At 42.2% G+C, this 72,089-nt stretch overlaps 1 protein-coding gene across 1 annotated transcript; it reads left to right on the top strand.

The window, feature by feature from the left end:
• Window positions 1-13,539: 13,539 nt before the first annotated feature.
• Window positions 13,540-32,716, top strand: LOC132223504 (nuclear RNA export factor 2-like). Its single transcript, XM_059678656.1, has 21 exons — window positions 13,540-13,545; window positions 14,364-14,488; window positions 22,946-23,096; window positions 23,419-23,502; window positions 23,606-23,710; window positions 23,825-23,905; window positions 24,023-24,092; window positions 24,239-24,327; window positions 24,443-24,550; window positions 24,724-24,833; window positions 26,659-26,695; window positions 27,176-27,267; window positions 27,335-27,376; window positions 27,516-27,623; window positions 27,742-27,800; window positions 27,905-28,020; window positions 28,115-28,157; window positions 28,729-28,801; window positions 29,346-29,528; window positions 32,354-32,414; window positions 32,549-32,716. Exons 1-21 carry the CDS (start codon window positions 13,540-13,542, stop codon window positions 32,591-32,593), a joined length of 1,788 nt encoding a protein of 595 aa, XP_059534639.1. The 3' UTR covers window positions 32,594-32,716.
• The last annotated feature ends 39,373 nt before the right edge of the window (window positions 32,717-72,089 follow it).

Below are 72,089 nucleotides of genomic sequence, written 5' to 3' on the forward strand. Positions count from 1 at the left end.
ACCAGCTGAGCAATTTCGCCAATTCGGTGTGAGTGTTACTAGCTTCAGCTGCTCGCTCCATTTGCTCCGGGACACGACCTGGGACGCGTCTGCCTATATCGCCGCCATCTTGGTTCCTCCCTGTATATTATTCTTTATTTCAGTCAGCGTATGCTTAATTTCTGACTGGTCCTTTTCCATTTTTTTTTTAAATTTTTTGGCATTCTCACTAAGATCCTTGAAGGTCTCACTAAATTCCTCAGAGGTTTCTAGAAGATTGTTGAGTAACCTTAAAACGGTGATTTTGAACTCTATGTTCAGTAGTTTGCTTTCTTACATTTCTTTCATTTGTGACATGTTTCTTTGTCTCTGCATTTTGGCTGCGTCCCTGTGTTTGTTTCTATGTATTGGGTAGCTGCTAAGTCTCCTTGAGTTGGTGATGATAGCCATTCTGGCAGGTGTGAAATTGTACCTCATTGTGGTTTTTATTTGCATCTCTTGAGTGATTAGTGACTTTGAGCATGTTTTCATATATCTCTTGGCTTTCTTTATGTCCTCTTTCGGAAAGTGTCTATTTAGGTCCTTTCCCATTTTTTGGATTGTTTATCTTTCTTTTGTTAAATAGTATGAGTTCCCTGTTAATTTTGGAGGTTAAAACCTTATCAGAGATAACATTGGCAAATATGTTCTCCCATGCAGTGGGCTTTCTTGATGTTTTGTTGATAGTTTCTTTTGCTTTGCATAAGCTTCTTATTTTGATGTAGTCCCATTTGTTTATTTTCTCTTTAGTTTCTATTGCCCTAGGAGCTGTATTGGTAAAGATATTGCTAAGACATATGTCTGCTAGTTTGCTGCCTATGAATTCCTCTAAGATTTTTATGATTTACCATCTTATGTTTCAGTCTTTTATCCATTTTGACTTTACTTTTATGTATGATATAAGTCGGTGATCTAGTTTCATTTTTTTGCATGTATCTGTCTAATTTTGCCAACACCATTTATTTTAAAGACAATCTTGACTCCATTGTATGCTTTTGCCGACCTTTGTCAAATATTAATTGAGCATAATGGCTTGGGTTGATTTCTGGGTTGTCTGTTTGATCCCATTGGTTTATATGTCTGTTTTTGTGACAATACCAGGCAGTTTTGAGAACAGTGGCTTTGTAATATATCTTGATATCTGGTATTGTGATCCTCCAACTTTATTCTTTCTCAGGATTGCTGTAGAAATTCAGGGTCTTTTTTTATTCCAGATGAATTTTTGGAGAGTTTGTTTGTGGTCTTTGAAATATTCTGTTGGTATATTAATGGGGATTGCATTGAATCTATAGATTGATTTGGGTAGTATGGACATTTTAATGATGTTGATTTTACCAATCCATGAACATGGTATATTCTTCCATTTGTTTATGTCTTCCTGTATCTCATTTTTCAGTGTCCTGTAGTTTTCCGAGTATAGGTCATTTATCTCCTTAGTTACGTTTATTCTTAGGTATCTTAACTTTTTCAGTGCAATGGTAAATGTTATTGTTTTTTTTAATTTCTCTTTCTGTGAGTTCATTATTGGTGTATAAAAAAGCTGTAGATTTCTGGGTGTTAATTTTATATCCTGCTACATTGCCTAATTAATTTATTAAATCCAGTAGTTTTTTGATGGAGTCTTTGGAGTTTTCTATGTACAATATCATGTCACTTGAGAATAATGACAATTTTACTTCTTCTTTTCCAATTTGGATGCCTTTTATTTCTTCTTCTTTTCTGATCACTATGGCTAGCACTTCCCGTGCTATGTTGAACAGTAGTGGTGAAAGTGGTCATCCCTGTCTTGTCTCTGTTCTTAGGGGAAATAGATTTAGTTTTTGCCCATTGAGTATGATGTTGTCTGTAGGGTTGTTATATATGGCCTTTGTCATGTTGAGATATGCTCCTTCTATTCCAAATTTGCTGAGAGTTTTTATCAAAAATGGATGTTGGATTTTGTTGAATGCTTTTTCTGTGTCTATTGAAATGATCATATGATTTTTGTCTTTCAATTTGTTTACGTGATGTATCACTTTTATTGATTTACAAATATTGTACCAGGCTTCCATCCCTGGAATAAATCCCACTTGATCATGGTGTATGATCTTTTTAATATATTGCTGGATGCAATTTGCTAATATTTTGCTGAAGATTTTAGCATCTATGTTCATCAGGGATATTGGCCTGTAATTCTCTTTCTTTGTAATGGTTTTATATAGTTTTGGAATTAGTATAATGCTGGCCTCATAAAAAGAGTTTGGAAGTGTTCCTTCCTCTTGAATTTTCTGAAATAGTTTGAGAAGTATAGGGTGATAGTTCTTTGAATGTTTGAAAAAACTCCCCTTGAAGCCATTTGGACCTGGGCTTTTGTTAGGTGAGAGGTTTTTAATTACTGTTTCTATTTCGTTATTGGCCTATTCAGGTTTTTTTTACTATTCCTGATTTAGTTTTGGGATATTGTATTTTTCCAGGAATTTTTCAATTTATCCACAGGGTCCAGCTTGTTGGCATATTATTTTCATAGTATTGTTCATAGTATTTTCTTACAATCCCTTTTATTTCTGTGGTGTCAATGGTTACTTCTCCACTTCCGTTTCTCATTTTATTTATTTGGGTCCTCTCTCTTTGTTTCTTGATGAGTCTGGCTAATGGTTATCAATTTTGTTTATCATTTCAAAGAACCAGTTCTTGGTTTCATTGATTTTTGTATTGTTTTTTCATCTTCATGTTATTTATTTCTCCTCTAATCTTTATTATTTCCTTCCTTCTACTCACTTTGGGCTTTTCTTGTTCTCTTTCTAGTTCTTATACTTGTAGGGTTGAATAGTTTATTTCTGATTTTTCTTGTTTTTTGAGGTATGCCTGTAGCGCTATGAAATTCCCTCTCAGGACTGCTTTTGCTGTGTCCCAGAGATTCGGGGTTGTTATGTGTTCATTTTCATTTGTTTCCAGGAAGTTTTTGCTTTCTTTCTTGATCTCATTGGTAACACATTCATTATTTAATAGCATGCTATTTAGCCTCCATGTACTTGAATGTTTTTGGGTGTTTTTACTGTAGTTGATTACTAATTTCATTCCACTGTGATCTGAGAAGATGCTTGATATGATTTCAATCTTCTTGAACTTGTAGAGACTTGTTTTGTGTTCTAACATGTGGTCTATCTTTGTGAATGATCCATGTGCACTTGAGAAGAATGTATATCCTGCTGCTTTGGGGTAAACTGTTCTATAAATGTTTATTAAATCCTTCTGATACAGTGTGTCCTTTAGAGTCTTGATGTCCTTGTTAAGTTTTTGTCTGCGGGGGTATTAAAGTCCCCTACTATGACTGTATCATTGTCAATCTCTCCATTAAAGTCCTCTTGAAGTTTTTTATTATTATTTAGGTGCACCTATATTGGATGCATAAATGTTTACCAGCGATATATCTTCTTGTTGGATCAATCCCTTTCGTAGTATGTAGTGACCTTTGTTGTCTCTTGTGGCCTTTATTTTAAAGTCTATTTTGTCGGATATGAGTATTGCTACTCCAGCTTTTTTTCTTTCCCATTTGCATGGAAAATTTTTTTCTATCCCTTCACTTTCATCCTGTATGTGTCTTTTGTTTTGAGGTGGGTCTCTTGTGGACAGCATATAGTTGGGTCATGTTTTGTATCTATTCAGCTACCCTACACCTTTTGATTGGAACATTCAATCCATTTACATTTAGGGTTATTATTGAGAGGTACTTATTTATAGCCATTTTAATTCTGTATGGCTAGATTTCTCTCTGTTTCTTCTTCTCAGCAATCCCTTTAGCATTTCTTGTAATGCTGGCTTGGTGGTGATGAATTTCTTTAGCCTTTTTTGTTTGTTTGTTTTTTGTCTGGGAAGCTCATTATTTGACCATCTATTTTGAATGATAGCCTTGCTGGATATAGTAATCTTGGTCTCAGATCCTTGCTTTCCATTACCTTGAGTACTTCATGCCATTCCCTTATGGCCTGTAGAGCTTCTGATGAGAAATCGGGTGTCAGCCTTATGGGAACTCCTTTATAGGTAACAGTTTTCTTTTCTTTTGCTGCCCTTAAGATTCTCTCTTGGTCTTTAATTTTTAGCATTTTATTTATGATGTGTCTGGGGTGGGTCTGTTTGGGTTCTTTTTGTCTGGTGTTCTCTGTGTCTCCTGAACTTGTGTGACTTTTTCCTTTACCAGGTTAGGGAAGTTTTCTACCATTACTTCTTCAAACACCTTCTTTATTCCTTCCTCTCTTTCTGCCTCTTTTGGCATACCTGCTATTCTAATATTGTTATGTTTCACATTGTCCCACAGCTCCCATAAGCTGTCCTCCTGTTTTTTAATTGTTTTTTTTTTCTTTTTGGTTCTCTAATTGAGTGATATTTTCAACTCTGTCTTGTAACACAGCTTCCCCTAATCTGCTCTGTGTTCCTTTCAATGTGTTCTTTTTAAAAAAATATATTTTATTGATTTTTTACAGAGAGGAAGGGAGAGGGATAGAGAGCTAGAAACATCGATGAGAGAGAAACATCGATCAGCTGCCTCCTGCACACTCCACACTGGGTATGTGCCCGCAACCAAGGTACATGCCCTTAATCGGAATCGAACCTGGGACCCTTCAGTCCGCAGGCCTATGCTCTATCCATTGAGCTAAACCGGTTAGGGCTTTCAATGTGTTCTTTATTTTGTTATGTCATTCCTTATCTCAGACTTTTTTCATAGTTACTAAAACCTTTTTTATACTGTTGAACATTTTTACCATCGTTACTCTGAACTCTGTTTCAGATAAATTGCTTTTTAAAAATATATTTTTATTGATTTCAGAGAGGAAGGGAGAGGGAGCGAGAGATAGAAACATCAATGATGAAAGAGAATCATTGTTCGGCTGCCTCTTGCACACCCCCTACTGGGGATCGAGCCCACAACCTGGCATGTGCTCTTGACTGGAATCGAACCTGGGACACCCCATAACAAAGAAACAGAATTTCCGGAGGATGAGACCCAGAAATCAGGATTTTAAAAAGATTCCCAGGTGATTCTAATGTGCAGCCAAGGTTGAGAACCACTGGTCTACAGACTAATAGGATTCTGAATTGAATTGCCCGCAGGCAATTGTCCTCAGGTTCAGTGAGAGTTTTTTGAACAGGGTGGGGCAGTTTCTTCTGCCTGGAGGCTAATTGTTACTTTTAATCTCTTAAGTGGCCTCAGGGCAAGGTGTTTTCCAATAGGGTGTGTTGACTGTCTCCCCCCGAGGCAAGACAAATGTCTATGTGAGAAAGATGTCCTCTGCTGTGTGAGGGAATGACTCAGCCCCAGAAACTTGGGGTGCCCGCCTTCTGAGCTCTACCTCTCAGTCCCAAGTCCTGGGTTCTGCTCTCACAGCTCCAGTCCATTTCACCCACCCTCTGTCAGAGCAAAAGGTGGGTGGCTCCACAGGGAATTTTTGTGTGTTGGCCCTTCAAGAGGGTTCCAAACTTTCAGCTGCCACTCCCTGGACATACCTCACTGCTTTTCACAGCTAGATTTTATGTGGGTACCCTCCTCAGTTTGGTGCTTTCTGTTGGGGAGCCCAGCTTGGGGATTAGATCCCAGAGTTCTCAGTGGCACCCCCCCCCCCCCGCAACTTAGATATCTCTCCTGGACTTCAGTTGCCATCTGTGGGCACCCCGCCAGCCCTTTTATGCCTCCGCCCCTCCTACCAGTCTCTATGTGGTCTCCTCCTTTGGTCCTTGGGTATCAGGGTTCTCTCCTGTGAGTTTTCTGTTGATTATTCAGGAAGCCTTTCCATATTTCAGTTGTAATTCCAGCTTGTGCCTGGGAGCATGTCCTTGCAGCATCCACCTACTCTGCCACCATTTTTAATCTCTCCTATCTGTTGTTTTTGTTTGGTGGTATTCTATACATCTTTCCTCTGTTTCCTCTCTTTTTTTAAAGCTATATTTAAAGCTATAAGTCTTGTTTGGGGAATTTCTGGGTGTGGTTGTCATTAGTTTTATAAAAAGTGAAGTTGCATATATACCATTAGTGGCCTGGTGCACGAAATTCATGCATGGGGGAGGGGGTGTTCCTCAGCTCAGCTTGCACCCTCTCCAACCTGGGACCCCTTGAAAGATGTCCTACTGCCAGTTTACAGGGATCGGGCCTAAACCGGCAGTCGGACATCGCTCTCGCAATCCAGGACTGCTGGCTCCTAACCGCTCACCTGCCTGCTTGTCTGCCTGATTGCCCCTAACCACTCTGCCTGCCAGCCTGCTTGCCCCCAAATGCCCCCCTGCCAGCCTGATCACCCCCAACTGCCCACCTGCTGGACTGCTCACCCCCACCTCCCCTCCCCACTGGCCTGCTCACCCCCAACTGCCCCCTGCTGGCCTGATCACCTCCAACTGACCCCCACTGAAGGCCTGCTTGCCTCCAACTGGCCCCCCTGCTGGTCTGCTTACCCCCAATGGCTCCGCCCCCTACCAGCCTGATCACCCACACCTGCCCTCCCCTCTTGGCCTCTAACCACCTCTACCTCGGCCCTGCCACAGTGGCTTTGTCCAGAAGAACGTCCAGAAGGTCTCCCAGTCTAATTAGCATATTACCCTTTTATTAGTATAGAAGATAGAGGCTTGGTGCATGGGTGGGGGCCAGCTGGTTTGCCCTGAAGGGTGTCCCAGATCAGGGTGGGGGTTCCCGTGGGGCATGGGGTGGCCTGGGCAAGGGGTCTGTGATGGTTTGCAGGCTGGTCATGCCCCCATGGGGTGAGGGTCCCTGCTGGGGAGGCGTGGCCAGTCTGGCTGAGGGGCTGAGGGCTGTTTTCAAGCTGTCCACACCCCCTTCAGGGCGGGGGTCCCCGCTGGGTTGCCTGGCCCACCTGGGTGAGGGGCGGATGGCTGTTTGCAGGCTGGCCACAGCCCCTTCAGGGTGCATGTTCCCTCTGGGGTGCCTGGCTAGCCTGGGTGAAGGGCTGATAGCTGTTTGCAGGCTGGCCACAGGCCCTTCAGGGTGGGGTCCCCACTGAGGTGCCTGGCCAGCCTGAGTGAGGGACTGATGGCTGTTTGCAGGCTGGCCATGGCCCCCAGCGACCCAAGCTCCCAGCCCCTCCTTTTTTTCTGTTTTTTTTTTCCAGCGCCTCCTTGAGTGGAGGGAAGCAGGTATCTGGGATTTATTTATCTTCTATAATTGAAACTTTGTAGCCTTGAGCGGAGGCCAGGGCGGGCAGGAAGCTTGGCTTCCTCCATCGCTAAGGGCAACCCAAGCCTCCTGCTCACTCCAGTTCTGTGGCCGCCGCCATCTTAGTTGGGTTAATTTGCATACTTGTTCCTGATTGGCTGGTGGGTGTGGCTTGTGGGCATAGCAGAGTGATGGTTAATTTGTATGTTTCTCTTTTATTAGATAAGATAGTTTTTTTCCCTTTTCAGTACATCTAATCTTCATCTTCCTTTGCATGTTCATACCTGTCCCTCTCCCCCTTGTATGTTTTTATTGTCATAAATTATCCCTGTTTATGCTGTGAGTTTTTGGCATTCCTACTGGTAATGTTATGACCTTATGTTCTTTGTTTCAGGTAGAATAACTCCCTTGAGTATTTCCTGGAATGGAGGTTTTCTAGTGATAAAATCCCTCAGTTTCTGTATGTCTGGAAATGCTCTTATTTCTTCTTTGTATTTAAAGGATAATTTTGCTGTATATAATATGTGTGGCTGGTAGTTTCTCTCTTCCAGACTTTTGAATATTTGGTTCTACTCTCTTCTGGCTGGTAGAGTTTCTGCTGAGAAGTCAGGTGAAATTCTGATGGGTTTTCCTTGATAGGTCACTTCCTTCTTTTCCCTGGATGCTTTGAGAATTTTTTCTTTGTCACTCTTTGACAGCTTCATTACCAAAGGCCTTGCAGAGGGCCTCTTTGGATTGAGGTAACTAGGTGTTCTGTTTGCTTCCTAGATTCGAGGATCTAGTTCTTTCCATAGATTTGGGAGGTTCTCATCCATTATTTGTTTTAATAGACTCTCCATTCCATTCTCTCTCTCTTTCTTCTCCGCTATGCCTATGATTCTGATGTTATTTTTTTTTTATGGAACCAGAGAGGTCTCATATGGCTATTTAATATTTCTTTAATGTCAGGTCTTTCTCGTCTTCCTTATGCATCATTTCTTGATTCCTCTCTTCAATATCACTAGTTCTTTCCTCTAACTGGTTGGTTCTGTTTTCTATGCTCATCAGAGTACTCTTAATTTCTTTATTTGCCTGCTTCATTTCCAGGATTTCTGCTATATTCTTTTTATTTAATTAAATTTCTTTGGAGAAATGCTCATTTTGTTCATTGATTTGTTTTCTGAGTGAGCTGAAATTCCTCTCAGTATTTTCTCGCATCGCATTGAATATTTTCAGAACTGCAGTATTGAAATCTTTGTCATTCAACTTGCATAATTCCATGTGTTTCAGGCTGTTTTCTGGGGATTTTTCATTTTCTTTCTGGTCATCATTGTTCTCCTTTGTTTTCCCATTTATCTCTGAAGAGGTCTTTCTACTCTGTTCCAGTAGATGGCACTGAATTGCAAGATTTTTTTCCCCCCTCTGTGGCCTCAGTTTTGAGCCTCTGTAGCTTCCATAGGGCTGTAGGACCTCTTCTGCATGGGGCGAGGTTTGTTTTTCCTTCACTGTAATGGTGACCCCTGACCTCCACAGGTCCAGCCCAAGCACTCCTGCTGGGGTTCAGTCACAGAGAGAAACTGTGTTTCTACTGCAACAGCTCTTGGCCTACAGATAATACACTCCTGGAAACAACTCCAAGGGCAATGGGAGGTGAGATTTGGGAGTCTAATCAGTGGCAGGGCTCTGCGATCTACTTTCTTTGTCTGAAAGCTGGCAGCCAGGCTCAGCCATGGAGAGTGACTCTGTAGGGAGGACGTTTGCTGACTAGCAGCTCATGCATGCAACTCATACCATTCACAACGCGCCCCCACGGCTCAGATACTCTCTCACTGTGTGCATGACCACATAATGTCGCTGCTCCAGTAGCTATTCCAACAGCCAGCCAATTGCTGGGTTAGTTCTCTGTTGGTCCAGACCAGCTGAGGAAAATGCCCGCCAACTGCTGCTGTCAGTTCCCAGATGCGCAGCAGACACACTGCTGTGCTGTAGTCATGTTTCACTTCCCACCCTTCTCTTGCCTCCCCACTTATTCCAAGGAGCCCACCTTAGTTGTTCCAGTGTGCAGGTCTCTCAGGCGTGCATTTGTGTAGGGGCAGGGACTTCTTTGTTGAATTATAGGTGATTGTTTTGCTGAAATGTTAGTGGTAGAGCATAGACACACCCTTAAGCCACCATTCCTCCTAATTTCTTTCCAATGTGCATGAATCTGTGCACTGGGCCACTGGTATGATTATAGTAAAATATAAGAAAATAGAGGTGACATCAGATTTATGGTGTCATGAGAGATTCTCTTGGTCTTTTCCCCTGAAATTTCAATAAGTTAACCAACTATAATTTAACAAAGAATTCCCTATTCAATATAGAGGTGTGCCTGAGAGACTCTCACATTAAAACATCTAAAAGTGGGCAACCAGGAATAAAAAGGGAGGAAAGAAGTGAGGAAAACTGAGACAGCCATAAACACAGTCCTGCAACTGGGAGCTCATGGCTCAGCCTGGAGAAGGGAGGAAACTGGGGTAGCAAGCACTCCTTCAGCTGGGAGAAACAGAGTTGCACTGGGCACTCCAGCAGGGTGAGCAGAGTGAATAGTGTATGAGGCAGCAGAGAAACCTAGATAAGGACAGAGCACAGGGGTCCTATGGCACAGCTGTCCACTGCCGGCCAATGGTGTTTCAGAGAAAGAAAAAGAGCCACAGAGCATTGCCACCCCTTGGACTTCTAAAACCTCCCTCCTGTTTCCCTTGGTGTTGGGTGGAGGAGCACATTATCTGTAATCCGTGACCTATTGCAGTAGAACTGCTGTTTGCCTCTGTGATTGTTCTCCAGGTAGGGCACTTGGGGGGAAGGATACCATGGAAATCCAGGGTCGCCATTACAGTGAAGGCAAAGCAAACCCCATACCCAAGCAGCTTGGCTGCACTGTCTTACCAAAGCCTTGGAGGTCAAGTCTGGGAGATCACAGAGGTTAAAATCTTGTGATTCAGTGCCACATACATGGAAAATAGATCTATTCAGTGAAAGCTACCAGAGAAGATCCATTAATATATACATACATTCATGCTTAGACAAAGGAAACCAGCAAATACCATGAATAACCATGGTAAAGAGGAAACTAAGAAATAAAATGAAAAATCCCCAGAAAGCAAGCTGGAACACATGGAAATATGTTATATATATGTCAGATTTAAAGATTTTAGTTCTGAAAAGACTAAATGAGATGCAAGAAAATACAGACAGACAATTCATTGCACTCAGAAAACAAATTAAGGAACAAAATGAGTACTTTACTAAAGAGTGGCAGAGTGGATCAAACAACAAACCCAACCATACAAGAGATACATCTAAGCTACAAAGACAAAGGTAGATTCAAAGTAAAAGGGTGGAAAATGGCCCAGCCATAATGGATCAGTTGGTTGTGTATTGTCTGATGCACCAAGAGGTCACTGGTTCAATTCCCAATAAGGGCACATGCCTGGGTTGTGGGCTTGATCTTCAGTAGGGGGTGTGCAGGAAGCAGCCAATTGATATTCCTCTCATTGATGTTTCTATCTCTCTCTCCTCCTCTCCCTCCCTCTCTCTATAAAATAAATAAAAACATATTAAAAATTAAAGGGTGGAAAATGATTCTCTAAGCAAATAACATCCACAGAAAAGCAGGTGTAGCCATATTTATATCTAACACATCAGTTTTCAAGAAAAAAAGAGGCAAAGATGAACATTTTATAATGATAAAAGGGGACATTACATCAAGTAAACAACATTTTAAATATATATGCACCCAACCACAAAACAATCTGTATATATAAAAGCCTAAGCAACCAAACGACTGAACAACTGAATGACCTGTTTACTGGTCGCTATGATGTGCACTGACCCACCAGGGGGCAGATGCTCAACACATGAGCTGCCCCCTGGTGGAGAGTGTGCTCCCACAGTCAACCTCCTGCAGCCCCTCCCCCTGGCCAGCCAACCTTCCACGGCCCCTCCCCCCACACCCCACCCCCTGCCAACCTCCCGCCACCTCAATCGACCCTGATCACAGGTCAGGCCAAGGGACCCTACCTGTGCACGAATTTGTGCACTGGGCCTCTAGTGAAATATATAAAACAATGACTCAGAACTAAAGGGAGAAACAGATCAAAACTCAACCATGTTTGGGCACCTTAATATTCCATTGACAATTCTAGATAGATCAACCAAGCAGAAAATCAATAAAGAAATATTGGCCTTAAATGAAACACTAGACCAAATGGACATAATTGACATTTAGAGAACCTTTCATCCCAGAAGATCAGATTATACATTATTCTCCAGTGCACATGGAACATTCTCAAGGATAGACCATATGCTGTGTCACAAAACTAACATTAACAAATTCAAGAAGATTGAAATTATACCAAGCATATTCTCTGACATGATGCCTTGAAATTAGAAATCAGCTACCAAAAGGAAGTAAAGAAACCAACAAATTCGTGGAGATTAAACAATTACTACTAAAAAATGATTGGGTCAAAGGAGAAATTAAAGACGAGATCAAAAGATATAGAGAGAAGGTAGGAAACAAGATAGCAGTATAGATAAATGCACTACTTGCAGCCTCCCACAACCACATCAAAATTACAACTAAATTACAGAACAACCACCATTCAGAGCCACCTTAAATCTGGCTGAATGGAAATGCTACAACTATAGAATTAAAGAAGAAATCATATTGAGACTCATAAGAAGGGTAGACGTGAGGAACAGCCTGTCTGACACCAAGGTGTGGTGTATTTTTAATCGGGAAGGATTTCTTGCCTGATGAGGCCTACTGTGAAGAGAAAGGGATCCCAGAACCATTAGCCCAGGGTTTCAATGCCAGGAAGAGAAGCTCCCATAACTTTGGGCTGTAAAAAACCAGCGGGGATGGTGGCTGAGTAACATGGAGGCAGCAGGAGACCCAGACAGTTGCTTTTAAAGGGCCCACACATGGACTTTGACTCATTCCCTCTGAGCTCCAGCACTGCAGCAGCAGCTTGAAAGGATCCCGGGACATTTGGGGAGGAACTAAATTGTCTGGCATTAGTGCAAGAACTGGGAGGGGGTGGGGAAGGGTAGCTTTCTCCCAGACAAAAGTGCTTGCAGAGGTCATTATTCCTCTACTGAGACCTCCCCGATCCACAGAGCTGACTGGCAGGTACCATATCTGAGTCTTTATCAACCTAGCCCATGCTGCTCACTCCACCCTGGTAAATCCCTGAGATACCAGCCCACCTAATTTTCAGCTCCACCCAAGCTGTTTGCAGTGGCTTTTCTATATGAATGGCCTGTCCTGGCTCAGGCTTCAGACTTTCCAAAAATCTCATATAAAAGTAGCAGCTGGACTCAGCATTCCCCATACCTCTCAATAAGTGGCCCTAGGTCAGGCACTGGCAGTAACCTGCCTTACTTCACAGTTGCCTCTCCTGGACACCTCTAAGCCCAACAGAAGAAGCAGCCATATGCAGATTGCTCTGTAGCTTGTGTCAGGTGCACCCAGGCAAGGAACAGACAGTGGCTGCCTTTGCACCCCCCGGGAGTCCCCAGAGCCAGTGCACCTGCATAGCCGCAGATGATGCCAGACTACAACTCTACAACAGCCATGAGTAACACACACAAGGGGCAGACTAGGTGAGCACTAAAGCTTCACTGAAGTAAGTACTGTTTGATAGGGGTATCTCTTGCACAGCAGCTCTTCTGTTATAGTTGTAGCTGGTCCTCACAGCTAATTGACCTGTGAGTAAATTCTTCCCTGTGACACCAATAGCAATAAAAGCTCAACTACAACAGAATAGTGCTCACAGGGGCATACCTAGAATGCCCAGTTCAGTTGACTGGGTAGGCTGAGCCACTGGGCTCTACAGGACACCTGCTACACAAGACTATTCTACCAATTCCAGGAGACACAGCAGCTCTACCTAATATGTAGAAACAAACACAGGAAAGCAACCAAAATGCAGAGACAAAGAAACATGAAACAAATGTAAGAAGAGAAGAAACCTCTCAGAAACAAAAACAAAATCAAAAACAAAAACTGAATGAAATTAGAGCAAGCAAACTACTAGATATAGATTTCAAAACAATGCTTATAAGGATGCTCAAGGATCTTATTGAGAGCTTCAAGGGACTTAGCGAAAATTTCAAGGATCTTAGAACACCAAAGACATGAAAAAAGACCAGTCAGAAATTAAGAGTACACTAACTGAAATGAAATATACATTGCAGGGTATCAACAGTAGAATAGATGAAGCAGAGGATCAAATCAGCGATTTGGAATATGAGGAATCAAAAAACACCCAATAAGAACAGCAAAAAGAAAATGAATCCAGAAATATTAAGATAGTATAAGAAGCCTCTGGGACAACCTTAAGAGTACCAAGATTCACATCATGGTGGTACCAGAAGGAGAAGAGAGGGGACAAGAAATTGAAAACCTATTTGAAGAAATAATGATAGAAAACTTTCCCTACCGGGTGGAAAAAAAACAGACTTACAAGTCTAGGAAGCACAGAGAGTCCCAGATAAGAGGACCCCACAGAGGCACACAATAAGATACATCATAATAAAAATGCCAAAGGTTAAAGATAAAGAGAGAATCTTAAAGTAGCAAGTGAAAAGCAGTTAGTTACCTACAAAGGACTGTTAGCTGATTTCTCAACAGAAACTTTGCAAGCCAGAAGGGCATGGCAAGAAATATTCAAAGTGATGAAAAGCAAGGATCTACAACCAAGATTACAAAGCAAAGATATCATTTAGAATTGAAGTTCATATAAAGAGCTTGACAGGTGAGAAATATGTAAAGTAGTTCATTACCACCAAAGTGTTAAAGTGTCTTTATTAAGAAAAGAAGAAAAAGATAAAAAATATGAACAATAAAATGATAAGAAATACATATCTACCAACAGTTGAATCTAAAAATCAAAATAAATGAACAAGGAATCTAATGAACAAATAAGCTGATGAATAAAATACAATCATAGACAAGGAAACAGAACAAACTGATAAATCTCAGAAGCAAGGGGAGGAGAGGGAGAGGAAGAGATTAATTAACGAACTTATATGCATACTAGGGGCCCAGTACACGAATTCATGCACCTTGAAAGGAACTGTGGGCTGCAAGGCTGTGGTGGGCACAGGGGTGGGCCTTGGCCCTTCCTGTGTGCCCCTGCCCAGACCCTCCTGCCACAGCCCCTGATCCCCTGTCTGCTGGCAGCTCCCCTCCCGCCGCCGCCACTTCCACACGCTGATGGCGCTGGCCCTGCTCACATCCACTGATGACGTGAAGCGATTGGGGCTGATGCCAGCAACAAGTACGGGCAGGGCCGGCACCATCAGTGGGTGCGAGCTGCGGCTGCTGCCCCAATCACCTCTCAGGAGCAGGTGGAGGTGGAGAAACCCTGAAGGCTGATCAGGGCCGACAGCTGCAGCTCACACCTGCTGATGGTGCTGAGCGATCGGGGCCAATGCTGGGTGCTGGCAGTGGGTGCTAGCGGTGGCTCTGGCACTGGCAGTGGGTGTGAGTGGGTCTGGCACCGGCATCAGATGCGAGTGCCAGGTGGGACTGCGGCACATAGGAGCAAAAAACTTTCAGTAACCACCAGAGGGTCACCCTGATGACAGCGACCAGCACCCCACCTTGGTCTGGTGCCCCCACTCATCTGCTCCACCATCCTGCCACAGCTGATGCCCGCCATGTTCCACACATGCCCCCTGGTGGTCAGTGCATGTTATAGCGACTGGTTGTTTGGTTGTTCGGTTGTTCTGGTTGTTCCGCTGTTTGGTCTCTTTGCATATTAGCCTTTTATTATGTAGGATAAGCATTACACATGCACATACAATAGGATGGTGAAGGCCTGGGGCGGGGTGGGATTTAGGTGGAGTACGGCAATAGGGGGAAAAAAGGGAGGAGCATATGTAATACTCTCAACAATAAAGACTTTTTAAAAAACAAAAGATATATGGATACAATTGAGAGTGACAATACGACATATCTAAACGTCTGGGATGTAGTGAAAGTAGAAATAAGGTGAAAGTTTATATCATTACAAGCCTATCTCAAGAAACTAGAGAAATCCTAAGTAAACAACCTATCATGACATCTTAAAGTACATGAAAAAGAACAAAAGCAATCCAAACAGCAGAAAGGAAATAATCAAAATTAGAGCATAATTGAATGAAATAGAAAACAAAAGGACTATACAAAAAATTAATATAACAAACAGCTGGTTTGAAAATATTACTAAAATTGACAAACCCCTGACTAGACTTACTAAAGACAAAAAGGAGAAAGGCCTATACAAATAAAATAAAAAATGAAAGTCACCACAGGCATCACAGAGATACAAAGAATCATACTAGAATACTATTAAAGACTAAATGCCACCAAATTCAATAAACTAGAAGAAATGGCTAAATTCCTAGAAATAGATAACCTTCCTAGACTAAATCATGAAGAACTGGAAAATCTAAATAGACTGATCAGCAGTGAGGATATTGAAACAACCATCAAAAACCTCTCCCAAAAATGTTAGACCCAGGTGGCTTCACCAGTGAATTCTACCAAATGTTCAAAGAAGATTTAAAACCTATCCTTCTCAAACTCTTCCAAAAAATTGAAGAAGAGACAATAATTCTTAACAAATTTTCTGAAGCCAATATAACCCTGATACCAAGACCTGTAAAAGATAACAGAAGAAAGAAAACTACAGCCCAATATCTCTAATGAAAACAAATGAAAAAATCCTAAACAAAATACTAGTAAATGGAATAAAACAGTACATAAAAAATAATACATCATAATCAAGCAGGGTTCATTCTAGAGGCACAAGGATGGTTCAATATACCTAACTCAATCATTCAATACACAATATTCACAAAAGAAAGGGTAAAATAATATGATCTTATTAATAGATGCAGAAAAAGCATTTAATAAGATACAAAATCCATTTATGATTAAAACACTTAATAAACTAGGAATAGAAGTACATCAACATAATAAATGCCATGTATGATAAACCCTCAACTAATATCATATTCAATGGTGAAAAACTGCACGCTTTTCTTCTAAAATCAGGAACAAAAGAAGGACACCCACTCTCACCACTCTTAATCAACATAGTTCTGGAAGTCCTAGCCAGAGCAATAAGGCAAAAGAAAGAAATAAAAGGCACCCAAACAGAGAAGGGAGAAGCAAAACTCGCATTTTTTGCATGTGACATAATTTTGTATATAGAAAGCTCTAAGGACTCCACCAAAAACAATTATTAACAATAAACATATACATTAAAATTGCAGGATACAAAATTAAGGTACAAAAATCCATTGCCTTCCTGTCTAGTAACAACAAAACTTCAGAAAATGAAATGAAAAAACAATCATTGGGCAATTGCAACCAAAAGATTAAAGTAGCTAGGAATAAAATTAACAAAGAACACGAAAGACCTATGTACTGAAAACTACAAAGCATTATTAAAAGAGATTGAAAACTACACAAGAAAATGGAAAAATATCCTGGATTGGAAGAATCACCATAGTTAAAATGGCCATATTACCCAAAGCAATATACAGATTTAATGCAATCCACATCAAAACCCCAAATGTTATTTTTAAAAGAAATAGAACAAAAAAGTAATATCAGATTTGTATGGAGCCACAAAAGACCCAGAATAGCCAAATAAATCCTGAGAAAAAAGAACAAAGCTGGAGGTATCACGCTACCTGACTTCAAATTCTATCATAGAGCTACAATAATCAAAACAGCATGGTATTGGCAGAGAAACAGATACACAGATCAATGGAACAGAATAGTGAGTCCAGTTATAAAACCACATGAATATGGACAGATAATTTTCAACAAAGGAGCCAGAAATGCACATTGGAGTAAAGATAGTCTCTTCAATAAATGGTGCTGGGAAAACTGGAAAGCCACATGCAAATGAATGAAAATGGATTATAGTTTGTCTCCATGTACAAAAATTAATTCAAAATAGATCACAAAGACTTAAACATAAGACCCGAAACAATAAGTAACATAGTAGAAAATATAGGTGAAAAACTTATGGACCTTGGTTGTAGAGAACATTTTATGAACTTGACCCCAAAGGCAAGGGAAATAAAGGCAAAACTAAATGAATGGAATTATATCAAACTAAAAAGTTTCTGTACAGCAAAAGAAACTGACAGAACAAAGAGGCAGCCAATCAGATGATATTTGCAAACAGTAGCTCTGATAAAGGTTTAATTTCCAAAATATTAAAAAAAACCACGTAAAAACTCAACACCAATCAAACAATCCAATCAAAAAGTGGGCAGAGACCTGAAAATACACCTCTCCCTAAAAGAAATATGAACAGCCAATAGATATATGAAAAGATGTTCAACCTCACTAGCAATTGGGGAAATGCAAATAAAAACTAAAATGGGATAGCACCTAATACATGTTAAAATGGCTATTATCCACAAGACTAGTAATAATAAGTGTTGAAGAGGTTGTGGAAAAAAAGGGAACCCTCATTCACTGCTGGTGGGAATGTAGACTGGTATAGCCACTCTGGAAACCAGTCTGCCGGTTCCTCAAAAAATTAGAAATAGAGCTACCATATGACCCAGCAATCTCTCTCCTGTGTATATACCTGAAAAAACTTGTATGCACCGCTATGTTCATTGCAGCACTATTCAAGGTGGCCAAAACATGGAAACAAACAGTTTCTGGTGATAGAGGATTAGATAAATAAGAGGTGGTACATACACACAATGGAATACTACCCAGCCATAAGAAAAGATGAAATACTGCCATTTGCAACAACATGGAAGGACCTTGAGAATATTATGCTAAGTGAAATAAGTCAGTCAGAAAAATCTAAAACCATATGTTTTCATTCATATGTGGGATATAAAACTGAAACTCATTAACACAAACAGCAGTGTTGTGGTTGCCAGAGGGAAGGGCTGTTGTTGTGGGGATTGAAGGGGGCCAAATATATGGTGATGGAAAATGATTTGTCTTTGGGTGGGAAGCACACAGTGCAATATACAGATCTTGTAACATAGAAACTCACACATGAATCCTTTATGATCATATTAACCAATGTCACCCCAATAAATTTCATTAAAAATAAAATATAAGAATATATATATATATATATATATATACATACACTCTAGATCTGGGAACTTTAGCCATATTGATGGCGAATGATGGTCTTTACTCAATTCCCACACTGGCTCAGAAAGCCATGAATGAATAGACTACTTAGGAAAGACCCTACAGTGAAGTTACAAGTATCTACAGCAAATCTTCCTGAGCTTTGTCAAAGGGACCTCCAGCCACTTACCAGAGTTACTGTGCACTTGCTCTAAGGACACTGGCTCTAAGCCATTGCTGAACAAACTTCTGGAAAGTTTGTTCTTCAGATCATAAATATTTGAGGCTCTGTGGGCCCTTTGGTCTCTATTGTAACTATGTAATTCTGCTATTGTAAAGTGAAAGCCGCAATAGAAACAGTGTTGCAGTAAAACTTGATGTATGGATGCTAACATCTGAATTTCAAATAATTTTCACTCCTCAAACAACATTATTATTTTAATTTTTCAAACATTCAAATATGTAAAACACATTCTTATCTTACAGGCTCCAAAAATCAGGCCACACATCAGGTTTGGCCTATGAGCCATAGTTCGCCAGTCTCTTATCTAAGCTAATGCAATCACTAGCTCCCAAAACAACACTGAGTCGAAAGTTAGCAAAACGAAGTGGCAACCATTCCTAGGAACATATGGCAAGCATAACCCAAAAGCTGGTATTTTAACACAATGGTTTTCAACCTCAGTTGCACATTGCAGTTATGTGGAGAGTTTAAAAATGTGTTTGGCTAGATCTGACCCCTATTCTGCTTTAATTGTGGGTGTAGGCTGGTGCTAGTGATTATTTCAATCTCTTCATGTGGCTGAATTGTTTAAACAAGTCTGAGAACTACATTAAAATTCAGTGTTGAAATTGACCTCAAGGGGAGGGAAGTAAAGACCAAAACAAATGAATGGGACTATATCCAACTAAAAAGCTTCTCCACAGCAAAATAAATCAACAACAAAACAAAAAGGCAACCAAACGAATGGTAGATAATATTTGCAAATAACAGCTCTGACAAGGAGTTGATATCCAAAATATATGAAGAACTCATACAACTCAACACTAAACAAACAATCCTATTAAAAAATGGGCAGAAGACCTGAACAGACACCTCTCCCAAGAAGACATTCAAATGGCCAACAGATACATGAAAAGATATTTAAATTCACTAGCTATTAGGGAAATGCAAATCAAAGCTACAGTGAGATGCCACCTTGCACCTGTTAAAAATAGTTCCCATTGAGTGTGAGAAAAGAGAGGCAGTACAGGGGAACTGTGTGCAATGATGGGTCTCTTTGACAGACGGCTGGAGTTCTAGGCATCTTGGTCCCAGTTGGTCCCAGACACTGTAGCTATCACTGCCTAAGAGCCTTTGAGTGAGTCTCATCCCAGGGCACACTGCAGCCCTAACACAGAGTCACACATTCTGGGCAGAGAATTTCAGGTTAGCTTGGTCAGTCAGGGTTTGAATCCTAATGATAAATTCTATGGTCCAAGTCAAGTATCTTTGACTTCAGATAAATTTTTGTCCTTAAATCGAGGCTAGTAACAGTCTCTAAGTCATGAGGTAATTGTGAGAATTGAGTTAATATATGGAACTACACTGAAAGCCTCTGGAGAAATACCTGTGACTCAATAAGCCTCATGAGTGTCTCAGCTTTACTAGGCCAGGAACTTAGCACAATGGCCGGTGTTTAGCAAGGGGAGAGTATGTGTTATTATTGTTACCAGTCCCATAGAAAATGGAAGAAAAATGGGTGTATGGAAGAAGATGCTGATGTCAGCTGTTAACATTTCACACGATTCAACACCATTTCATAATCTTTTAAAAAACTACCACAAACAAGGAATAGAAGGAAACATCACTAACCAACAGAGAAATGCAAATAAAAATCAATGTGTCAACAATAAAAAAATACAATGTGTGTCCTACCCATGTGGCTTATTTGGTTAGAGCACCATCTCATACACCAAAAGATTGTGGGTTCAATTCCCAGTCAGGGCACATACCTTTGTTGCAGGTTAGATCCCAGGTTGCGGTGCATGTGGGAGGCAACCATTCAATATTTTTCTCTCACATCCATCTCCCTCTCTCTCTCGCTCTCAAAATATTCATTAAATAACATTTTTAAAAATCAAGGATATAAGAGATCAGAATATAGAAATTTCACTGCCAGTGCCACCCACGGAAGGTCTAAAAGTCTGTGAGTTACAGGATTGTTCTAACAGTGGGCCACACAGTGACAGCAATGACTCCACAGTGGAGTTATCTGAGGCCTGGTTGTCATCAGTACGTCGTGGAATGATCAGCAGTGAATGGATTTTTACTCATAAGTGGCCCTGAGGCAATATGGAGTAATGGATGTACAACACACAAACCTAGAGAACATGAAATATGAGACCCCAAAGGAAGCTGGTTTCTAACAGTCTAATTCCAGTAATCTTCTTGTCTCCACAAACCACCAGTGTTGTTTTCTGCTGGCACACTGTTTCGGTTGAATGTGGTAAAAATAAAATACCCTTAGTGAATCCACATATGAGAGAGACAATTGAAACTACCTAATTTCTGTAGATGGTAAAAAAATTCCAAATTCTTCCACATAGTGAATTACATATGTTGGCTGGAGTATTTGTGTGGCGAGGGATGGACAGCAACACAACTCCTAGGAGTGAATACAGAGTGCAATATAACCAAGTCATTTTATGTACATACCTGTGACTACAATCTCCAATCCTATATAATAAATAGCCAGGGTGTAATGACCTTTATGACCTAAAGCTCGACCAGACCTAAAGTCAGTGCTGGGTTGCGGTGGCTGCCAGTCAGCTATGCTGGGCGGGAGTCAGTCCCTGTCCTGGCCACGCTGGGAGGGCGGGAGTCAGTGCCAGGCAGGAGTCAGTTCCGGGCAGGAGTCAGTTCGGGTGAGAGTCAGTCCCAGTCCCGGTTGAGCCAGGCGGGCATCAGTCTTGGGTGGGAGCCGCCCGGGTGGGAGTCAGTCCTGTGTCATGTAAGTGGAAACCGTAAGAAATAGAAACAAGGCAGACCTATCCTTCTACATGGGGAGATATTGGCATAAGAATAGCAGGGAGCCAGAACTCCCACAATGTCATAACAATAATGAATACCCATTCCCCTCCCCTGACACACACACTTACAAACCTTGGGCCAAGTGGGGAACCTGGACTTCTACTCTCTTCTTGAAGTAATGAGGTGGCATCTCACCTTCCCTTACCAGAGCAGTATCAAAGCAAAGCCAGATAACACACGGTTGAAAAAGATCCAGAGTTTCATAATGCTCAAAATTTCTAGGTTTCAATTATCAAATTATTCATACAAAGAAGTGGAAAGATCTAAAACTGAATTAAAAAGATAATAAATACTAACACTGAGATAGTAGAGATGACAGAGTTATTTGATAATAAGTTTAAAGCAGCCATCAAAACAATCTTTACATGAGTGATTTTGAACATCCTTAAATCACTGAAAGTTGCTTAAATAGGAAAAAAAGAAAGTTCTGGCAAGTAAAAAGAAAGTCTCAGCAAAGAAAATGAAGCTATAAAGAAGAGCCAAATGAAAATTATAGTACAGAAGAATATAATAACTGAAATAAATAACTCAGTGAATAGGCTCAAAGCAGAATGGATGGAACAGAGCAAACACTCAGGGAACTAGAAAATATAACAATAAAAATATCGAATGAGAATAAGGAGAACATGGGCTTGAAAACAACAACAGAAAAAGATCAGAACCACAGGAACCAGTGGAGTCGTAACAACAACAACAAAAATAAATAAATAAAACTGTAACATTTGGAGTCCAGGAATAAATTAAGGGAGATGGAGCTGAAAGAATACTTGAAGAAATAATGGCTGAAAACTCTTCCAATTGGTCAAAAGACAGAAATCCTCAATTTTAAGAAGATGAGGAAATACAAAAAGAGAAACCCAAATATAGCAACACCCACATCATAGTTAAACTTCTGAAAAATAAAAATAAAAGCAAAGAAAAAAATTGCACCATATTAAAAGGTTCACACAGTTACCTCTTTCTCCTCCTATCTCTCCTCCTGCTCTTGCTCCTCCTTCCTCATCCTGTACCATTTCTCCCCTGATAGCACCATCTGTCAGATATCTGGACAGGCAGAGGTGTTTCCTTTCTGGGGCTTGTGGGATTGATCTCTTAGGACAGGTAGTTCTTTGTTGCCCTGCCATGGTGTTATCCTAAGATGTGGAACATGGTTATTGAGTACAGACGTGTCTCTAAACTTGTAATTTTGTTCCTTGTTTCAGAAGACAATGATGGTGATAGCTCATCTCAAGGAAGAGAGAAATATTGGGATTCTTTTCAAGGTGATTTTGGAAAGCAGACCCATTATTATCAACAGGGTGGATATGAGCTTCAGCCTCCACACCTCCTGAAGGATTATGGATACATGAAGAGGAGCGAAGGCCAGAGGTACCAAGTCAGACAGTAAGTGACTGGGCAACTCTCACTGCCTTTGGTTTTCTTTTAATTCTCTCACTGGGAAACTGAAGAATATTAGAAGTGAAATCATGGTTGCGCAATCCTAATTATAGTCCTGGTGTCAGAGATGAAGGATGTATAGAAGACTTTCTTAGCATTCATGGCCACTCTTTTTCTTTTCACTTCCCATCGCCGCCTGCAGCACTCCCTATGACATCCAACGCAACAAAAGGGGAATGAAATTGCATGATGAAGGCTGTAGTGATGTTACTGTGTGGAGAGGTAGAAAACATCTGGAAAGAGAAATGGAGAACACAGAAGATGAAACCACAGGGAGATGGTTCAAGATCATAGTGAGTATCATGGCAAGTTCTGCACTACATGGGATATCCTGGAACCTTATAAAAGGAAGACCACATTAAACATCTTACATGCATTACTTGGAGGAGAGATTTTGAACGAAGAAAAATGGTTTAGGAAATCCACATTTTGAACAAAGATAAGAAATCATGCCCAGGGTTCCTTCTTTAGAAGCCCTTTAAAGCTGAGTAGAAAAAAACAAAACAAAACAAAAACAACCTGAGTAGAAGGTTGGGAAAGAACACTGTGTTGGGTCATTCTCCAAGCTTAGTTCATGTTGTTTCTCCTGTCTTTGTGCCTTCTTTTGACCCTTAGATTCCCTATGGAAGAAAGTATGAAAAGACATGGCTAATGGATTCCATCCAGAAACATTGCAGTGTACCCTTCACTCCAGTGGAGGTAAGAGAGGACAGTGAAACCACATGAGGGGCATAGGAAATGGGGAGAGACCTGGCTCACCTGGGGCCCTTGGCTTCTGATACTATTCTTTCAATCCTTGTAGTTTCACTATGTGAGAAACAGGGCCCAGTTCTTTGTCCAGGATGCTCGAGCTGCCTATGCATTGAAGAACATCAGCTACAAGATTTGTGATGAGGAAAACTGGAAGGTGTGTGTCGTGGTCTTTATCTGTACTTAGTCCTGGGGCAAGAGGACAGGCAGTGCTGGTCACCTTCTGAAGGACTAGAGTTCCTGGTGCTAACCCAGCCTCTTCTTCCTGCAGGTAGCTATCTTTGTCAATACTTCTGCTGCACCCTACTCTGTGCGGGATAAACTGGCGCCAGAAGAAATGGAACAGCTAAAGGTAATGCAGACTCAAGGCATATGTATGCCCACATTCAGACCCACTTGTTCCTCCTCCAGCCCCAATTTCCTTGTTCACACCACAGCCTCAGATCTCTCTCTCCATCTCCCTCTGCAGCTAGCCATGAGAAAACGATATGATGTCTCTCAGAAGGCTCTTGACCTCCGGAGTTTCCTCTATGACCCAGGTACTACTGACAGCAATAATTCTAGGGCAGATGAGGGCAGAGATTTCTGCCTTGGAGGGAGACTTAAGGATGGTAATGAAGGAGGGGTTGGTGGTGCTCTTGGACCCTTGTCAGCCTTGTGATTCCCCACTCTCACATTCTTGAAGGATTTGCACACCTTGATATTGATATAATCCTGAATCGGAGAAACTGTATGGCTGCAACCCTGCAGGTCATTAAAGAGAATTTCCCTGAGGTGAGGCCTTAGACCCAGTGCTGGTGTTCTGGTAGGGGGTGGAACAGATGGGACAGAGGGCAGATTTGTCTCTCAGGTCCTACATAGTAAGCATCACTCTACCTCTTCCCCAAAGCTGTTGTCCCTGACCTTACGCAACAACAAACTGTGCCAGCTGGATGGCCTGTCTGATATTATACAGATGGTACCCACAGTCAAGATCCTGAACCTTTCCAAAAATGAGGTAAGAAGAGGGACAGATCAAAGATGGGTTGAGAGTGGGTGCTAGTGGTTATCAGAGTGATGACAGGAAGTAAGCAAAGGTACCTGTAGGGAGGGGAGTGGGCTGTGGGTTCAGGGGCTGGGATGTCCCTTTTCCCTTGGACTATTCTTCAGTTTCTTACCCATATTTCTCAGCTGAAATCCACCTGGGAGTTGGACAAGATCAAAGGCCTGAAACTTGAAGAGCTGTGGCTGGAAGGGAACCCTTTGTGTGACACCTTCCAAAGCCAGTCTACCTATGTCAGGTCAGTGTGAGCCCCTCTCATCATTCCTGGGGTCCTTTGACTCCTAACAGCATGGACTACCCCTGACAGTGCCATATCGCAGATGGTGGCAGCCCTGGTCCTCTGGGAGAACTAGAGGCCCCACCTTCTCTTCTCTATGTCCCTCACATCTGCTAAGAGCTCTCCTCTCCTTCCTCTGATGTGCTCACCTGTTCTCAGGGCCTGGGGTCTGGTTCCTGGCTTTGCATCTAGTTTTCTCTGGCAATCCCACCAAAATGAGCCCTAGGATGCAGGGCTCCACCACGACCCAGGACTAGGAGTGTTGAGCTTTGAGGCAGATACTGCTGATCTGGACTGAGAAACTTCCTCCACCCAGACTCATGCTGAGATAGTCTTTCCTGTTTCTGAGATGACAGAGTATCCCCAATCTATTCTGGGAGGAACCTTCTTTCCCTTGCATGTAAAGGGTTTCCCCTCAAATCCCAGGTTGACGTGGGGATGTTCCCACCCCATGCCAAGGTCCCAGGCCCCATTCATTTCTTTAGTGTGATACCAGGGATGGGCCATCTTGGTAGAATCCAGAGTTCCCTAGTCAAGGTGTCAGAAGTGAGTCACTAGCAGTGAGCAGAGGACCTTTTGAGGCAGCAGTGGAAGGCAGACAACAGAGGGGTTTAAGGAGACAGAAGGGCATTCCTCTCAGGGTCAGCGGTCCTCCATCCAGACATCACATCATCTGCCTGGTCCTTCAGAGGAGTCCTGGGTAGCCTTACACAGGTAAGATTGCTCAGATAAGGAACCAACTAACAGGCACAGATGCACAGGAGCCATGAGGAGAGAAGGTTGTGAGCATAAGAAGGGTCCACAGACTCCTGACCCCATGTTCAGCTGGGGACTGACCCATTACCCTTTCTGGAAAGATCCTGTGGGTGGTGCATTTACCATCCCATTTCACATTGAGCTCCCACAGGTAATAAAGGTTCAACCAGAGTCCTATGGCCATCATGCCAATAGGTGCATGTTTTCCATTCCTATCTGGAGACCCAGGGCCAGCCAGGGGCAGATGAAGGAAAGAGCTGCTGCAGGGGAGCCATATCCCTTTCCCCTTTTCTTCTTCTCTGACCCAACCCCCACTGCCAGGGCAGAACTTTTTTCCCTTCCCTTTAAGTTTCTTTCTGTTTTTCCTTTGTCTCTACACTTCGATGTCTTCCAATCTCGGCTCCTATCTTTACTCTCTTTCTGTCTTCATCCCTCTCCCTTCCGCTCCCTGTCTCCTAATCCCTCCCTCCATCACCCCCTTGCCCCAGAGTACTGAGCCATCCTTGGGGCATGTGCTGTTCATGGCAGGATGCTGGACCCCCAGGGAAGTAGCAGAGCCCTGGGCGCCCACCCCATTCCCTCTTCTCTCTGGAGCCATCAGTGGTGGCCTGGAAGGAGGAAAGGGAGGCAGGGAGGGAGAAGAAGCTCTGGAGTCTGGGATCCAAATGCTGTGGTTTGTGGCACTGGGGAAGGAGTCAGGGCCCTCTAGGCAGGAGTTAACCAGGAGGATGGAGAGGGAGAGAGAGGCAAGGAGGGAAAAGGTGAGGGACGCAGGAAGGAAAGGAGGCAATATGAATGTGAAGGTGTGAAGAGGGGTGAGGACACTGTGTTTCAGGGATTCCATATGGCAGATGGTCAGTGCTCAGCAGAGAAATGGACCCAGAAGCCTTGAAATCTGAGGCTGAGGAGGGCAAAGGGGATTCTGGGTGGGCAGAACACCTGTTTCTGTTCATTCCATCAATGTTTTAAGTAAATGGAAGCATTGTAACCCAAACTATCAACCACTTTTTCTATTTTTGCATTTGGACAGCGCCATCAGGAAATATTTTCCCAACTTGTTACGCTTGGTAAGTGCCTATATTCATCATCATCTCTTTCTAACACTGACGACCTCCACACCTGCCCTCAAGCCCTTTATGTCTTGCTTAGATTACATGTTTGCATCAGAGCCTTCTCCATTGTGGGAGACATGGGCTTCTGAAAAACACATGAAATGATCTCTGCAAAAATGTGCCCACACACACAGAGAAGGAAGGAGAGACAGGGATAGGCGAAGCAATCTGCAGAGAGAAGACAAAGGGAGGAGGGAAAGACACACACACACACACACACACACACACACACACACACACTCAGAAGTTACATAAAACAGTAGAGACTTCCAGGACCTCATGATGCCGATGTGCACTGGAATCTTGCCCATGGAATTTCCAGGGAACTGTTACTACAGACCTCTGACCTTCACCATCTCCTTGGCACATCCTTTCCGCTAATCATCCAAGACCACCTTCCTGGTCTTCACTGCTAACTTATCTTCCCTTCTCCAGGATGGCCAGGATTTGCCCCCACAAATTGCCACTGACATTGACAGACCCCAGTTGATAAGTCCCTCAGTAAAGGTAAGGAAGAACATATTTGGGCTATTGTAAGAGAGGCTTTCAGCCACATGGTCTCAAATGTCTTTGATTCTAGGAAAGCGGTGAAAGATCAGATGCTATGAAGAGACAAGTTGTGCAATTCCTGCAGCAGTAAGTACCCTGGGGACCACCAAGAATGAGGAGGGCTTGGACAGTCCAGGCCACCCAAGTACAGGTCTGTTCCTGAGAGTTTTCAAGTCCCCTTTGAGGACAATTCCATAGAGCTACACTCTTCATTGTTCCCTCACAGATATTACGTGATCTATGACTCTGGAGACAGACAGAATCTCCTCGGTGCTTATCATGATGAGGCCTGCTTCTCTTTGACCATTCCCTTCATCCAAGACATCGCAGCCCCGTGAGTATCACAGTTCACACTCTTATTTGGGGGGGGGGTGTCTCCCCAGCAGAAATATGCCAGTTCATGGAAACACCCCCACTGGACAGACAACCACATCCTATTCTTTTCCTCCTAGAAGCAGCTTGTTTGAGTACTTCAAGGATAACAGGAATATGAAGAACCTCAAGGACCCCAGTGCGTGTGGGATGGGGAAGATTGGGCAGGGAAAGGGGGCATGAAGGGTCAGTCATAGGCCCCAGGGAGTGGCAACCCTGATCTCTGCTGTCCTTCCCTCACAGACCTGCGTTTTCAGTTGCTGAGACATACAAAACGTGACATTGTGAGCTCTCTCTGTGTGTTTCCCAAAACACAGCATGATCTCAACTCCTTCCTAGTGGACATGTGGTTGCAGTCGGTAAGCAACCTCTTCCTCCTTGGGACAGGCCCAGAAAGATGCAGGTGGTGGGAGGTGTCGGTGGAGACTGAGCACCTATGCCCTTACTTTTTAGGAAAGGATGCTCTGCTTCTGTGTCCATGGAGTGTTCAAGGAAGGTGAGTGTATGTAGGTCCCCTCCCCAGGTCCCCCACTGCTCCCTCCTCCTGGCTGGGCTCCCTCTCAGAACTCTCACAGCTTCCCTCATTCCTTCCCTTTTCTTACTATTCCCTCCATGTTCTCCTGCCTCCAGACACTGCCCCCAAACTAGCCTGGTCTGACCTGCATCCATGCCTATCAGCCCTGCATAGCTGGGGTGATGGGTACACAGATGTGGGGTTTGATGGCTGTCATCCCAGATCCTGACTGTGCAAACATAGGTCCATTATCTAACCTTTCATGTTCCTCATTTGCAAAATGGGGATAATAAAACACACCCCTTGGGTAGCTTCCAAAAATGAATCAAATGAACTAGTGAAGTGGTTGTCCCAGGGCCCGGGACATGGTAGGTTCCTTCTCAGTGGAAGCAGATTGCTCCTAATGTTGCCCTCCCTATTCCTCGCACCCTGACTCCCAGAAAATAGTTGTCCCCTTGGGCATGAGTATGCAGTCCCACCCTGACTTGGGAATGCTGAGTGAGTGTGCGAAGCATGTGTGACCCTAAGGAGGTATTGTTGTTTGTTGTTGAAGTGGAAGGAAGGTCTCAGGGTTCTGTGCGTGCCTTCACCCGGACCTTCATCACTACCCCTGCCAGCGATTCCAGGTGAGTGCTGTGCTCTGGGTGGGAACACGCAGCCCAACCTGGGCTCAGGGCTGTGGGGTGAGGCAGTGCATGTTCTCAGGGTTTTCTCCGTGTTGTGGGAAGCCAGCAGGTTGATCCAAGGAACAGTCCTGCAAAGGGGCTAAGAGCTTGGGCTCTGGAGTTAGAACACTGAAAGTGTTTCAGGTTTCTTTCAGGTTCTCTTCATGACGCCAACACTCACTAGATTTGTACCTGAGTGAAATCACATGACCCTCTCTGTGACCTATGTCTTCCTCTGAAAATGGGATTAGATTGTCTTCTCCCGTGGGCTGTTTCACTGAGTAAATGCAATGGGGTTAGGGGTATAAATCTATTGAAGCTGGTAGACAATCTCTCTAAGTGTTGGCTCAGTGGGAGTGGCAGAGCTACCAGGCAAGGAATCTGGGGAGCAGATACAGGTGGGTATAGGAGGAATCTGATTGCTGAGTGGCAGTGGAAGCAGGATCATTGTTGAGGGTGTGGGGTTGTCCATCCATCAGTTGTCTGAGGTATCATTTTTCTCCAGTATATCCATCGTGAATGATGAGCTGTTTGTGAGGGATGCCACCCTGGATGACACTCAGAGGGCAATTTCCATCCCAGTGCCCACACCCTCCTGCAGCACTGGGCCCACCCTCTCCCAGGAGCAGCAGGAAATGGTGCAGATTTTCTCCATCCAGTCTGGCATGAAACCGCACTGGTCTCAAAAGTGAGTATTGGGTGTGCTCAATGGTAAGAGGTACTTCAGGCAGTGTGGGGCTGAATAATGGAAACCCATAGGCAATTTGGAAAAAGAAGCATTTTGATGTTTTGCTTCCAAAAATAGTAGGCCCATGAACAATGTATCCTAATTTCATGGTGATATGGAAAGAGTTTTAAAAATAGTGTAATGCTCAGATGACATGATCTTGTATATGGAAAATTCTAAGGAACCCACCTAGAAACTATTAGAATAAACAAATAAGTTTAGCGCAGTTTCAGGGTACAAGATCAATATACAAAAATCATTTGTATTTCTATGTTCTACAATGAGCTATCTTGAAATGAAATTAAGAAAATAATTCCATTTATAATAGAATTAAAAAATAAGACTAAAGTAGTGAAAAACTTACACTTTAAAATCTTCAGAATATTTTTGGAATGAATTAAGTAAGACCAAAAAAAAAAAAAAAAATGGAACGACATGCCATGTTTATGATTTGCAAGACTTAGTGTTGTTAAGATGGTAACTGGTCCACAGATCCAACACCATTCCTATCAAAATTTTAACTGGTTCCTTTCAAGAAATTAATATGGTGATCATAAAATTCGCATGGAAATGCAGTGTACTTAAAATGCTAACAATAGTAAAAGGGAAGAATACCGTTGGAGGAGTCATAATTCTCAATCTCTAGAATTTCAAAGCTTACTATAAAGTGGCTATAATCAAGATTACAATGCTACTAACATTTGGTTATACATATAGTCAATGCAATAGAACTGAGAGTCCAGAAATAAACCATGACATACATAGTCAATTGATTTTCAATTAGGTGCCAAAAATTTTTAATTGAGAAAAAATAGTCTTTTTAAAAAATTGAGCTGGAACACCTGTATATCTACATGCAAAAAATGAATTTTGGCCCTTACCAAACACCATGTACAAATATTACTCAAAATGGATCAAAGACCTAATGTAAGGTCTATAGCTATGAAAACTCTTAGGATAAAACATAGGTATATAACTTCATCACCTTGAGTTAGGCAATGGTTTCTTATGTATGACACTTAAAACACAAGCAACCAAAGAAATAAACAAATCGAACTTTATCAAAATTAAAAATTGTTGTGCATTCAAAGGACACTATCAAGAAAATAAAACTACAACCCACAGAATGGGAGAAAATATTTACAAATCTCATATCTGATAAGGTATACTTTCCAGAATATCTGAAAACACTAACTCAACAATAAAGAGACAACCCAATTTGAAAATGGGGAAATGATTTAAATCAAAATTTCTGTAAAGATGACATACAAATGACTAACAAGCACATGAAAATATGCTCATCATCATTAGTCATTAGGAAAATTCAAGTCAAACAAGGAGGAGATACCACTTCATACACACACTAAGATGGCTTTTGAGTGAAATGGAACATAAATGTAGATAAGGAAGTGAAGATATTAGAATTTTCATATATTACTGGTACAAATATAGAGTGGAACATTCACAGTGGAAAACTTTTTGGAAGTTCCTCAAAATGTTAAACATGGAGTTACCATATGAACTGGCAATCTGACTCCTAAGTAAATAATAAGAACAATGAAAACATACATTCATGCAAAAGATTGTACAGGAAGGTTTATAGCAGCATTACTCCTAACAGCCAAAGAGTGGAAACAACCCAAATGTCATTTAGATCATGAATGAATGAAGAAATATGGTATATCCATATAGTAGAATATTATTCAGTCATAAAAAGAACATAGTTTTTATATACGTCATGCCATAGACAAACCTATGTCATGCCAAAGACATTACACTAAGTGAAAGAAGCCAGTCACAAAAGGTCACATATGTGTGATTTTGTTTACATGAAATGTCCAGTACAGTCAAATCCATAAACACTGAAAACAGATTTGTGATTGCCAGGTTCTGTTGCAGGGGAGGGGAACCTTTTTCTGTCAAGGGTCATTTGGATATTTATAACATCATTCATGGGCCATACAAAATTATCAACTTAAAAATTAGCCAAAAATTGGTCAAACATTTAATTAACTCCTAATGCCTTGGCAGGGCCAGACCAAATGATTTCTCAGGCCTTATACATCCCTCTGACTGGACATTCTCCACCCCTGGTCTAGTGAAGGAGGTGGAATAGGGAGTGATCTCTTATGCTTAAGGAGTTTCTTTTTGAGGTAATGAAAATATTTTGGAATTAGATACTTGTGATTGTTGCACATTATTGTTATATACTAAAAAGTACTGCATTGTACACTTTAAAATGGTGAATGCTATAAAATACCATTGAAAACATATTTTCTAAATTTTCATTTGTTATTTTATTTTTAAAAAATATTTTTATTGATTTCAGAGAGGAAGGCAGAGGGAGAGATAGAAACATCAATGACGAGAGAGAATCATTGATTGGCTGCCTCCTGCATGCCCCCCACTGGAGATCGAACCTCAACCCAGGCATGTGTCCTTGACCGGAATCAAATCTGGGACCCTTCAGTCCACAGGCTGATGCTGTATCCACTGAGCCAAACCAGCTAGGGCTTGTTATTTTCTTGAACATCTTTATCAATATATATTAAGCTCCCTTTTTCTTTTGAAGATCTGTTTTTCTGTTTTGGATTCTAGTGGGAATGAATGCTAGTGACAGACGTTTTGGTTTTCACTAGGTCTTTCTTCCTCCTTGCACATAGTGCTCGTTCTGGTACATGTGTCCCAGCACAGGTTTAGTGGCATAGGTTTAGTGGTGGCATTGCATGGTCAGCGTGTCTGTACTGTGGTACTAATGGAGATCACCTGATCTTCTCCCACTCCAGGTGCCTTGAGGACAATGAGTGGAACTACATCAAAGCTGCTCAAGTCTTCGCTACATTCAAGGTGAGGTCTGGGCATCAAGTGGGTTAAAGATAGATGTTTCTGGGCCTTTGGGGAGGCCAAGAACATGAAGGCTGGTGCCCTGGAATAAAATTCAGGGAGCTGGCTCTTCTGACACCTTGACTCCTCCTCTCCAGGCCCAGGGCAAGATCCCAGAGGAGGCCTTCAAACAAACCTCTTAAAAAGAGCTCTTGGATGTCATCTTTGTCTTCATCCACATCATTTATCTTTTCTCCTGCCTGAGGCCATACCCATGACTGGGCCTGGAGGCCTGCCTGACCAAGAAGCCAAAGTTACCTAACCACCTGAAGTGTCATTTGTTCTGTTTATTCTTCCCATTCATGATCACTGTGGTCGTGCTGTTGTTTTATTCTTTTTCATAATAAAGAGTGATGTTACACATTCTATGTTATGTGTCTTGGATCTCTCTTCCTGTGCCCAACCATGAGCAATGGGTCCAGGACTGAAAGGCCCTTCGCTCTCCATCCCCAGCTCCCCCATTCACTCTGGCAATCTCTAGCAGACGCATCCGTCTTGACTACATGGGTAGTTTGTCAATAGATTCTAATAAGGATAGACACACAGTACTTCCAGAGATTGCCCTTTGGAGACAGTGTGAGTCAGTGAGATGCTCTATTTGGAGGCATGCGGATGCAGACTTGGAATCTGGCACAAAGGGTTTTGCCAGGAATGCCTACTGCATAGTGAGGGCTGTGAGGGAAGGAAGAGGGGACTCATGTTTTACTCCTTCCAAATCACCTGAATGTTTTCAAAGACCATTCTATGAACAAGTTTACAATTTGCACACAGGTGATTGGGAAATGGGCCTTTTCACACCTCTCACCATGCTTGTGTTTGTCTTTTCATCTGTCCACTGTACAGCCCCTCCCCCCTTTTTGAAGATGCACTGTGGATGGGATCTCACTTCAGCACCCGAGAGTGAGGGAGAGTCAGCTTGTCTCCTCACTTCATTTCTCAGATAGCTGACACTGGGTGCTTTGAGTCTATGTGCCTAAGGGGGTTCAGCCCTTTGTTTTCATTTCCAAACAAACAACAATAACATGGAATCTCAGATTATGGTCAGTCCTGTGGGATTTTTATCTGTCTGACTTATTTTGCTTAGCATGATATTCTCAGGATCCATTCTCATTGTTGCAAATGGAAGTATTATTCTTTCTTATGGCTGAGTAGTATTCCATTGTATATATGTACCACATCTTCTTTATCCAGTCATCTATCGAAGGACACTGTTTTTTTACCCATGTCTTGGCCACCACGAATTATGTTGCAATGAGCATAGGGGTGCATATATATATATATTTTTTAATATATTTTTTATTGATTAAGATATTACATATGTGTCCTTGTACCCACGTTACCCTCTACCCCACCCCGCTCATGCCCTCACCCCCCCCCCGTTGTCCATGTCCATTGGTTAGGCCTATATGCTTGCATATAAGTCCTTTGGTTGATCTTTCCCCCTTACCCCCACCCTCCCCTACCTTCCCTCCAAGGCCCGACAGTCCAATCAATGCCTTTCCGTCTCTGGATCAGTCCTTGTTCATCAGTTTATGTTGTTCATTATATTCCACAAATGAGTGAGATCCTGTGGTATTTATCTGCTCTCCAGTTCCATCCATTCTGTGGCAAATGGTAAGAGTTCCTTTTTCTTCTTCCTCTTCTTAAAGAATACCTTTCAGCATTTCATATAATGCTGGTTTGGTGGTGATGAACTCCTTTAGCTTTTTCTTATCCATGAAGCTCTTTATCTGACCTTCTATTCTGAATGATAGCTTTGCTGGATAAAGTAATCTTGGTTGCAGGCTCTTGCTATTCATCACTTTGAATATTTCTTGCCACTCTCTTCTGTCCTGCATGGTTTCTGTTGAGAAATAAGCTGACAGCCGTATGGGTACTCCCTTGTAGGTAACTGACTGTCTTTCTCTTGCTGCTTTTAAGATTCTCTCTTTATCTTTTGCTCTTGGCATTTTAATTATGATGTGTCTTGGTGTGGTCCTCTTTGGATTCCTTTTGTTTAGGGTTCTCTGCGCTTCCTGGACTTGTAAGTCCATTTCTTTCACCAGGTAGGGGAAGTTTTCTGTCATTATTTCTTCAAAAAGGTTTTCAATATCTTGCCCTCTCTCTCTTTCTGGTACCCCTATAATTCTGATGTTGGTACGCTTGAAGTTGTCCCAGAGGCACCTTACACTATCTTCATATTTTTGGAATCTCTTCTTTTTTCTTTTTCGGTTGGGTATTTTTTGTTTCTTTGTATTTCAAATCTTTGACTTGATTCTTGGGATCCTCTTGTCTGCTGTTGGATCTCTGTAAATTATTCTTTATTTCAGTCAGTGTATGCTTAATTTCTAGTTGGTCCTTTTTCATGTCCTCCAGGGTCTCACTATACTTATTGAGGGATTCATTAAGTTTATCGGTGGTTTCCATAAAATTCTTGAAAAACCTTATAAACGTGGCCTTGAACTCTATATCCAGTCATTTGCTTTCCTCCATTTCTGCCATTTGTGACCTGTTTCTTTGTCTCCGCATTTTTTATGCTTCCCTGTGTTGATAGAGTGGCCCTGCGCGCCAGGTGTCCTGTAGGGCCCAGTGGCTCAGCCTCCCCAGTTACCTGAGGTGGACACTCTTGGTGCACACCCTTGTGGGCTTTGTGTACAGTCTTGTTGTAGTTATGCCTTGGTTGTTGTAGGATCACTGGGAGGAATTGACCTCCAGGCCAATTGGCTGTGAGAATCAGCTGTGTCTGAAGTGGGAGAACTTCTGTGCTGAAGACACCCTTCTGGGGCAAGACTTGCTTCAGTGGGGCTTTGGTGCTCACTGAGTCTGCTCCCTGAGTGTGTCCCTTATGGATCTGAGGAGTCGCAATCTGGATGGTCCCCCTCTGACCACTGGGTACAGTGGCTCCTGGATCTAAGGAGGTGCTAATTCAGCCTCTGCCTGAGGCCACACAGCAGGAGCCATGAAGAGGCTCAGCTGTGAAGCAATGCAAGCCGCTGTGGGGCCTTGGGCCTTCTCTTGGAAGTTCTGGGTCTGCCAGGCACAGCTGCAGTTAGGTACATTCACATGCAAAAGCCTCTGCCGCATCCTGGGTGGGGCGGGGTCTCAGGGACTCAAAGGGAGGAGCAAGCAGCTATGGCAGAGCCTCAGCCCTGCCCTAAGGAGTTGCAAGTCTCAGTGTCCTGGTAACGGTGCAAGCACCTCTGAGGGAAAGCCGCCCTCAAGTTCGCCCGCTGCCCGACAGTCCAGCCTCTCCCTGTATGAGTCCTGTGTCCCCAGAGACTTCCTGGAACCCGAGTTCAGAGCAGTCGGCAGCTTGTGTCTCCCTCCGGGTTCAAAAAGACAGCCGTGTCCTCAGGAGCCACCCCCTTTCTGCGCGCGCAAGCCACCGTACCTCTGCACTTCACCTCCGCAACTCCTCTGGCTCTCAGTGTGCTTTTCTTTCCTTCTAGTTGTAGAATTTACACTCAGCCAGCCTTCCTGTTGTTCAGGATGATGTCCGCTCTGTCCTTCTGTGGTATTTTTCAATTGTTGTGGGAGGCAGCAATTTCCCGGTGTTTATCTATGCCGCCATCTTAGTTTCTCCCCGGGGTGCATATATTTTTGCAAATAAATGTTTTCAAGTATTTCCAGTAAATACCCAGAAGAGGGGTTACTAGATCATATGGTAACTCTATTCTTAATTTTTTGAGGAACATCCATACTGTTTTCCATAGTGGCTGTACCAGTTTATATTCCCACCAGCAGTGAATTATGGTTCCTATTTCTCCACAAGCTCTTCTTAACAAATTTAAGAAGACTGAAATCATACCAAGCATATTCTCTAAGCACATTGCTTTGAAAATATAAATCAACTGCAAAAAGGAAGTGGAAAGAAACACAAATATGTGAAGATTAAACAACATGCTACTAAAAAACAACTGGGTCAAAGAAGAAATAAAAGAATAGATCAAGAGATATATAGAGATTAATGAGAATGACAATAAAACATGTCAAAAATGTTGGGATACAACAAAAGCGGTAATAAGAGGAAAATTTATATTATTACTGGAATATCTCAAGGTACAAAAAAAAAATCCTAAGTAAACAACCTAACATTAATTCTTAAAGGACTAGAAAAAAGAAAAAGAAGAACAAAATCAGCCCTAAGTCAGCAGAAGAAAAATAATAAAAATTAGAGCAGAATTAAGTGAAATAGAGAACAAAAAGACTATACAAGATTGAGAACCAAGATGGCAGCATAGGTAAACACCGGAGATTGCTGCCTCGCACAACCACTTCAAAAATACAACTAAAAGATGGAACGGACACCACCCAGAACCACAGGAAAGCTGGCTGAGGGGAAATTTTACAACTAGAAGGAAAGAGCAAAGCATACGAGACTCAGAGGAGGCGCAGTGCGGAAGTAAAATACTAAGGTGCGGATGTGCGCGTGGAGAGGGCTGGTGGCTGAGGGTGTGGCTGTCTGTTTCAATCGGGAGGGAGTCTCAGATTCTGAGCTCCAGATCTGGGCGAGTCTCTAGGGACCCAGACTCAAACGGGAGAAGCAGGACTGTCTGGCATCCATTGGAACTCGAGGGCAGCTTTCTCTCCGAGGTTTGCAGCAGTTGCTGGGACACTGAGAGGCAGAGCCTTTGGGGACGGGACTGAGAGCAGCCATAACTGCTCCCTCCACCCGCCCTGTTGATCCCCTGGGACCTGCCCGCCCAAGCCCTGCACAGAGGCATTTGCCGGGTAACCTCAGGCAAAGGCTAGATTAGCACCTCCCTAGAGGACAGAAGTTCTCCCACTGCAGACACAGCTGATTCTCACAGCCAGTTGGCCTGGAGGTCAAATCCCCCCCAGTATTACCTACAACAATCAAGGCTTAACTACAACAAGAATGCGCACAAAGACCACTAGGGGGTGCACCAAGAAAGCATAAAAAAATGCAGAGACAAAGAAACAGGACACAAATGTCAGAAATGGAGGATATAGAGTTCAAAACCACACTTTTAAGGTCTCTCAAGAACTGTCTAGAAGCCGCCGATAAATTTAGTAAGGCCCTCGAAAAGACTGGTGAGACCGCCAATAAATACAGTGAGATCCTCAAGAAATGAGACCCTTGATGTTGTGATAAAGAACCAACTAGGAATTAAGCATACACTGACTGAATATTATACAGACTCCCAACAGCAGACCAGAGGAGCGCAAGAATCAAGGCAAAGATTTGAAATGTGAAGAAACAAAAAACAACCAACTGGAAAAGCAAAATGAAAAAAGAATCCGAAAATACGAAGATAGTGTAAGGAGCCTCTGGGACAGCTTCAAGCGTACCAACATCAGAATTATAGGGGTGCCAGAAGATGAGAGAGACCAAGATATTGAAAACCTATTTGAAGAAATAATGACAGAAAACTTCCCCTACCTGGTGAAAGAAATAGACTTATAAGTCCAGGAAGTGAAGAGAACCCCAAACAAAAGGAATCCAAAGAGGACCACACCAAGACATATCATAATTAAAATGCCAAGAGCAAAAGACAAAGAGAGAATCTTAAAAGCAGCAAGAGAAAGAAACTCAGTTACCTACAAGGGAATACCCACATGACTGTCAGCTGATTTCTCAACAGAAACTTTGCAGGCCAGAAGGGAGTGGCAAGAAATATTCAAAGTGATGAATAGCAAGAACCTACAACCAAGATTACTTTATCCAGCAAAGCTATCATTCAGAATGGAAGGTCAGATAAAGAGCTTCACAGATAAGGAAAAGCTAAAGGAGTTCATCACCACCAAACCAGTATTAGATGAAATGCTGAAAGGTATCCTTTAAGAAGAGGAAGAAGAAGAAAAAGGTAAAGATACTAATTATGAACAACAAATACACATCTATCAACAAGTGAATCTAAGAATCAAGTGAATAAATAATCTGATGAACAGAATGAACTGGTGATTATAATAGAATCAGGGACATAGAAATTGAATGGACTGACTATTCTTGGGGGGGGGGAAGGGGTGTGGGAGATTCGGGAAGAGACTGGACAAAAATCGTGCACCTATGGATGAGGACAGTGGGTGGGGAATGAGGGCGGAGGGTGGGGTGGGAACTGGGAGGAGGGGAGTTATGGGGGAAAAAAGAGGAACAAATGTAATAATCTGAACAATAAAGATTTAATTAAAAAAAAGACTATACAAAATAATGCAACAGAGAGCTGGTTCTTTGAAAAGAACAATAAAATTGACAAACTGCTTGTTAGACTCAATAAGGAAAAAAGATAAAAGATTCAAATAAAATCAGGAATAAAAGAGAAGTTACCACAGACCCCAGAGAAATACAAAGGATCACAGAAAAATACTGTGAAAGACCATATGCCACCAAATTCAATAACCTAGAAGAAATGGGTAAGTTCCAAGAAATATATAACCTTCCTAGACTGAGTCACAAAGAACTGGAAAATCTAAATAGATCAATCAGCAATGAGGAATTGAAACAACCATCTAAAAATATCCCAAATAATAAAAGTCCGGGAGCAGATAGCTTCACCAGTGTATTCTACCAAACACTCAAAGAAGATTTACTACTTCTCCTTCTCAGATTCTTCCAAAAAACTGAAAAAGAAGCAATACTTCCTAACACATTTTATGAAGCCAGCATAACCCTGATACCAAAACCTGGCAAAGATAGCACACACAAGAAAAAGAAAACTACATGCCCTAGCTATTTTGCTCAGAGGATAGAGCGCTGGCGTGCACACTGGAGGGTCCCAGGTTTGATTCCAGTCAAGGACACATGCTCAGGTTGCGGGAGGGTGTGCAGGAGTCAGCTGATCAATGATTCTCTCTCATCGTTGATGTTTCTATCTCTCTCTCCCTCTCCATTCCTCTCTGAACTCACTAAAAACATATTTAAAAAAGAAAACAAAACTACAGACCAATGTCTCTGATGAATACACATGCAAAAATCCTAAACAAAATACTAGCAAATCAAATACAACAATACATTAAAAAAAATAGCACATCACAATCAAGTAGGTTTCATTCCAGGGGAACACGGATAGTTCAACATATTTTGGAATCATTTAAGAAGGGTAGTTATAAGTTCTTTAAATGTTTGATAGAATTCACCTGTGGAAACCTGCTTGTCCTAGGTTTTCGTTTTATTGGAGGTTTTTGTTTGTTTGTTTGTTTGTTTATTAATGCTTCTAATTCACTACTAGTAATTGGTCTGTTCAGATTCTCTGTTTCTTCTTGGTTTAATCTAGGAAGATTTTATGTGTCTAGAAATTTATCTATTTCTTCTGGAGTTTCCCATTTGTTGGACTATAATTGGTCATAGTATTCTTTAATGATCCTTTGTATTTCTGTGTTGTCAATCATAATTTCTTTCATTTCTGGTTTTATTTGTGTTCTCTCTCTTTTTTTCTTAATGAGTCTTGCTAGAGGCTTGTCAATTTTACTTATCCTTTTAAAGAACACATCTTCTTTTCATTAATATTGTCTATTTTTCTATTTTATTTATTCCACTCTGATCTTTATTATTTCCTGTATTCTATTCATTTTGGGTTTTGTTTGTTCCTCTTTTTCTAGTTTCTTAAGGTGTAAATTTAGATTGTTTTTTTGGGGGGGGATTTTTCCAGCTTCTTTTTTAGAATTTATTTTGATTGTTGACACTATTACAGATGTCCCCCATTTCCCCCTCCCCTTTGGTGAGCTCCTCCCAACCCCTGCACCCACCCAGCCCCGCCATGGCCTTCACCACACTGTTGTCTGTTACCCTGGTCTATACATATATGTTCTTTGGCTAATCTCTTCACCTTATTTTATCCAGTCTCTCTGACATTCCTCAATCTGATCCAATGCTCCATGCCTTTGGTTTTATATTGTTTATTTTGCTCATTAGATTCCACAAATAAGCAAGATCATGTGGTATTTTTCTATGATTGGCTTATTTCACTTAGCATGATTTTTCCACAGTGGTTGCACCGTTCTGCATTCCCACCAACAGTGCACTAGGGTTCCCTTTTCTACATGCCCTCAACAGCACTTATTGTTTGTTGATTTGTTGATGGTAGCCATTCTGGCAGGTGTAAGGAGATGCCTCATTATAGTTTTAGTTTGCATCTCTCTGATCATTAGTGACATTGAGTATTTTTTCATATCTCTATTGACTATCTGTACGTAATCTTTAGAGAAGTGTCTATTCAGGTCCTTTGTCCATTTTTTAATTGGGTTGTTTGTCTTCCTGGTGTTGAGTTGTATAAGTTCTTTATATATTTTGAAAATTAATCCATTACCAGATGTATTGTTGGCAAGTGTGTTCTCCAATACTGTGGGACTCATTTTCATTTTGTTGATATCTTCTGTGCAGAAGCTTTTAAGTTGTATATAGTCCAATTTGTTTATTTTTCCTTTGTTTCCATTGCCCTTGGAGATGTATCAGCAAACATATTGCTACCAGAGATGTCTGAGATTTGACTGCCTGTGGTTTCTTCTAGGATTTTTATGGTTTCATGGCTTACATTTAAGTCTTTCATCCATTTTGAGTTTATTCTTGTGTATGGTGTAAATCAGTGGTATAGTTTCACTTATTTGTGTACCTCTTTAATTTTCCCAACACAATTTATTAAAGAGACTGGTTTTTACTCTATTGCATGTTCTTGCTTCCTTTGTCAAATAGTAATTGACCATAAAGGCATTAGTTAATCTCTGGGGTGTCTGTTCTGTTCCATTGTTCTATATGCCTGTTCTTGTGCAAGTTCAGGCTGTTTTGGTTAATAAAATGTCTTTGTAGTACAGTTTGATATCTAGTATTGTGATCCCTCCAATTTTGTTTTTCTTTCTCAAGATTGCTGAGGATTTTAGAGGTCTTTTTGTGGGGGTTCCTTATACATTTTTGAAATATTTGTTTTAGATCTGTGAAATATGTCATTGATATTTTAATAGGAATTGTGTTGCTCTACATATTGCTTTGGGTAGTTTGGACATCTTAATTATGTTAATTATTTCAATCCATGGACATGGTATATGCTCCCACTTATTTGTATCTTCTATTTCTTTTTAAAATGTCCTTTAGTTTTTTGAGTACAGGTATTTTACCTCCTTGGTTAAATTTATTCCTAGGTACCTTATTTTTTGTTTTTGTTGCAATGGTAAATGGGATTGTTTTCTTAGTTTTTCTGAGAGTTCATTATTAGTATATAAAAATGCCACTGTTCATGAAAAAAAATGAAAAATAAAATAAATGCTGATTTATGCATATTAATTTTGTACCCTACTACGTTGCTGAATTCATTTATTGGATTTAGTAGTTTTAAGGTGGAGTCTTTAGGGTTTTCTATGTACAATATCATGTAATCTGTGAATAATGACAGTTTTCCTTCCTCTGTTCCAATTTGGATGCCTTTTTTTTTTCATTGTCTGATTGCTGTGGCTAGGACTTCCAGCACTATGTTGATTAAGTGTGGTGAAACAGATAGCCCTGTGTTGTTCTTGATCATAAGGGAAATACTTTAATTTTTTGCCCATTGAGTATGGTGTTTGCAGTAGGTTTTTTCATATATGGCCTTTATTATGTTGAGGTTTGATCCCTCTATTCCCACTTTGCTGAGATTTTTTATCATAAATGGATGTTGGATATTGTTGAATGCTTTTTCTGCATCTATTGATATGATTATGTGACTTTTATTCTTTATTTTGTTTATGTGATGTATCACATTTATTGATTTGCAAACATTGTACCAACCTTCCATCCAGAATAAATCACATTTGCATGGTGAATGATCTTTTTAATGTGTTGCTGGATCTTATATGCTAATATTTTGTTTAGGTAGCATCTATATTCATCAGGGATATTGGCCCAAAATTTTCTTTCTGTGCAGTGTCTTCATTTGATTTTGGAATTAGGATAATACTAGTCTTGTTAAAAAAGCTTGAAAATCTTTCTTCCTCTTTAATGTTTTGTAATTGTTTGAGTAGGATATGTTAGTTCTTCTTTGAAAGTTTGATAAAATTCACCTGTGAAGCCATCTGGCCCAGAACTTTTGTTTGCTGGAAGTTTTTGGATTACTGCTTCAATTTTACTTGCAGTTATCAGTCTATTCAGGTTTTCTGATTCTTCCTGATTGAGTTTTGGAAGAATGTGTGTTTTTTGTCCATTTTGCCCAGGTTGTCCAATTTGTTGGCATATTGTTTTTCATAGTACATGCTTACAATGTTTTGTATTTCTGTGATATCCGTTGTTATATCACCTCTTTCATTTCTGATTTTATTTGGGTCCTCTCTTTTTCTTGATGTGTCTAGCTAGAGGTTCATCAATCTTGTGTACCTTTTCAAAGAACCAGCTCTTGGATTTATTGATCTTTTGTACTGTTTTGTTTGTTTGTTTAATTTTTGTTTTTGTCTCTGTGTCATTTATTACCACTCTGATCTTCATTATTTCCTTCCTCCCTCTGGGCTTTTCTTGCTGTTCTCTTTCTAATTCATTTAGTTGTAGGGTCAGATAATTTATTAGTCCTTTTTCTTGTTTCTTGAGGCAGGCCTGTAGTGCTATGAACTTCCCTCTCAGGAATGCTTTTGCTGTGTCCCATAGGTTTTGGGTTGTTGTGTGTTCATTTTCACTTGTTTCCAGGAAGTTTTTATTTTCTTGCTTCATCTCATTGGTAACCCATTTAATAACATGCTATTTAGCCTCCATGTGTTTGAGTTTTGAATTTTATTATTATTAGTGTGGTTGTTTTCTAACTTCATGCCATTGTGATTTGAGAAGATGCTTGGCATTATATCAATCTTCTAGAATTTGTACAGACTTGTTTTGTGCCCTAACATGTGGTCTATCTTTGAAAATGTTCCATGTTCACTTGAGAATAATGTATATTCTATTGCTTTGGGGTGAAATATTCTGTAAATATCAGTTAGATCCATCTGAACTAGTGTGTTACGTAAGGGCTCGGTTTCCTTGTTAATTTTTTGTCTGGAAGATCTATCCAGTGATGTCAGTGGGTTGTTACAGTACCCTACTATGACTGTATTGCTGTCAATCTGTGAAAGATGTGACAGCCATGACCTGCATGGCTAGGATTCAGGACCTGGAGAAGGGCAACGCAAACATAACAAGACTAGACAAGAAATATGAATTTGGAAATTACAGGGGGGCCCAGGCAGAGAGTCTTTATCAAGAGGAAAGGCTTCACTGGTGCCCAGGCCCAGCTAGCTTTTTATTCAATTTTAGACACACACCTTGCCTTAGTCAGGTAGGCAATTATGGTAGCAGACAGACTATCTTAAAGGTCAGTAAATATTAATAAAGATTCACTTTGAGATTATTAGGTTAGGAAATTGCTTGAGCCACCATTGTCTCAACTAAACAATTGGTGCATAGCTTTGGCCCTTCCCAAAGCTCAAGGTCTATCAGCCTTCTGGGTTCCTTATTTACACTGTCCTGATAATGTAGACAATGGATAGCTTCCAGCATCAATCTCTCTTTTAAAGTCCATCGTTGTTTTTGTTTGTTTGTTTTTTAATGTACTTGAGTGCTCCTATATTGGATGCATATATGTTTACATGGGCTATACTTTCTTATTGAATCATTCCCTTTAGTATTATGAAGTAACCCTCTTTGTCTATTATATGGCCTTTGTTTTGAAGACTATTTTTTTTCTTATATGAATATTAGTACCCCAGCATTTTTTTATTTTAGTAAATCTTTATTGTTCAGATTATTACATTTGTTCCTCTTTTTCCCCCCATAGCTCCCCTCCACCCAGTTCCCACCCCACCCTCTGCCCTTACCCCCCCCCCACTGTCCTCATCCTTAGGTGCACAATTTTTGTCCAGTCTCTTCCCGCATCTCCCACACCCCTTTCCCCACCAAGAATAGTGAGTCCATTCCCTTTCTATGTCCCTGATTCTATTATAATCACCAGTTCATTCTGTTCATCAGATTATTTATTCACTTGATTCTTAGATTCACTTGTTGATAGATGCATATTTGTTGTTCATAATTAGTATCTTTACCTTTTTCTTCTTCTTCCTCTTCTTAAAGGATACCTTTCAGCATTTCATCTAATACTGGTTTGGTGGTGATGAACTCCTTTAGCTTTTCCTTATCTGTGAAGCTCTTTATCTGACCTTCCATTCTGAATGATAGCTTTGCTGGATAAAGTAATCTTGGTTGTAGGTTCTTGCTATTCATCACTTTGAATATTTCTTGCCACTCCCTTCTGGCCTGCAAAGTTTCTGTTGAGAAATCAGCTGACAGTCATGTGGGTATTCCCTTGTAGGTAACTGAGTTTCTTTCTCTTGCTGCTTTTAAGATTCTCTCTTTGTCTTTTGCTCTTGGCATTTTAATTATGATATGTCTTGGTGTGGTCCTCTTTGGATTCCTTTTGTTTGGGGTTCTCTTCACTTCCTGGACTTATAAGTCTATTTCTTTCACCAGGTAGGGGAAGTTTTCTGTCATTATTTCTTCAAATAGGTTTTCAATATCTTGGTCTCTCTCATCTTCTGGCACCCCTATAATTCTGATGTTGGTACGCTTGAAGCTGTCCCAGAGGCTCCTTACACTATCTTCGTATTTTCGGATTCTTTTTTCATTTTGCTTTTCTGATTGGGTGTTTTTTGCTTCTTCACATTTCAAATCTTTGCCTTGATTCTTGCGCTCCTCTGGTCTGCTGTTGGGAGTCTGTATAATATTCGTTATTTCAGTCCGTGTATGCTTAATTTCTAGTTGGTTCTTTATCACAACATCAAGGGTCTCATTAGATTTCTTGAGGATCTCAATAACTTTATCGGCGGCTTCTAGACAGTTCTTAAGAGACCTTAAAAGTGTGGTTCTGAACTCAATATCCTCCATTGACAGTTTTGTCTTGTTTCTTTGTCTCCGCATTTTTTATGCTTTCTTGGTTCACCCCCTAGTGGTCTTTGTGCGCATTCTTGTTGTAGTTAAGCCTTGATTGTTGTAGTTAATACTAGGGGGATTTGACCTCCAGGCCAACTGGCTGTGAGAATCAGCTGTGTCTGCAGTGGGAGAACTTCTGTCCTCTAGGGAGGTGCTAATCTAGTCTTTGCCTGAGGCTATCTGGCAAATGGCTTTGCACAGGGCTTGGGTGGGGCGGGTCGCATGGGATCATTAGGGTGGGTGGAGGGAGCAGTTATGGCTGCTCTTAGTCCCGTCCCCAGAGGCTCTGCCTCTCAGAGTCCCAGCAACCGCTGCAAACCTTGGAGAGAAAGCTGCCCCCGCGTGCCGACCGATGCCAGACAGTCCCGCTTCTCCCGTTTGAGTCTGGGTCCCTAGAGACTCGCCCAGAACTGGAGCTCAGAATCTGAGACTCCCTCCCGATTGAAAACGACTACTGTGCCCTCAGCTACCAGCCCGCTCCGTGCGTACCTCCGCACCTTTGTATTTTCCGCACTGCGCCTCATCTGAGTCTTGTACGCTGCTCTCTTTCCTTCCAGCTGAAGAATCTCCCCTCAGCCAGTCTTCCTGTGGTTCTGGGCGATGTCTGTTCCATCTTTTGGTTGTATTTGTGAAGTGGTTGTTCGAGGCAGCCAACTCTGGTGTTTACCTATGCCGCCATCTTGGTTTTCTCCCAGGGAGCCAGCGAGTCCAATGCAAAAGCAAAGAGTCCTTTATTTCGAACTAGTTCGGCTCCCCAACCACACTCCCCCCAGCCTTTTTATCCTTTTCATTTACATTGAATATATTTTTCCATCCCTTCACTCTCTGTGTGTTTCTTTTATTTTGACGTGGGTCTCTTGTCGACAGCATATAATGGGTCATCTTTTCTTATCCATTCAGTCACCCTATATCTTTTGACTGGACCATTTAATCCATTTACATTTAAGGTTATTATTGATAGGTATTTATTTATTGCAATTTTTATTTTCTTTATGTCTAAGATTCTTCTCTCTCCTTTTCTTCTTCTTAAAGCACTCCCTTTAATTAACATTTCTTGCATTACTGGTTTGGTTGTAATGTACTCCTTTATCCTTTTTTCTGTCTGGAAAGCTTTTTATTTCATCTTCAATTTTAAATGATAGCCTTGCTGGATACAGTAGTGTTGGATTTAGGCCCTTGTTTTTCATTAGTTTGTGTGCTTCTGGTATTCCTATAATGTGGATGTTGTTATGTTTCATGTTGTCCTAGAGCTCCCTTAAAGTATCTTTCTGGTTTTAATTTTTTTTTTCTATTTGCTACTCCAATTGGGCATCTATTTCTACCTTATCTTCCAAATCACTAATTCAATCCTCTGCTTCATCCAGTCTACTTGTAATATCTTCCAGTGTGTTCTCCCCCCCCCCCCGCCCCGTGGGTTCTTGATGTCAGATATATCATTCTTCATTTCTTTCTGGTTCTTGTTCATGGCCTCTACTTCCATTTTCATCATGTTATAATTTGCACTAATTTCCTTAAGCATCTTTATATCCATTTCATTTAGTTATTTTTCTGGAAATTCCTTCTTTTCTTTCCTTTGGGGGTTGTTTCTTTCTCTCCCCATTTTAGTTGTCTCTGTATTTGCTTCTATGTATTAAATAGAATTGTGATGCCTCCTAGTCTTTGTGGGATTGCCTTAATTAGAAAGTGTCTTGAGGGGTCCAGTGGTGCAGTCTCTTTGTTCTCCTGAGCTGGATGTTCTAGGAATGCCCCCTTGTGTGTGTTATTTGCACTCTCCTATTGTAATTGGGACTCAATTGTTGATATCCCATTCATGGGATGGATCTCCCCTCTGACTTGCTGTCAGTGAGGTTCAACTCAATGTCATCATGCCAGCTGTTATACAGGTGCTTTGGGTCCACTGTTTTTGGGGCTTGCTGGATTTTGTTCTGATGTTGAATCTGGTCCCTTGGTGTGCCTATTTTGGGCCTCCTGGGTACTTCTCTAGTGCAAGTGAATGTGAGTCACTGTCCCTTTCTGGTTCTGGGCAAACTGATTGATGTTCAAGAAGTTGAAATCCCTACTAGTCCAGTGGTTGGGGACCCTTAGCTCAGTGGCTGGGTCTGCCTTGAGTCTCATGCTTCAATTGTTCCTATTCTGAGTTGTATTCCCTTCCCCACTGAGCTGGTGCTGCTGGTGTCAGCTGCAGTCACTTTGAGGTCTCGCTGGCTTTTGCCTTGCTGAGTGGTCCAGGATAGTGTCCATAGCGGGGTGGGAAGGTGAGGGAAGGTGCAAGGTCCTGCTGGCATTCATCTCCCTGCACCATCTGGGACAGTGTCTGTGGTGGGGACCCAAATGCAGTTTCTGACTAATTAGATCAGGCAATGACTCAAAGCCTCCAGAGCCCCACTTCTGCCTGCAGATTGATTGGATTCAGTCTTGAGTAATCTTAAGCAATTGTCCACAGGTGGGGTGAGAGGTTTTCCAATAGGATAGGACAATAGTTTCTGCCTGGAGGCTAATTGTTATTCCCAGTCTCTTAATGGTTGTCTGAAACTCCATAGGGTGAGGCAAGGGGTTTTCCAATAGGGTTGGTCAACTGTCTTTCCCCCAGGCAAAAACTGCCTGGATAGCAAAGTTTTGCCTGACAAAGATGATGACCTCTGCAGTGTTAGGGATTGACTCAGCACAGGAAACTAGGGAGTCTGCCTTCCAAGCTCTAACCCTCAGAGCCCCCACCATGGCTTATACTTACATGGCTCCAGTGTACTCTGCCCTCCCTCTATAGGATCCAAAGGTGAGTCGCTGCACTCAAAATTTTGCACATTGGCCAGCCATTTCTCCCTGGCAGACAGCAACCCTGCTGCTTTTCACAGTCAGATGTTATGTGAGCACCTCCTTTCTCAGTTCTTGTGCTCTCTGCTGGGGGTCCCAGCTTGGGAATTAGACCCTAGAGTTCTCAGTGGCGACCCCCAATAGCTTAGATATCTCTCTGGAACTTCAGCTGCTGTCTGTGGGATCATGACCAGCCCTTTCACACTTCTTCCTTTCCTACCAGTCTCTATGCAGTCTCCACTTTACCTCCTTGATTATCAGGGTTCTCTCCAGCTAGTCTTCAGTTGATTATTCACAATGGTGTTTTGTTTTTTTGTTTTTTTTGTATTTTAGTTGTAATTACAGTTTGGTCCTGGGAGCATGTCTGTGCAGAATCCACTTACTTCGCTGCCATTTTAATCTCTTCCACCCGATAGCTTTTGATTTGAGCATTTAGTTCATTTACACTTAAAGTAATTATGGATAGGTATGTGCTTTTGCCATTTTGTTAATTGTTTTTTGGTTTTCCTTTGCTATTCCTATATTCTCTTAATCTATTTCCTTTTGATTTGTTGGTTTTATTTAGTGTTTTGATTAGATCCCTTTTTCTTCATTTTTGTGTATTTTTGTATGTTTTTTATTTATGGTTACCATGATGTTCATATATACCTATCTATATCTATGGCAGTCTATTTTAAGGTCATAGGCATTTAAGTTCAATCACATTCCACAAGCACTAATTTTTACTAACCCTCTACTCTATGTTTTTGACATCATGTTTTATATTTTTTGTTTTACGTATCCTGATTATTTATTGTAGCTATAGTTAATTTTGCTCTTGTTTTCCTTTAACCTTCATATTAACTTTTTAAGTGGTCATTTCACTGTGATTATTATATATTTGCCTTTACAAGTGATATTTTTTTCCCCTGTACTTTATTTCTGGTTACAGCCTTCTCTTTTCTGCATAAAGAAAACCCTTTAATATTCCTTAAAGGCCAGTTTACTGGTTGTGAACTCTTATTTTTTGGTTGTCTGGAAAACTCTATTCTGTCTTCAATTCCAAATGATAACCTTGCCAGTTGTAGTATTCTAGGTTGTATGTTATTTTTTTCTGTACTTTAAATAGCTCTTGCCACTCCTTTCTGAGCTGTATAGTTGCTTCTGAGAAATCAGCTGATAGCCTTATGGGGTTTCCCTTGTATGTGACTTGATGTTTCCTAATAGCTGCCTTTAAGATTGTATCTTTATCCTTATCTTTTTCCATTTTAATTAGAATGTCTTGATGTAAATATCTTTGGGTTCATCTTGTTTGGAACTCTCTGTGCTTCCTGGACCTGGATGTCTGTTCCCTTAGATTAGGAAAATTTTCAGACATTAGTTTTTCAAATATTTTTTCTTCCCCTTTCTCCTCTTCTCCTTTGGCAATTCCTATAACGTAAATTTTAGGATGCTTGATGTTATCCTAGAGATCTGTTATATTAAGACATATTATTTTTATTTTTATTTTTATGTTTTTCCCTTTATTGATTAAGATATTACAAATGCATCCTTATCCCCCCAATGTCCCCTCATCCCCCCGATCCTGCCCTCACCCTCACCCCCTGTTGTCCACATCCATCGCTTATGCTTATATGCATACATACAAGTCCTCTGGTTGATCTCTCCCCCTCACCCCACCCTCCCCTACCTTCCCTCTGAGTTTTGAGCATCTGTTCAGTGCTTATCTGTCTCTACATCTGTTTTTGTTCATCAGGTTATGTTGTTCATTATAATCCACAAATGAGTGAGAGCATGTGATATTTATCTTTCTCTGACTGACTTATTTCACTTAGCATAATGCTCTCCAGCTCCATCCATGCTGTTGCAAATAGTAGGAGTTCCTTCCTTTTTATAGTAGCACAGTATTCCATTGCGTAGATGTGCCAAAGTTTTTCAATCCATTCATCTGCTGATGGGCACTTGGGCTGATTCCAAATCTTAGCTATTGTAAATTGTGATGCTATGAACATAGGGATGCATATATCCTTTCTGATTGGTGTTTCTGGTTTCTTGGGATATATTCCTAGAAGTGGGATCACTGGGTCAAATGGAAGTTCCATTTTTAGTCTTTTGAGGAAACTCCATACTGTTGTCCACAGTGGATGCACCAGTTTGCATTCCCACCAGCAGTGAACGAGGGTTCCATTTTCTCTGAATCCTTGCCAGCATTTGTCATTTGTTGATTTGTTGATGATAGCCATTCTGACAGGTGTGAGATGGTACCTCATTGTAGTTTTGATTTGCATCTGTCGTTTTGATGATTAGTGACTTTGAGCATGTTTTCATGTCTCTCAGCCTTATGTATGTCCTCTTTCAAAAAGTGTCTATTTAGGTCAGTTGCCCATTTTTGATTGGGTTGTTTATCTTCTTTTTGTTAAGTTGTATGAGTTCCCTGTAAATGTTGGAGATTAAACCTTTATCAGAGATATCATTAGCAAATATGTTCTCCCATGCAGTGGGTTTTCTTGTTGTTTTGTTGATGGTTTCTTTTGCTGTGCAAAGCTTTTTATTTTGATATAGTCCCATTTGTTTATTTTCTCTTTAGTTTCCATTGCCCTAGGAGCTGTGTCAGTGAAGAAATTCCTTCGGCATATAACTGAGATTTTGCTACCTGTGGATTCCTCTAATATTTTTATGGTTTCCCGTCTTATGTTTAAGTCCTTTATCCATTTTGAGTTTATTTTTGTGTATGGTGTAAGTTCGTAGTGTGGTTTCATTTTTTTGCATGTGTCTGACCAAATTTCCCAGCACCATTTATTGAAGAGACTGTCTTGACTCCATTGTATATTCTTGCCTTCTTTGTCAAATATTAATTGAGCATAGTGGTTTGGGTTGATATCTGGGTTCTCTATTCTATTCCATTGGTCTATATGTCTGTTCTTGTGCCAGTACAAGGCAGTTTTGAGAACAGTGGCTCTGTAATACAGCTTGATATCTGGTATTGAGATCCCTCCTACTTTGTTCCTCTTTCTCAGGATTGCAACCCCAACTTTTTTCTCATTTCCATTTGCCTGAAAATTTTTTTTTCCATCCCTTCACTCTCAGTCTGTGTGAATCATTTGTTCTGAAGTGGGTCGGTCTCTTGCAGACAGCAAATATATGGGTCATGTTTTCTTATCCATTCAGCTACCCCGTGTCTTTTTATTGGAGCATTTAATCCATTTACATTTAATGTTATTATTGAAAAGTACTTGTTTGTGGTCATTTTTATTCTTAATGTTTATGTTTCTTCTTGTCTTTCTGTTTCTTCTTTTTATAGCAGTCCCTTTAGCATTTCTTGCATTGCTGACTTGGTGATAATTAACTCTCTTAGCCTTTTCTAGTCTGTGAAGCTCCTAATTTCACCTTCAATTTTGAATGATAGCTTTGCTGGGTATAGTATTCTTGGATTCATTCCCTTGCTTTGCATTGCTTTGTATATTTCATTCCATTCCCTTCTTGCCTGGTGTGTTTCTGTTGAGAGGTCAGCTGATATTCTAATAGGAGATCCCTTGTAGGTAACTTTCTGTCTCTCTCTGGCAGCCTTTAAGATTCTTACTTTGTCGTTTGTGTTTGCCAATTTAATTATGATGTGTCTTGGTGTTGGTCTTTTGGGGTTCATCTTGTTTGGCACTCTATGTGCTTCTTGGACTTGTGTAGTTTTTTTCTTTCCAGTATCAGGGAAGTTTTCTGTTATTATTTCTTCAAACAGGTTTTCTATTCCTTGCTTTTCCTCCTCTCCTTCTGGTATCCCTATTAAGTGAATGTTGTTTTGTTTTGCATTGTCCCAAAGCTCCCTTAGGCTCTTCTCTTGCTTTTTAAGTTTTTTTTCCAGTTGCTCCTATGTTTGTGTGTTTTTTCCTACCTTGTCTTCTAATTCTCTGATGCAGTCCTCAGCCTCTTGTAGTCTGCTGTTTAAGCCTTCCATTGTGTTCTTTATTGCAGCTATGTCATTCTTCATTTCCTCTTGGTTCCTTTTCATGTTGGTGACATTCTCATTCAGCTCCTTATAATTCTCATTGAGTTGTGTGTACATTACTCTGAATTCTTTCTCTGATAAGTTAGTAGCCTCAATTTCATTTAATTCCCTTTCTGGTGATGCCTCTTTTTCTTTCCTTTTGGGATTGCTTTTTTGTCTTCCCATGTTTGGCTGTAATGTTTTAATTGTAGGTCTGATTACTTTGCTACCCAGTTTCTTTAGGGTATGGCGCTACTCGTGTGACCTCTCAGGTCTCCTGGGTTTGGTAGTCTAGTGTAGCTCCCTACTTGAGCTATTTGGGTTCTCTTGATGTAGGCTTGCCAGCTGAAAAGGCACAACTGAGGTGTCTAGAAGTCAGCAGCCGTGGAGGTGGTGTTCCAATTTTTGCTGTCTTGTGCCCTTGGTTGAAATCACGCATGCCCAGCGGGGACTCACAGTGAGTGGCACCCAGGAACCGTCTGTTGGGGTGGTGGGGCTCAGGAGGCCTGCGTTCTGGAAAGGCGTGATTGTGGTGTCCAGAGTTCTGTAGTTGTGGGGTGGGCAGACTCAGCTTTTGCTGCTGCCTCCGTGGTTGGATACACAGGAATTCATTAGCAGCTCACAGGGGCACCTGTGGTGTGTTTGCCAGCAGGGTGTAATGACACACTCTGAAGGGCCCTGGCACTGAAGCCACTGGAATGTAGTGTCTGTGGGCAGGTATACCAGAAGAGGGAATTCAGCATTTCTACAGCCCAGCAGTGCACCCCTGTTTGTTTAAGTGCATGTACAGCGAGGCTCACAGTGGGGCCCTAGAGCTGCCCGTGGAGCGGTGGTCTTGGGAGACCTGCACCCTGGAAAAGCATGCAACTGTAGTGTCCAGAGTTCTGCAGATGTGGGGTGGGGAAACTCAGTTTTTGTTGATGCACCTGTGGTGGATAGGCTCGTGTTCCCAGTGGTGGCACACAGGAGTACCCACAGTGAGTTTGCTAGCGCAGGTGCACTGAAGCACTCTGAGGGGCCCTGGCACGCTTATTCGAGGTATCTTTGGGCAGGTACCCAGGATGGGTGAATTCAAGATTTCTACTGCCCAGGGGAGTGCGTCCCTATTAGTTCAAGATCGGACCCAGCAGAGGCTCACTGCAGCTTTCCAAAGACCCTGTGGATAGATGGGCTCAGGGAGAATGAGCAATGTGGCAGTGCCTTTGCCAGGCGCTGAGCTCTGAAGCACTCTGATGGGCCCTGGCATTGAAGGGCCCTGGCGCTGAAGTTGCGCAGTTGGGTGTGTGTCGGAAGTTATCCAGGCAGAGGGAATTCAGAATTTCTACTGGGGGGCAGTGCGCCTGTGTCTGTACAAAATCACACCCAGCTGGGGCTCACAGTGACTCCTAAGAGAAGTCTATGGAGTGGTGTGCCTCAGAGACCTGTGCTCTGGAGACACAGGAATGCCGCTGGGGAGGGGGAGGCTGCACTTACTGCTGCAGTCGTGGTGCTCCTTTGGAGGTAGAGATCTCAGGGTCTTGAGTCTGCGGGCGTGGCAGCAGGATTTTGGCTGGAGTGGCTGTCGGGCCACCGGCAGTGTCCAAGGGCTGTCTGGGTGGTGGTGCTAATGAGTTCCTAGAAGAGGTCGCTCTCCCCTTCAAGGTGGCGTGGGCTCGGTGCTCGAGTCCGGCAGTCCGGGGAGTGTCTGCAGTGGTGATAGTCTCTCCCTGTCCCAGAGAGCCTGGTCCACTAGCCTCTGCTGCTCCTGCTGGATTTAACTGTCCCTCACTCACTCACACACACAACACACACATCCACACACTCTCCTTTCATCCCCTCCCTCACTCACTTCCTATAACTCACCTCCATCCTGCCAGCCGCCATCTTTTCTCTCTCTAAACATATTTTTTAAATTAATTTTTAAATTTTGCTCTTCTGATTGGGTAAATTCCAGTATTCTATCTTTCAGGTCACTAAACCATTTTCCTGTGTTAACTAATCTGGTTTTGATTCCTTCTAATGTATTCTTTTTTTTTTTCTTTTTTCTTTTTTTTTTCTTCTAATGTATTCTTTTTTTAATTAAATCTTTATTGTTCAGATTATTACAGTTGTTCCTCTTTTTTCCCCCCATAGCTACCTTCCACCTGGTTCTCACCCCACCCTCTGCCTTTATCCCCACCCCCACCATCCTCATGCATAGATGCATGATTTTTGTCCAGTCTCTTCCCGCACCCCCCACACCCCATTCCCCCTCGAGAATAGTCAGTCCACTCCCTTTCTATGCACCTGATTCTATTATATTCACTAGTTTATTCTATTCATCAGATTATTTATTCACTTGATTTTTAGATTCACTTGTTGATAGATGTGTATTTGTTGTTCATAATTAGTATCTTTACCTTTTTCTTCTTCTTCCTCTTCTTAAAGGATGCCTTTCAGCATTTCATATAATACTGGTTTGGTGATGATGAACTCCTTTAGCTTTTTCTTATCTGTGAAGCTCTTTAACTGACCTTCAATTTTGAATGATAGCTTTGCTGAGTAAAGTAATCTAGGTTGTAGGTTCTTGCTATTCATCACTTTGAATATTTCTTGCCACTCCCTTCTGGCCTGCATAGTTTCTGTTGAGAAATAAGCTGACAGTCGTATGGGTACTCTCTTGTAGGTAATGATTGTTTTTCTCTTGCTGCTTTTAAGATTCTCTCTTTGTCTTTTGCTCTTGGCATTTTAATTATGATGTGTCTTGGTGTGGTCCTCTTTGGATTCCTTTTGTCTGGGGTTCTCTGTGCTTCCTGGGCTTGTAAGTCTATTTCTTTCACCAGGTAGGGGAAGTTTTCTGTCATTATTTCTTCAAATAGGGTTTCAATATCTTGCTCTCTCTCTTTTCTTCTGGCACCCCTATAATTCGGATGTTGGTATGTTTGAAGTTGTCCCAGAGGCTCCTTACACTATCTTCATATTATTAGATTCTTTTTTCTATTTGTTTTTCCGGTTGGGTGTTTTTTGCTTCTTCGTATTTCAAATCTTTGACTTGATTCTTGGAATCCTCTTGTCTGCTGTTGGGAGTCTGTATAATATTCTTTATTTCAGTCAGTGTATGCTTAATTTCTAGTTGGTCCTTTTTCATAACCTCGAGGGTCTCACTAGATTTCTTGAGGGTCTCACTAAATTTATCAGCAGTTTCTAGAAATTTCTTGAAAAACCTTATAAGTTTGGTTTTGAACTCTATATCCAGTAGTTTGCTTTCCTCCATTTCTGTCATTTGTGACCTGTTTCTTTGTCTCTGCATTTTTTATGCTTCTCTGTGTTGATAGAGTGGCTTTGTGTGCTAGGTGTCCTATAGGGCCCAGTGGCTCAGCCTCCCCAATTACCTGAGGTGGACACTCTTGGTGCACCCCTTTGTGGGCTTTGTGCAGAGTCTTATTGTAGTTAAGCCTTGATTGTTGTAGGTATCACTGGGAGGAATTGACCTCCAAGCCAGTTGGCTGTGAGAATCAGCTGTGTCTATGGTGGGAGAACTTCTGTGCTGGAGACACCCTTCTGGGGCAAGACTTGCTTCAGTGGGGCTTTGGTGCTCACTGAGTCTGCCCCCTGAGTGTGTCCCTTATGGATCTGAGGAGTTGTAATCTGGATGGTCCCACTCTGACCACTGGGTACACTGGCTCTTGGATCTCTAAGGAGGTGCTAATTTAGCCTCTGCCTGAGGCTACCCAGCAGGAGCTATGGAGAGATCTGAAGATTCCTCTTCTTTGTTTGGGATTTGGAGGTGCCCAGATGAGGCCCAGCTGTGAAGCAATGCAAGCTGCTGTGGGGCCTTGGGCCTTCTTTTGGAAGTTCTGGTCTCTCTGACCCAGCTGCAGTTTGTTAGGTAATTTTCAGATTGCAAAGGGCCAGTCCTTTCATATGCAAAAGCCTCTGCACACAGCTTGGGTGGGGCGGGGTCTCAGGGAATCAACAGGGTGGAGCAAATAGCTATGGCAGATCCTCAGTCCTACCCTAAGGGGTCCCAAGTCTCAGTGTCCAGGTAACCGCTGCAAGCACCTCTGAGAGAAAGCCGCCCTCGAGTTCCGACTGATGCCAGACAGTCCAGTTTCTCCCCTTATGAGTCTGGGTCCCCACTCGCCCAGAACTGCAGTTCAGAGCAGTCGGGAGCTTGAGACTCCCTCCCGATTGAAAAAGACAACCGTGTTCTCAGTTGCCAGCCCTTTCCACGTGTGTCTCCATACCTCTGCACTTTACTTCCGCAGCTCCTCTGAGTCTCAGTGTGCTTTTCTCTTTCCTTCTAGTTGTAGAATTTCCTCTCGGCCAGCCTTCTGGTGGTTCTGGATGATGTCCGTTTGTCTTTTAGTTGTATTTTTGAAGTGGTTGTGCGAGGCAGCAATTTCCGATGTTTACTTATGCCACCATCTTGGTTTCTCCTCTAATGCATTCTTTATTTCAGTTATTGTATTAGTCATCTCTAATTGCCTCTTTATTACATTACCTATCTCTTTGTTGAAGTGCTCTCTGAGTTCCTCTATTGTACTCTCCATTTTTTGAGCATCCTTATAACTGTTTCTTTGAATTCTTTGTTGGTCTAATTATTTCTGTTTCATTAGGGTTTTTCTCTGGAGTGTTTATTCCTTCATTTGGGGCATATTCTTCTGTCTCCCCATTTTGTTTTACTTTCTGTGTTTGTTCCAATGAGTTGCATGGAATAGCTACTCCTCCTAGTCTTAAAAGGGTGGTCTCAGACTAGACTGTGTGTTGAATAGTTTTGGCAGGCTGGTTATAGTCAGTGTGGGTACATGCAGTGCCTGGTGTGTCACCTGGCCTGAAGGAGTGGGCTGCAGGTGGGGAAGCATGGTGTGTGCATGCTTCCCTGCCCTTCTAACTTAGGGGCTGTATGATGTAGATGGAGCTTGTAGGTGTGCTCTTAGCATGCCCTGTTGCTTTTAGTGTTATCAGAGAAGGGTCTGTGTGGGGCTATTTTGTGTGCCTTCATTTCAACACTGTATCAGCTATGCCCCCTCCCTTGGTGTGGCAAGCCTGAGTGCACACATAACCACACTTTTCTAGTTCTGCTCCCTCCCTGCCTGTGCAGGACCACCTGTGTGTTCTGTTGCTTTAATTTTCCATAGTTAAAGCTGTGTCTTAGCAAGTCCACTCTGCATGCGTGCTTCTCAACACCTTACTAGTTCTGCTGTTTCTTCATGTGGGGCAGCCTTGCATGCACACAGCAGGACCCCATTCACTTCACATGGGGCAGCACTACATGTGGGTAACACAAAGTTTTGCAAGCTTCGCACTTTCTGTGGGTGGGGCAGCCCCACATGTGTGTGGAGCAGTGCACCACTATCTCCACACTGTCTCTGGAAGGAACAGTCCTGCATGCATGTACTATGGAATTATGCTAGCTCCATACTCTCTCCAGGCATGGAATCCCCTTGTGCACACAGCCCAATGGGTGCATAAAGCAGCGCCCCACAGTACACACTGGATCAATCTCCAGGTTGAGGGGCTCTTTGTATGCACATATGGCACTTGCTATTTCTGTTGGATCTAGCTCTAAGAGAGTTAGCTGGGGATACATCACAGAGCCCTGAAGGTTGGCCAGAGAACCTGGATGCTGTTCTCGCACTCTATCCATGGTTAGAGAAAATGTAAAGAATGACCCTCACTAGTTCTTCTGGTCCTGAGTTGTTCCCTCAGCTCCTGGAGACCTCTTGTGGTTCTCCGACCTTCTTTATTGTGGTTCCACTTTATCACTTGTTGTACAGAAGCTGTTAAGTTGGATTACAGTTACCTTTCAGGATGAACTGTGTTAAATATAGGTGTACATTTGAGGGAGTGAGTTCAGTATCCACCTATGCTTCCACCTTGGACCCATCTTCCAAGATTCACTTCTTACAAATTCTGCTGGTGGTGGTGGGTGGTGAACACCTCCCTGTTTCCCTTCAGGGCCCAGGAGCTTCTATGGGAAAGGAGACCCAGAAGCAGCTTCAGCAACTCCAGGGAGAGTGGCCAAATGATGTCCTTTTCAATCCCTCATCTCCAACTAATTTGTGTGCCTTTCCTCAGAATGCCTCTGGGTCCCATGGATCACTCTCTGATCCCAACATTTTGTCCCGAACTTTTCTCTGAACTGGTGTCCTTACCCCTGGAATTTCTACCTATAGCTTTTCACCTTATCCCTTTTGCATAACTGCTCTTTATTGTCCTAAATATGGATTCCGTTTATCCTATTTGCATGCTCATAAGGTTTTAATGATATCTTTCACTTAATGATCATTTAATTTCTCTTCAGGTACTGCTCCTTATGATTCTATAACCCTGTAACCCTTGTGCTAAAGACAGGATGCGAACACTCCATTCCTTTAGTGACCATTTCTAAGGGCAGAAATTTTGGACTAGGTCATGGAAGATTAGGCACTGTCTCCCACCCACACCAAAATAAAACAAAGGGGAGAGAAGTCTAGTGTTCTGTTTTTAGCACTCTAACCTACTTCAAATCAAGGTGGTAAAGTAATGGTTATAGGGCATGCTTTCTAGGGGTTGAGGAGTTCAAGTGTCTATGTCAGGGCCTGAAATTCTGCAGCTGTAACAGGATCCCAGGTGTGATGGTTAATTTTTGGCTAGACCATGGCACTAAGCCTTTTGGTCAAACAATTTTCTGGACTGGATGTTTTTGTAAAGGTGTTTTCTGGATGATGTTATTTAAATTAGTAGAATGAGTAAAACAGATTACTCTTCATAACGTGTGGGTCTCATCCAAGTAGTTGAAGGCCTGAATAAAAAAAAGACTGACTCCCATTTGGTTGGTTGCCTTTTTTAAAAAAATGTTCTTATTGATTGATTGAGAGAGAGAGAGAGAGAGAGAGAGAGAGAGAGAGAGAGAGAGAGAGAGAAACATTGATGAGAGAGAAACATTGAGCAGCTGCCTCCTGTATGCCCCCTACCAGGGATATAACTCATAACCCATGTTGAGGGGGGGCCATAGGGGGAAGAAGAGGGAACATCTATAATACTCTCAACAATAAAAATTTAAAAAGCAACAACTCATAAATACAGACAGAAGAATGGTGGTTACCAAAGGGGAAGGAATTAGGGGGAGGAAAAATAGAGTAAAGGTGGTCAAATACAAGGTGCCAGAATGATACTAGTCTTCAGGTGGTGAGCACATAATATAGTATACAGATGTTTTATTATAAAATTTGTATAATGTCATTAACTGACATTACCCCCAATAAATTTTTAAAAAGAAAATTAAAAACACCGACTTCTCAGGAGGAAGAGGGAATTTTGCCAAAATAATGCCTCTAAATTAGAACTTCAGCTCTTCCCTGGGTTTCTAGCATGTCAATCTATCCTTCAGATTTTGGATTTGCCAGGTTCCACAATTGCATAAGCCAAATCCAAATTTTAAAAAATGAACAAATATACCCCCAAAATTTGGATACCCTGGAAGAAATGAAAAAAAAATTTAAAAAGCATATAACCTACCTTCTCTACAACCTTGCCAGCACTGTTGTTTATTGATGTATTGATGGTAACCATTCTGGCAGGTATGAGGTGATACCTAATTGTCGCTTTAAGTTGCAACTCTGATGATTAGTGACATTGAGCATTTTTTTCCATATATCTCTTGGCCATTTGTATGTTCTGTTTGGAGAAGTGTCTATTTAGGTCCTCTGCCAATTTTTAATAGATTTTCTCCCTTTTGTTGAGTTGTATGAGCACTTTATATATTTTGGAAATTAACACCTTATCAGATGTATCATTGGCAAATATGTTCTACCATATAGTGGATTCCCTTTTCATTTTGATGGTGGTTTCTTTTGCTGTGTAGAAAATTTTTGGCTGCTAGTGGAATGCAGGCTATGGAAAACAGTGTTGAGTTTCATTAAAAAATTAAGAATGGAGCTGCCATTTGTTCCCATGATTCCACTTCTAGGAATATATCCTAAGAATTCCAAAACACGCCGAAACCGGTTTGGCTCAGTGGATGGAGCGTCGGCCTGCGGACTGAAGGGTCCCAGGTTTGATTCCGGTCGAGGGCGTGTGCCTGGGTTGCGGGCACATCCCCAGTGGGGAGTGTGCAGGAGGCAGCTGGTCAATGTTTCTCTCTCATCGATGTTTCTAACTCTCTCTCTCCCTCTCTGTGAAAAATCAATAAAATATATTAAAAAAAAAAGAATTCCAAAACACCAATAAGGAAGAATATATGCACCCCTGTGTTCATACCAGAATTATTTACATAGCTAAGATCTAGAAGTAGCCCGCCACCAAGTGCCCACCAGTAGATGAATGGATTAAAAAAACCAAGTATGTGCACAATGGAATACTATGCAGCTGTAAAAAAGAAGAATTTATTATCCTTTGAGATAGCATGGAGGGATGTGGAAATTATTGTGCTAAGCAAAATAAGACAGTCAGAAAAAGACAAATACCACATGTTCTCACTTATATGTGGAATATAATGAACAAAATAAATTGACAGATAAAATAGAACCAGAGATATGGAACAGACTGAAGGGGGATGAAACACAAATGTCCATCATTGGTGGTCCAAAAAATACATTGAAAGCCCTAGCTGGTTTGGCTCAGTGAATAGATCATTGGCCTGTGGACCAAAGGTTCCTGGTTCGATTCTGGTCAAGGGCATGTACCTCAGTTGCAGGCTCCTCCTTGGCCCAGACCTTGGTTGGGGTGCATGCAGGAGGCAACAAATTTATGTGTTTCTCTCACATCAATGTTTCTCTCTGTCTTTCCCTCTCTCTTTGACTCTAAAAATAAATGGGAAAATATCCTCGGGTGAGGATTAACAAAAAAACAAAGAAAAAAATTGAGATTTATTGTTACAATAGAATATTGTATAGCAGGAAAAATGAATGCCCTAGACTTACAGATTCAGGGCATATATACATCTGGAAAATGTAATGTTACATTAAATTATCTAATGGAAGATAAGGGCACCTAAGTGAAATATATACAATATAATATATCACTCTAATCTACACTAATAAAAGACAAAAATGCTAATTGACTGTACCTTTGCAAACACTCCAAGCCATGCCCACCAGCCAATCAGAGCAACCATATGCAAATTAACCCAACCAAGATGGCGGCTGGCAGTCACGGAGCTGGAGCAAGCAGGAGGCTTGGTTGCCCGGGCGATAGAGAAAGCCAAGCTTCCCACCTGCCCTGAGCCAGCTGTGGCCTCCGCTCATGGCAAAAAAGTTTCAATTATAGAAGATAAATAAATCCCAGATACCTGCTTCCAGCCAGCCTCCACTGGGAGCTTGGGTGGCTGGGGGCCATGGCCAGCCTGCAAACAGCCGTCAGCCCCAAACCCAGGCTGGCCAGGCACTCCTATATAATAAAAGAGTAATATGCAAATTGACCCTAACAGCAGAAAGACTGGGAATGACTGGTCACTATGACACACACTCAGTGCAGGAGCTGCCCCCTGGTGGTCAGTGCACTCCCACAGGGGGAGCTCTGCTCAGCCACAAGCCAGGCTGATGGCTGCCAGTACAGCGGTGGTGGTGGGAGCCTTTCCTGCCTCCTCAGCAGCACTAAGGATGTCTGACTGCAGCTTAGACCTGTTCCCTGCTGGCAAGTGGACATCCCCCAAGGGCTCCCAGGCTGCCAGAGGGATGTCTGACTGCCAACTTAGGACCAATTCCCCAGGGAGCAGGCCTAAGCCAGCAGGTGGTCAACCCCCGAGGGGTCCCAGACTACGAGAGGGCACAGGCCAGGCTGAGGGACCCCCCCGGGTGCACAAATTTTTGTGCACCGGGCCTCTAGTATTATAATAATTTACATAATATATAATAAATTATATATTATATTATTATATGATAAATTACATAATATATAATTATATACAGGAGTATCTCAGAGATATTGTGGATTCATTTCTAGACCACTGAAACAAAGCAAATAAAACAAGTCATATGAAGTTTTTGGTTTCCTAGTGCATATAGAAGTTATTTTTACACTAAATTGTAGTCTATTGATTGTCCAAAAGCATTGTGCTAAAAATATACATACCTTAATTAGAAAATATTTTATTGCTTAAAAAACTGCTAACCACCATCTGAGCCTTCAGCAAGTTGCAATCTCTTTTTTTATGCTCACTGAGGGATATGTTTATTGATTTTAGACAGAGAGGAAGGGGGGAGAGAGAGAGAGAGAGAGAGAGAGAGCTTGCCTCCTGCACGTGCCTGACTGGAGATCGAACCCAAAACCTAGGTATGTGCCCTGACTGGGAATCAAACCTGCAACCTTTTTCATGCATAGGACAACACTCCAACCAACTGGGCCACCCAGTCAGGGGATAGGTCATAATCTTTTTGCTGGTGGAGGGTTTTTCTGCAATGCTGATGGCTGCTGACTGATCAGTGTGATGGTTGTTGAAAGTTGGGGTGCCAATTGCTGTGGCAATTTCTTTAAATAAGGTAATGAAATCAACATGGGTTGAGTTCCTTTCATAAACTTTCTCTGCAGCATGTGATGCTGTTTGACAGCATTTTACCCACAGTAGAACTTCTTTCAAAATTGAAGTCAATCCTCTCAAACCCTGCCTCTGTTTTATTAACTAAGTTTATGTAATAGTCTAAATCTTGGGTTGTCATTTTAACAATGTTTACAGAATTATCACCAGGTATGTCAGGAAACCACTTTCTTTGCTCATTCATAGGAAGCAACAACTCATTCGTTAAAGTTTTATTTTGAGATTGTAGCATTCAGTCACATTGTCAGGCTCTACTTCTAATTCTATTTCTCTTGCTATTTCTATATCTGCAGTTACTTCCTCCAATGAAGTTTTGAACCCTTCAAAGTCATTCATGAGGTTTGTGATCAATGTCCTCCAAACTCCTGTTAATGTTAATATTTTGAGCTTTTGTCATAAACCACAAATGTTCTTAATACCATCTATAATGGTAAATCCTTTCCGGAAGGTTTCAAACTTACTTTGCCCAGATTCATCAGAAGAATCATTATCTATGACAGTTAGAGCTTTACAAAGTGTATTTCTTAAATCATAAGACAAAAACAGTATCTGTGAAGCACAAATAAACAATGTATGCCTATCCTATCTAATAAAAGAGAAACATGCAAACTGACCATAACTCCGACACCCTTCCCATGGGCTAATCAGCAGGATATGCAAATTAACTGCCAACCAAAATGGCAGCCGGCAGCCAGGCAGCTGAAGCGAACAGGAGGCTTGCTTGCTCCAGTGACGGAGGAAGCCAACGTTCCCGGTCTGCCGCTGCCAGCCTCTGAGCTGCACTCTAAGCAACTATGTTGCAATTATAGAAGCTAAACAAGCTCCAGAGACCTGCTTTCAGCCAGCTTCGGCCTCAGAGCTTAGAGCTGCTGTGATGGCAACAGAGTTTCAATTATAGAAGCCAAACGGACCCAGAAACCTGCTTTAGCCCTCAGAGCTGAAGCCAGCTCTTAGCTCCAGTGACAGCTATAGAGGGTAAATAAATCCCAGAATAAAAAAAAGAAAAAATGGAGAGGCTGGGAGCTTAAGTTGCCCTCCAGCCTGAAAACGGCTCTCAGGCCCTCACCCAGACTGGCCAGGCACCCCAGTGGGGACCCCCACCCTGAAGGGGGTGTGACCAGCTGCAAACAGCCTTCAGCCCATCATCCAGGCTGGCCAGGCACCCAAGCTGGACCCCCACCCTGATCCAGGACACTTTCAGGGCAAACCAGCCGGCCCCCACCCATGCACCAGGCCTCTATCCTATACTACAGGCAGGGCGGGACAGCGCGAGCTGCCATCCGGGCCCCATGTGCACTGGGCAGTGGGGAATAAGTCCCGCCCCCAGCCGGGACCCCTGTGTGACACCTAAGCCCCACACTGCTAAGCCCCGCCCCCAGCTGGGACCCTATGACTATTGGAGAGCAGGAAAGTGCCGCTGGGCCCTGGGTCGCTGTGGTGATCTGGCCATTGGTAAGTAGAAAAGTGCGGCCTATAGGCAGCCCCCAGCTGATCCGGGCGCAGGAAAGCAAGCCTGGCCTGCAGGCAGCTCCAAGCTGGGCCTGCTCCCTGGTTGCCATGGAGACCTGGGAGCAGGAAAGCCCGGCCTGTGGGCAGCCTCCAGCTGGGCCTGCTCCCCGGTCTCAATGGTGATCCAGGAGTAGGAAAGCCCAGCTTGCAAGCAGCACCCCCATCCTGGCCGTAGCTCAAGGAGAGTACAACATGCAGTGGAGGCCAGGAGCCTGAGAGATCAACACAGAGGGGCTCTTTTTTTTTTTTAATTAAATCTTTATTGTTCAGATTATTACATTTGTTCCTTTTTTTTTCCCCCCATAACTCCCCTCCTCCCAGTTCCCGCCCCATCCTCCGCCCTCACTCCCCACCCACTGTCCTCATCCATAGGTGCACGATTTTTGTCCAGTCTCTTCCCACATCTCCCACACCCCTTTCCCCCCCAAGAATAGTCAGTCCATTCCCTTTCTATGTCCCTGATTCTATTATAATCAACAGTTCATTCTGTTCATCAGATTATTTATTCACTTGATTCTTAGATTCACTTGTTGATAGATGCATATTTGTTGTTCATAATTTGTATCTTTACCTTTTTCTTCCTCTTCCTCTTCTTAAAGGATACCTTTCAGCATTTCATATAATCCTGGTTTGGTGGTGATGAACTCCTTTAGCTTTTCCTTATCTGTGAAGCTCTTTATCTGACCTTCAATTCTGAATGATAGCTTTGCTGGGTAAAGTAATCTTGGTTGTAGGTTCTTGGTATTCATCACTTTGAATATTTCTTGCCACTCCCTTCTGGCCTGCAAAGTTTCTGTTGAGAAATCAGCTGACAGTCGTATGGGTATTCCCTTGTAGGTAACTGAGTTTCTTTCTCTTGCTGTTTTTAAGATTCTCTCTTTATCTTTTGCTCTTGGCATTTTAATGATGATGTGTCTTGGTGTGGTCCTCTTTGGATTCCTTTTGTTTGGGGTTCTCCGAGCTTCTTGGACCTGTAAGTCCATTTCTTTCACCAGGTGGGGGAAGTTTTCTGTCATTATTTCTTCAAATAGGTTTTCAATATCTTGCTCTCTCTCATCTTCTGGCACCCCTATAATTCTGATGTTGGTACGCTTGAAGCTGTCCCAGAGGCTCCTTACACTATCCTCGCATTTTTGGATTCTTTTTTCATTTTGCTTTTCCGGTTGGATGTTTTTTGCTTCCTCGCATTTCAAATCATTGACTTGATTCTTGCGCTCCTCTGGTCTGCTGTCGGGCGTCTGTATAATATTCGTTATTTCAGTCTGTGTGTGCTTAATTTCTAGTTGGTTCCCCAATATAAGATCGAGGGTCTTATTAGTTTTCGTGTAGATCTCATTAAGTTTATCGGCAGCTTCTAAACAGTTCTTGAGAGACCTTAAAAGTGTGGTTCTGAACTCTATTTCTTCCATTGACAATTTTGTCCCGTTTCTTTGTCTCCGCATTTTGTTATGCTTCCTTGGTGCACCCCCTAGTGGTCTTTGTTCGCAGTCTTATAGATAAATCTTGATTGTTGTAGCTAATTCCAGGGAGGGTTTGACCTCCAGGCCAAGTGGCTATGAGGATCAGCTGTGTCAGCAGTGAGAGAACTTCTGTCCTCTAGGGAGGTGCTAATCTAGCCTTTGCCTGAGGCTATCCGGCAAATGCCTTTGCCTGAGGCTATCCGGCAAATGCCTCTGTGCAGGGCTTGGGCGGGGCGGGTCGCACAGGATCAACAGGGTGGGCCGGAGAGAGCAGTTATGGCGGCTCTCAGTCCTGTCCCAAGGGGCTCTGCCTCTCTGAGTCCCAGCACCCGCTGCAAAGCTCGGAGAGAAAGCTGCACTCGCTCTGACCGAAGCCAGGCAGTCCCGCTTCTCCCGTTTGAGTCTGGGTCCCTAAAGACTCGCCCGGATCTGGAGCTCAGAGTCTGCGACTCCCTCCCGATTGAAAACAACAACCGCGCCCTCCGCCACCAGCCCGCTCCTCGCACTCCGCACCTCAGAATTTGACTTCAGCACTGCGCCTCCTCTGAGTGTCCGTATGCGTTTCTCTTTCCTCCTAGTTGTAGGACTTCCACTCAGCCAGCGTTCCTGTGGTTCTGGGTGATGTCCCTTCCGTTTTTTGGTTTCACTTTTGAAGTAGTTGTTCAAAGCAGCAAACTCCGGCGTTAACCTATGCCGCCATCTTGGTTCTCCCATCCACAGAGGGGCTCTTGCTCCAAGCCTCCATGGTGTAGCTGGGGGCAGGCCCCCAACAGACACACACACACACGCACACACACACACACGGCAACTGTTTCAAGCCTATGTGGCGCGGCTGGGGGCAGGCCCTAGCAGACAGACAGACACACACACACACACACACACACACAGTGCCTGCTCTTAGCCTCCAATGTGGCTGGGGGCAGACCCCCAGTGGACACACACACACACACACACACACACAGGACACCTGCTCCAAGCCTCTGCTTCCAGACTGTGGCCATCAGTAAGACATCCACTGAGGGCTCCCAGACTGTGAGAGGGGCAGGCTGGGCTGAGGGAACCCCACGCCCTGGTGCACGAATTTCGTGCACCGGGCCTCTAGTACATAATATAATATATTAAACAGTATGAAATATATATCACACTTAAAGGATAATTTCATTTACAGTAAAAGTATAAAGCAATTTATGGTGAGTACAGAGTATGGCAAAAGTAGGTGTACAGTTGTGAGTACATGAAACAGAGTTATTCTTATATTATTATTTATTAACTAGTGGCCCGTTGCACATAGATTCGTGCAATAGACCTTCCTTCCCCTGGCTGTTGGCACGGGTTTTCCTCCGGCACCCAGGGCCCAGGCCTTTGGTCTGGCTGCAGCAGTGAGGCTTGGCTTCTCTGCTCTGGCTTCCCCCAGCCCCTCCTTTTTTCCCCCAGCTCCTTGAGTGGAGCCCAGGGCCAGCGGGAAGCTTGACTTCCTCCATCGCCAGGAGCAACCCAAGCCTCCTGCTCACTCCAGCTCCATGGCTGCCATCTTCAGTTGTCTTCAGTCTTTGCTCCGTGCCTGCGTATGCAAATTAACCACCATCATTGTTGGGTTAATTTGCATAGTAGCTCTGATTGGCTGGTGGGTGTACTGGAGTGGCGGAATGATGGTTAATTTGCATGTTTCTCTTTTATTAGTGTAGACTAGTGCATTATTTTCCACATTAAAACTCTAAACATACTTTTGCTCCACCATGTATAAACACCTAATTCTGGTTATTAGTTACATCTGAGGAGGAAGAGAGGACAGTGCATTTAAGGGGAATATCTACTGGTTGGGGTGGGAGTTTAGGCCAGAAGATTATTATCCTGACATACTAATTGAGTCAAATCCCAAAAACTGTTATTTTCAAGTACTAGTTATGGAACATTCTTTTCAATAAAACAATCATTGCCCCTATTCTGAAATGACTATTTTTCATTCTTTCTTATTTTAATATATATAATTCATATTATGAGCTACCTTAATTAAATGGCTACAATCCTATGTTGAGAAAGCCAGAGGACAAAAACTAATTAAGGTCAGACCAAAAGGCCCACAATGCACACACATGTAATGCCCCTCGAGCAGTGGCCTGGATCTCAGAAGTAAACAGTGGGTTCCCAGTATATGTCACCTCCCTGAAGACAGAAGGAACTAGTCACAGCTCAGTAGTGGTAAGTCCAGTATGGATGCCAGATCACCCTCTTCCCAGGAGAGCACCCATAAAGCGTCTATGCTGGAGGAAATGGGTAGATACACGATCAGTGCAGAGGGAGGTTTCTGCACTAGACATAACACATTTGCAACATAATTTACACATAATTAATATGCCATTAATATCCATGTAAGGAAATCAGACTAGTGGAAGGAGTCATGTACACATATACATAGTAATTCAAAGGTAATTCAAAGAAGAAAAATGAATGGCAATCAAACATATATAAAACTGGAGGCCCAGTGCACGAATTTGTGCACCATTGGGGTCCCTTGGCCTGGCCTGTGGGATTAGGCTGAAACCAGCTCTACAATATCTCCCAAGGGATTCAGGATTGAGAGACAGTGCAGGACAGGCTGAGAGACCCCACTGGTGCACGATCAGGGCCAGGGAGGGATGCGGGAGGTTGGCCAGCCAGGGAGGGACCTCAGGAGGGTTCCAGGGCATGTCCAGCCCATCTCACTCAGTCCTGATCGGTCGGACCCCAATAGCAAGCTAACCTACTGGTCAGAGCGTCTGCCCCCTGGTGGTCAGTGCACGTCATAGCGAGCGGTTGTGTGGCCTTAGCATATCATTAGCATATTATGCTTTCATTGGTTGAATGGCCAACTGGTCGACTGGACACTTAGCATATTAGGCTTTTATTATATAGAATTGCTCAACCACACCAAAAATTAAAGAAATGTAATAAAAATTTTGAGATATATAACTATATAAGCAAGATACAGAACATTATATACAACATGATCTAATTTTGAAGAATACATATCTTCATAAGAACATACATATAACATATTTAAAATATAAACAAACCTACACAAACGTACCTAGAGAATATTAACAAGTATATTCAGTGGTTATGTTGAGGCAGTAAATAGAAATTGAAGAGGAGAGATACAAGATAATTTCTCTTACAAATGTATGTCTCATAGTTTTTCCAGGAGCTTGGGGGAACATGTACACTGATTTTTTTAAAGAATAGTTTATTGATTTTTAGAGAGAGGAAGGGATATGAAGAGAGAGATAAAATACCAATGTGAGAGAGAAACATCGATCTGCTGCCTCCTGCATGTCCCCAACCTGGGATCCAGCCCACAACTCAGGCATGTGCCCTTGACCAGAAAGAGAACCCTGGCAACCTCCTGGTGCACCAGATGACGCCCAACCAATGGAACCAGGGCCAGGGCTACACTGATTTTTACTTGCAAAATAACTAAGATAGAACTATGACAACATAAGATAAACCTAGTTATGTTTCTATTTACAAAACTAATCATGTAAAATATAATTCTGTACATTAAAAGATGTTAACTATATCTATAATAATAAAATCATAATATGCAAATCGACCAAAAGGCCGAACAGTGGAATAACAGTCCAGATGACCTTCCAGATGAAGCCAGGGCTGTGAGGGCTGGCCCAGGCAGCTGGAGCTGTGAAGGCTTAGCCTTGCATGAATTTTGTGCGTTGGGTGTAAAATAAAAAGCTTACACCCCATTTATATTTATAACTACACATGCCTTTGTTTTGAGAAAAGGGCCAAATGAAACTTCTTGTCACAGGATTTATATCCATAGGTTCTGTCTGCATCACCACTTAATATTTCTTTTGCTAGATAAGGCAGAAGATTTCCTTTGGTGGGTTTCCACAAGGGAAGCCCTATTTCTTTCCCTGTTGCACTCCTTCCTAGACATCTTGCTAAAAGGTGGTGCCAAGCTGCAATTCTGGAATCTGTCACCAGATGGCACCAACCTCCAATTTTAATTTTATTTTCCAAAGAAAAATATTCATTTGGCAAAATGAACAAATTCTACTTTGAATGGAGATTATAAAAAAGTATATAAAATAGAATCATGATTCATTCCTTAACTCAGCATAAACAATTTTCAAAACTTTGACAATTAACTGTATTGATTTCATCATAAAAATCAATAAGACTTAAAGATTATAAGGTGTACGAAATATTTGGAGAGGAAATTATTCACATATATCTCAGAAACCCTCTTGATCAAGGAGAAATGTAAATAAATGAAAATGAAAAAAACTCATAGAAAATGATAGGAATGCAATTAAACTTATGAAAAGATGCCCCAACAATAAACATACAAATAAATTACAGGTAATTTTATCCTTATCTTAAAAAGATAAATTGCTTGATAAAGTTTTCTATCATCTCATTTTCACACACACACAAAAATTTATACATCTTCTCATACATATTATGTATCTGCATGTGTTTGTACATAAATATTTGAGAAAAGCATCTGCAGAATGTGCTCCACGCCATTAACAAAAAATATCTCAGCAGAGAGAAAGACAGTGAATGCAGGATCATTTCAGTTTCCACATATACATATTTTTATTGTCTCATTTCTATTATTACAAACACAATTGGTTTTATAATTTAGGGAGTAAATGAAGTAAATTTGTGAAAAGAGGACAAAAAAAACCCTTATGATCCAATCCCAGAAACTGATTTCATATCAATCTACTGCCCTAGAAATGAATTCCCAGTTGATTGTAAAGACAAAAAAATACACCACAATGGTTATGCCCAGCTGGTGTTGCTCAGTGGTTGAGCGTCAATCTATGGACCAGGAGGTCACTCTTCAATTCGTGGTCAGGGCACATGACCTGGTTGCAGGATTGATCCCTAGTAAAGGGCATGCAGGAGACAGCCAATGATTCTCTTTCATCATTGAAATTTCTCTCTCTCCCTCACCCTCTCCCTTCCTCTCTGAAGTCAATAAAAATATATTAAAAAAAAACACAAAAAACAAACAACAACACTGGTTACATGATATGTGCACAATATAATTCCAGTTATTATTGATAATATTCCTATGGGTATGGGTAAGTACTTGTATACTTACCAAGAACCACAAGAAGGCTGACCGAGTGGAAATTCTACAACTAGAAGGAAAGAGAAAAGTATACTGAGACTCAGAGGAGCTGCGGAAGTAAAGTGCAGAGGTACAGAGGCACACGTGGAAAGGGCTGGCAACTGAGGACATGGTTGTCTTTTTCAAATGGGAGGGAGTCTCAAGCTCCCGACTGCTCTGAACTGCAGTTCTCGGCGAGTCTCTGGTGACCCAGACTCATAAGGGGAGAAACTGGACTGTTTGGCATCGGGCAGAACTCGAGGGTGGCTTTCTCTCAGAGGTGCTTGCAGCGGTTACCCGGACACTGAGACTTGGGACCCCTTAGGGTAGGACTGAGGATCTGCCATAGCTATTTGCTCCACCCTGTTGATTCCCTGAGACCCCGCCCCACCCAAGCTGTGTGCAGAGGCTTTTGCATATGAAAAGACTGGCCCTTTGCAATCTGAAAATTACCTAACAAACTGCAGCTGGGTCAGAGAGACCAGAACTTCCAAAAGAAGGCCCAAGGCCCCACAGCAGCTTGCATTGCTTCACAGCTGGGCCTCATCTGGGCACCTCCAAATCCCAAACAAAGAAGAGGAATCTTCAGATCTCTCCATAGCTCCTGCTGGGTAGCCTCAGGCAGAGGCTAAATTAGCACCTCCTTAGAGATCCAAGAGCCAGTGTACCCAGTGGTCAGAGTGGGACCATCCAGATTACAACTCCTCAGATCCATAAGGGACACACTCAGGGGGCAGACTCAGTGAGCACCAAAGCCCCACTGAAGCAAGTCTTGCCCCAGAAGGGTGTCTCCAGCACAGAAGTTCTCCCACCATAGACACAGCTGATTCTCACAGCCAACTGGCTTGGAGGTCAATTCCTCCCAGTGATACCTACAACAATCAAGGCTTAACTACAATAAGACTCTGCACAAAGCCCACAAAGGGGTGCACCAAGAGTGTCCACCTCAGGTAATTGGGGAGGCTGAGCCACTGGGCCCTATAGGACACCTAGCACACAAAGCCACTCTACCAACACAGGGAAGCATAAAAAATGCGGAGACGAAGAAACAGGACACAAATGACAGAAATGGAGGAAAGCAAACTACTGGATATAGAGTTCAAAACCAAACTTATAAGATTTTTCAAGAAATTTCTAGAAACTGCCAATAAATTTAGTGAGACCCTCAAGAAATCTAGTGAGACCCTCGAGGTTATGAAAAAGGACCAACTAGAAATTAAGCATACACTGACTGAAATAAAGAATATTATACAGACTCCCAACAGCAGACAAGAGGATTCCAAGAATCAAGTCAAAGATTTGAAATACGAAGAAGCAAAAAACACCCAACCAGAAAAACAAATAGAAAAAAGAATCTAATAATATGAAGATAGTGTAAGGAGCCTCTGGGACAACTTCAAACATACCAACATCCGAATTATAGGGGTGCCAGAAGAAAAGAGAGAGAGCAAGATA

Source organism: Myotis daubentonii, chromosome X (assembly GCF_963259705.1).
Source record: "Myotis daubentonii chromosome X, mMyoDau2.1, whole genome shotgun sequence".
Lineage (NCBI taxonomy): Eukaryota > Metazoa > Chordata > Mammalia > Chiroptera > Vespertilionidae > Myotis > Myotis daubentonii.

Excerpts from the sequence above, each read along its gene's own strand:
- LOC132223504 (XM_059678656.1), top strand. Across the intron at positions 28,802-29,345 it reads ACCCCTGCCAGCGATTCCAG|TATATCCATCGTGAATGATG; the intron begins GTGAGTGCTGTG and ends ATTTTTCTCCAG. Across the intron at positions 29,529-32,353 it reads AAACCGCACTGGTCTCAAAA|GTGCCTTGAGGACAATGAGT; the intron begins GTGAGTATTGGG and ends CTCCCACTCCAG.